The 71,119-nt window shown below is 38.6% G+C and overlaps 3 protein-coding genes and 3 non-coding genes across 6 annotated transcripts; 3 read left to right on the top strand and 3 right to left on the bottom strand.

The window, feature by feature from the left end:
* The first annotated feature begins 1,846 nt into the window (after positions 1 to 1,846).
* LOC119995732 lies at positions 1,847 to 1,953 on the top strand. Its single transcript, XR_005467693.1, has one exon. It is a non-coding gene; the product is annotated as a small nucleolar RNA R71 (small nucleolar RNA).
* Positions 1,954 to 8,831: 6,878 nt separating this feature from the next.
* Positions 8,832 to 8,939, top strand: LOC119995734. Its single transcript, XR_005467695.1, has one exon. It is a non-coding gene; the product is annotated as a small nucleolar RNA R71 (small nucleolar RNA).
* A 14,643-nt stretch (positions 8,940 to 23,582) lies between these two features.
* Positions 23,583 to 24,050, bottom strand: LOC119995547. The gene has a single exon (XM_038842061.1). The coding sequence runs from the start codon at positions 24,048 to 24,050 to the stop codon at positions 23,583 to 23,585; it is 468 nt and encodes a 155-aa protein (XP_038697989.1).
* Positions 24,051 to 24,083: 33 nt separating this feature from the next.
* On the bottom strand, positions 24,084 to 25,301 carry LOC119995546. The gene is made up of 3 exons (XM_038842060.1): positions 25,244 to 25,301; positions 24,833 to 25,087; positions 24,084 to 24,535 (listed from the first exon to the last, which is right to left on the bottom strand). Exons 1-3 carry the CDS (start codon positions 25,299 to 25,301, stop codon positions 24,084 to 24,086), a joined length of 765 nt encoding a protein of 254 aa, XP_038697988.1.
* Positions 25,302 to 26,978: 1,677 nt separating this feature from the next.
* LOC119995545 lies at positions 26,979 to 30,654 on the bottom strand. Its single transcript, XM_038842059.1, has 5 exons — positions 30,533 to 30,654; positions 30,203 to 30,265; positions 29,091 to 29,151; positions 28,007 to 28,958; positions 26,979 to 27,901 (listed from the first exon to the last, which is right to left on the bottom strand). The coding sequence occupies exons 1-5, from the start codon at positions 30,652 to 30,654 to the stop codon at positions 26,979 to 26,981; spliced, it is 2,121 nt and encodes a 706-aa protein (XP_038697987.1).
* LOC119995729 lies at positions 28,336 to 28,442 on the top strand. Its single transcript, XR_005467691.1, has one exon. It is a non-coding gene; the product is annotated as a small nucleolar RNA R71 (small nucleolar RNA).
* Positions 30,655 to 71,119: the final 40,465 nt, after the last annotated feature.

Here is a 71,119-nt window from a genome sequence, read left to right as displayed (position 1 = left end):
AATTTCCCAAAAACGCGAAAAGCACATCTATGGAGAGAGTTGAGCAATTCGATGGCATCAAAGTGGACCGTTGTACTCTACTTAGTGTTCTTAGAAGTCTAGCTCGCTAGTTTAGCTTTCGTACAATGTTTCGTTAGGTAAAGATGCGAATAGACCAAGTTATGTTTGAAATTGTCCAAAAACGTGGAAAGGTCGTCTATGGAGAGAGTTGACCGATTCGATGCCATCGAAGTGGACTATTTTACTCTGTTTAGTGATCTTAGGAGTCTAGCTCACTAGTTTAGCTTTCGTACAATGTTTCGTAAGGCGAAGATAAGAATAATCCAACTTATGTTTGAAATTGCACAAAAATGTGAAAATGTCGTCCATGGAGATAGTTGAGCGATTATAAAGCATCAAAGTAGACCGTTGTACTTTGTTTAGTAGTCTTAGAAGTCTAACACACTAGTTTAGCTTTCGTACAACGTTTCGTAAGATAAAGATGCGAGTAGGCCAACTTATGTTTGAAATTCCCCAAAAACGCGAAAAGCTCGTCTATGGAGATAGTTGAGCAATTCGATGGCATCATAGTGGACCGTTGTACTTTGTTTAGTGTTCCTAGAAGTCTAGCTCGCTACTTGAGCTTTCGTACAATGTTTCGCAATGTAACGATGCGAATTGGCCAAGTTATGTTTGAAATTGCCCAAATCCGTGAAAAGGTCGTCTATGGAGAGAGTTGACCGATTCAATGGCATCGAAGTGGACCATTTTAGTCTGTTTAGTGTTCTGAGGAGTCTGGCTCACTAGTTTAACTTTCGTACAATGTTTCTTAAGGTGAAGATGCGAATAATCCAACTTATGTTTGAAATTGCACAAAAAGGTGAAAAGGTCGTCTATTTAGATAGTTGAGCGATTATAAAGCATCAAAGTGGACCGTTGTACTTTGTTTAGTAGTCTTAGAAGTCTAACACGCTAGTTTAGATTTCGTACAACGTTTCGTAAGCTAAAGATACGAGTGGGCCAACTTATGTTTGAAATTCCCCAAAAACGCGAAAAGCTATTCTATGGATATAGTTGAGCAATTCGATGGCATCAAAGTGGACCGTTGTACTCTGTTTAATGTTCTTAGGAGTCTAGCTCGCTATTTTAGCTTTCGTATAACGTTTCGTAGGGTAACGATGCGAATAAACCCAGTCATTTTTGAAATTGCCCAAAACCGTGGAAAGCTCATCTATGGAGAGAGTTGAGCAATTCGATGGCATCAAAGTTGACCGTTGTACTCTGTTTCGTGTTCTTAGAAGTTTAGCTTGCTAGTTTAGCTTTCGTACAACGTTTCGTAAGGTAAAGATGCGAATATACCAATTTATGTTTGAAATTGGCCAAAAACGTGAAAAGATCATCTATGGAGAGAGTTGAGCAACTCCAAGGCATCTAAGTGGACCGTCGTACTCTGTTTGGTGTTCTTTGAAGTCTAGCTCGCTAGTTTAGCTTTCGTACAAAGTTTCGGAAGGTGAAGATGCGAATAATCCAACTTACGTTTTAAATTCCCTGAAAACGTGAAAAGCTCGTCTATCGCGAGAATTGAGCAATTCCATGTCATCAAAACAGACCGTTGTACTCTGTTTACTGTTCTTAGGAGTCTAGCTCGCTTGTTTAGATTTCGTACAACGTTTCGTAACCTAAGGATACGAATAGACCAAGTTATGTTTGAAATTGCCTGGAAACATGAAAAGCTTATCTATGGAGAGAGTTGAGCAATTGCATGGCATCAAAGTGGACCGTTGATCCCCCTGCATAATTATTAACTGCAGCTTTGATAGAAACTGTTAGTGACTTGTAAAAAATACGCATCAACACTAATAAAGGCAAAGCGTGATGGGGACACTGAGTTAACAGGTTATTAAACCTCTCCCATGCCTCAGAAAACGACTCATCAAGTTGTTGTTCGAATTGCATGATTTTGTCCCTGAGAGCATCAGTTTTCTGAGTTGAGAAAAATTTTTCTAAAAATTTATTTTGTACCTCAAAGAAGTTTAGCTACTCATGTTATAAGAACACAAGGAAACTAAATATGAGAACGTCATGAATCAAGAACAAGAACAAGAACAAAGAGGAAAGCTAGAGAGAAGAACAAGAACAAAAGCTAGAGAATATGGCTCTCCAAATTCGTGTCTTCTATTATGCTAGAGGACTCCCTTTTATAGTGACAAAAGCTTACTTCAATCAATGCCAATTCCAAATCATTCTCTGATTTCCTTCTCTCAATCTGATTCGGTTTTCCTTGCTTCCTTTTTTTTCTTTCCAAAATATTTCCTTCAAAGTCCTTCACACCAAAACTTCCTTTTGCCTTCCTTCTGTCTTCCTATTGTCAAGTGGTGGCCCCACCTCTTTCACTCTTCAAAACCTTCCAAGATTCACTTTCCTTGATTAATTTGTCTTTCTTTTGATTTTCTTCTTATTCTTCTTTTTGGGAAACCCTATAATGCCCTTTGTTCTTGTTTGATTAGGATTGGACTTGAAATAACCCTTGAATTTGTGGGCTTCTCCGTTGGCCTTAAATCATAGGTCCAAGAAATACTTTTTTTTTTCACCATTTTGTGCAAATTAACCTACAAACCAAACCAAAGATAAATTATGCAATATTCATGTCCATTCCCATAAATAGAGACAAAAATAAGTGTAAATTGAGGTGCAAAAAATATGTAAAATATAGTACGATCAAATACCGCCACACTTAGCTTTTGCTCGTCCTCGAGTAAAACAAAAATAAAAATAAAATTAAAAACCTAACTCACTTTCGCAGGAATCGCGGTGGCACTCAGCATGTGACACAAGTCTTTAAACCCCTAGGTGTCCCTAGTGGACGAGTTATAGTCTCGTGAGGGTTTACCAGAACGACACCCACAAACATTTAAAATAGTCCTTCCAATCTCGCTCAAGCACCAAAAATGTCTTATAAACTAGTCATTAGCTAAAGAATTTCACAAAGAATCATGCTCAAATATATATGTTTAGAATTAGACCAATATCAACACAACATATCTCAATCGAAATAGTGCACATTCAAACTCAATTTCAGCTTCTCACAAGGAATTCTCTCAAGATTCACTCAATTTAGTGGTAGTAAAGTGTTTGCACTCAATTAATCTCATGAAAACAGTCCTACCATATGCTTGCTTGTCCACCCATTCTACACTATTAAAAACATGTAACTTCATGAATCAAGAGGTATTTATTCAAGGTTGTAATGGGGCCAAGGGTGAAGGTAAAAAGAAAAAATGGTATAGGAAATCACAAAATTTCTAAAGAATTAGTGGAGCACACAAAAATTAGGGCATATATCATCTTGTCGGCCCAAGTTTCATTCTCAATATTCAATACTCCACCAATTCTTCACAACTTCAAGATTTCTTTCACTATGCACATAAACTTTTTTTTTTTTTTCAACCATGTCGAATCATACTACATATTTTTCTTCTTCTTCTTTTTTTTTTTCTTTTCGACACATTAATGCACATGTGTTCGACATCAAATTTATTCTCCACCAAATAACATCCCAAAATAAACAAGAACTCCCCCACACTTGATTCTTTTCATCATCAAACTCAACATACTAAACACCATCATCACTTGAAAAATCTCATGGTATGCTCTACTAATTCCTTAGAATTAGGTAAGTAATTGTTTTTCGGGTTAAAGGGTAAGTAGATAAGTTTCATGAATAAAAAGGCTTATTTAGGCTCAAAAGGCTTTCTAGTGGATAAATACATTAGGGTATAGGCAATTTGGCTATAGAGGTATCATCCTAATGCCTCAATCATATTCATGTCATCACATGTATCAATATAGTCTCAAAAAGGTTTAAAGCAAGTTCTAGAGAAACATATAATCATGAGAGCACACAAGAAAGAAATTGGATTGATATGCATAATGTATCAATCATATAGGCTCAAAACTCACAAGGGTAATTATGCAAGTCTTCATCAAGTCTAAACATGCTTCTTTCTCAATCAACATATCATGTTAATATCGGCCCATGAAAATTGTAATTCAAGCTCAATTTTCGTGAAAATTCTATTTACTAACAAACTAATTTTAGACTTAAACAATTTATGTCTCATCATCGCATTGGAAGGAACTAAATAAATTTGTTCAAAAATTATTTTTTTTTTCAAAACAAGCTATTCTCACCCCCACACTTGAATTATGCAATGTCCTCAGTGCATGAAATAATGTGAAAAATAATACGAAGAAAAAAAGTACTGAGTTAGAGCGATACAACCTGACTGCGAAAACATTCGAGAAGTAATTCCCGCGTATAATTCTGCACTGTGCAGTTGTTGTAAAATCATCAATTTCTCCTTCATCTGAGCTCGGATTCACGAACCGTAAAATTCTGCAGAAACTAGACATCCGTATCTTTCTGTACATATATGGCTTGCATTCTGGTTCATCCTGAGTTGTCCCAGAAAATTGTTTCAATCCAGTGCTTCGGCACAACTTTTCTTTCTGCATTTGATGCACAAATAGCAATTCAATTCAATGTGGGATGAGGGTTCTTCTATAATGAACTAAAATAATATACAATAAAAGGAACGAATTTACCGGATGGGTTGCCTCCCACCAAGCGCTTTATTTAACGTTTAGGCAAGACGTAACTCTTCAAGTAGTTAAATTAGTGAACTTGGAAGCCCACTTTCAGTTCATTGGGTTGTAGCAATCGTCTTCCTCTAGCAACACCCATATTAACTGACGGATCGAGTTTAACACAAGAGGGGGGGTGAATTGTGTCCCCAAATTCCAATTGGAACCCCTTTTTCAATTTAAACAAATTAATGGCAATTAACAAGTAGCACACAAATTTGGACTCTAATGATTTTCCTAATCAATATTCAATCCAATGCAAGATGTGATACAATATAGTGAATGACCAAATATCAAATAATCAAGAATTGCACAAAACAGATTTTCAAGCAACACACTGCACACAGATTTTTCAACTCAGATTTTACCTATCAAATGATGTCAAAATGCAACGAAATTTTATATGCAATGTCACAACACCTTAATAAACACTATATAAAAATTTCAGATCAAAATTCAAAGTTTAAGGCAGTCTGCTAATCTCGGACAGATTAGGGTTTTGAAAATCCTGCAGTTTGAAACAAGTAGTAAATATAAACAAATAAACAAAGAAATCAACACAGCGATTTATAGTAGTTCGGAGACCCTTCTCCTACGTCTACTACCTAGATTCACCAACCTAGGATTTTCCCAACTCCACTAAGGTGTGGTTTTAAGAGACCCACAAAACTCCTTACACCAAGGGTTTCTAAGAACTCCCTCAAACTTCAATGTTTACAATTTCCCTTAACAAAGGGAATTTCTCAATGGGATTTTCAGCCAAGGTTCTCACAGGTTACCTCAAAGGTATTTGGTATGGAACTCTCAAGATTACAGCAACACTCTCAAAGATAGGATTTTAAGAACAAGAGAGGTTTAGATTGTAAGTAAACAAAGCCTAAAGGATATAGGAACTTCCCTTTTGCAAAAGCAAGAGTAGTGAGAAGTCCTTGATTGTAGAGGCTTGTATTGGAGAAGATTGTTGTAGCAAATAGCAAGAAGGCTTGATGATTGATGAACTTGATAGCAAGAGGTTTCTCTCAAGGATAATTTTTTCAATTTGCTTCTCCAAGTTGTATGAAAGGGAAGATCTTCTTTTAAAGGCAATTCTCTCCTATGCTTGCAGCCGTTGGATCAAATTTCAAGAGTTGATCTCTACCATCCATTGCAGCTCCTAATCTTGATCATTGATGATTTGAGCAAACAAATCTCCACCATAGAGCATATAGACGTTGCACATGCTCCCTTTTTTAAGTCAAAAATTGCAAGCAAGAAAGTTGTCTTATGCACAACCATTTGATCAATGTATGTCTTCCAATCTTGACCATTCAAACTCTCTTTAATTCTCAGCCATGGATGTAGATTGTACTATGCCATCTTGTCCCTTCATTTTGAATCAAAGACTTCAAAAGTGATCCCTTAGTCAATGATCTTGTTTGATTGCACCAACCTAACTTTCTTGGTAGCACATGTCTTGAGTGAAAATGTCAACCAAGAATATATCACTAATGATAGAGAGGACAAGGTTTGTCCCACATGTTTGAAAAGAGTTGTATCTCCATGAAGACCACAACCAATAGCCTCAATGTTTGATTCATTCAACTTGATTAAGTGCCTTAGTGGAAAGTTGACAAATATAGGATTTTTTTATAGTTTCCTAGAGCTCCAAGCTCATTCTTAGAAACTGGACTTCGACCACTCTTGAACATACTGAATTCTGAGCCATATGAGATCACAATGATGATTAACCTACAAGGAAATAGGAGGTAGAACTCCCCAATTGCATGTAAGCTCAAAGAGCTTCATATAGAGCGCATAGGTTAATTACATTAGAAAAACAACCCAGAAAATTCATATTACTGCATCATAAATCATTTTATATGTAGTAGAATGTCCATGTAAAATTTCATAACAATCGGAAATCGTTTGGTCACTCAACCAAGCAATTAGATCACTAATAGTAAAACCGATAAATTCTAAGTGTAAATTCAAAGTTATTTTGCAAACTCAGTGTAAATGACCTTTTATCTTGAACTTTACTAAATCAAATATGTTCATAGTGATGAAACTAAGATGCACACGAAATTTCATTTAAATCGGAGTTCATTTGGTTCAACACGTTCACAAAGAACACATATGCACAAAATTAGGTAAAACCTAGTTTTGGCGGAATTTAAGCATATGACCAAATATATATGTGATGCACTTAATTTCTCATGATTATAGTCCTAGAACATATATTAAACCTTCATGTGCATGTGATTCAAGTTTCAAGTCATTTGGACCTAAGTTGGTTAAGATATGATAATTGGAAAATTGATGCTCTAACTTAGTCCATGTATGTTTGTTTTCAAAACTTAATTTCCAGCACTATCTAAAAAATATATAGTCATTTAAATTCAATTCATATAAATCAAATATTGCTTTAATGTTTCATTATGATTTATAAATGATTTAATATCATCAAAATTAGACATATAGGACCATAGGTCCAACAATTAACACCTCTCTCATTACTTCTGACCCTCATAGTTGCACGAGCAATTGGATCCTCAAGAAAATCGGAATATCCCTTTTCCCTTTTTCCAAAAACCGCTTGTTGGATGATTTTATCTTGGGGTTAGTGAATACATGGAAGGACTCAACGGCGAGAGTATGCTTACCTCTCTCGTATGGCATGATCCTAGGTAGATTCATAGACTCAACCTCAATTGGATGTCCTTCTTTCTCCACAATGTAATCTTTAATAGTGAGCACTTTCTCCATTGATTTCTCACCTTGTGCTGCCTTGGGCTTGAAGGTCACTGTCTCTTCATTATTTGTCATTGTCAGTTTGCCTTCATACACATCAATTGTCATCCTTGCAGTCTTCATGAATGGTCGCCCCAAAATCAGTGGAAACTCTTCTCCATGACCTTGGCAGTCCTGCATATCAAGCACTAGAAAGTCAGCTGGAAAAATCAGTCCATGTACCTCAACAGAAACGTCTTCTAGTACTCCTTTAGAATATCGAATAGATCGATCAGCCAATTGGATGCCCACAGAGGTCTCTTTGAGCGCTCCTTCATTCAAAGATTCAAAAACAGAAAGAGACATTAGATTAATTGATGCACCCAAATCCAATAAAGCATGTTCAAAGTTTTTATTGGCTATGCAACAAGGTATAGTGAAACTCCCTGGATCCTTAAGCTTTGGCGGCAACTTCTTTTGTGATATGGCACTACACTCTTCAGTTAGTTGAACCACCTTATTCTCATCTACTTTCTTCTCTTCTTGCACAACAGAAGGTTCCACATCCGTCTTTGGGATTGTCTTTTGCAATGATGGTACTTCTTCTTTACTTCTCCTAAGACGCCCTAGAAACGGGATTGGAGGAACATAAGGTCTCACAGGTGGAGCAAGTTTATTGGGGTCAGACCAACCATTCATGACTGTACATCGTGGCTGTTCCTTTGCTTGATATGTGACAATCTTGTTCGATATTACTGATATTTTCAAATTATAATCAACAGCTTTCTGTTCTCCAAAATCTGTAGCAACTCGGCTTTGCTGCTCATCACAAACGGTAATTGCCATGGCTTGCTCTCTAGTGTTCGGATTGATCTTAGTTTGACTTGGAAATTTTCCGGCCTCTCTTCGACTCAATGCCTCTGCTATATGCCCCACTTGAGCCTCCAATTTCTGTTGACTGATAGCCAATTGTCGCACCATGTCCTCCAATGTGGTGGTAGGTGGATTGGCTTGATTCTGGGTGGTTTTCCAAGAAAAGTTTGGATGTGCCTGGAAACCTGGATTATAGGTATTAGAATAAGGATCAAACCTTTGATTCCGATTGTAGGAGTTCATCATATTTGCTTGCTCTTGCACAAACTCTGGGAAATCCACTCCTTGAGGGCATGTAATGGTGGCATGGCCAGGAACATGACATATGGCACATAACTCTTGTTGAATTGTACGCCCATTCATCGCTAGAAGCATGTCCAACTTACTAGCTATGGCGTCAACCTGCGATCTCGGTGCAAAAGTGTCAGAATTATTAAGTTCATAAACACCAGCTCGCTTACCTCTGACTTCCGAATGTTGCGTCTCAATAGCTAGTCTCTCAAATAAATTTTGACATTCGGTTGGGGTCATATTCCTAATTGATCCCCCTGCATAATTATTAACTGCAGCTTTGCTAGAAACTGTTAGTGCCTTGTAAAAAATACGCATCAACACTAATAAAGGCAAAGCGTGATGGGGACACTGAGTTAATAGGTTATTAAACCTCTCCCATGCCTCAGAAAACGACTCATCAAGTTGTTGTTCGAATTGCATGATTTTGTCCCTCAGAGCATCAGTTTTCTGAGTTGAGAAAATTTTTTCTAAAAATATATTTTGTACCTCAATCCAGGTAGACAGTGAACCCGGTCTCAAACTATTGAGCCATGTCCTTGCTTTGTACTTCATAGTGTAAGGGAATATCTTCAACCTCAAGTGCTCCTCAGTAACTCCTGTAGACAATGACATACTAGAAACCATATTAAAAATTTCACGAATATAACTAAGTGGGTCTTCCGAACTTAGACCATGAAAAGAAGGCATCATGTTAAAGTGTATGGTCTTAAGCTCGTAGTTCCTAGCTGCCGTCGGAAGTACGATGCAAGATGGAGATTCCGGAATAATGGGGATGTCAAGATCACCCATTGTTTCAGCTTGCATAACCACCGCCATGACTTACAACCTGAAAAATAAAAAAAAGAAAAAGAAAAAGAAAGCTAAGTACACAATTAAATTAAAACTAGTCCCCGGCAACGGCGCCAAAAACTTGATGTAATAATTCTCGCAAGTGCACAAGAGTCTACGAATAGTACAGTGTATGCAAGTACGAGGTCGATCCCACGGAGACTAGTTAATCTAATTAATGTACCTAAGTTGATGAATGATTGAGATTTGGGGAAAAATGAACAATGATTGATGTAAATAAAATAAAATAAAAACAAAGAAATAAATTTCAGATTTGTATCCAATAAGAGAAGAACACTAGGGCAATGACTTCACCTAGTAATCCTATCACAAGCATCCTATTAACAAACACACAATTATGGTTCCGATTCAAGGGTTGATTCTTTCTTAAATATGTTGGTTCGTTCGTTCGCGGTGCCAACAAATATTATTAACAATGGATTAATCCTGTTCGGTTCGTAGTTTTTAACCCAAGGCTAACAACTCATTACGATCTAAAGAACTATAACAACCAATCAATCCCCTAAACCTTGTTCATGGCAGTCGACAATTGATTTCCTTAATTTCAGTTCCACTAAGACACGTGAATTCGGTTCGTTCCTTAGTCCTAGCTAGATGAATCTAATTGAGCATTCAATTGGTGGCCAATCAACCAAACAAACAATAGATTATAAGCATAGAAATTAAAGACAAGAATCATGAACCAAAATTATGCATTCAATTAATTGAAGTACTTGCAATAATCATACTAGGCTACATCAAGCCCTAGCAAAGAAGTTTAGCTACTCATGTTATAAGAACACAAGGAAACTAAATATGAGAACGTCATGAATCAAGAACAAGAACAAGAACAAAGAGGAAAGCTAGAGAGAAGAACAAGAACAAAAGCTAGAGAATGTGGCTCTCCAAATTCGTGTCTTCTATTATGCTAGAGGACTCCCTTTTATAGTGACAAAAGCTTCCTTCAATCAATGCCAATTCCAAATCATTCTCTGATTTCCTTCTCTCAATCTGATTCGGTTTTCCTTGCTTCCTTTTTTTTCTTGCCAAAATATTTCCTTCAAAGTCCTTCACACCAAAACTTCCTTTTGCCTTCCTTCTTTCTTCCTATTGTCAAGTGGTGGCCCCACCTCTTTCACTCTTCAAAACCTTCCAAGATTCACTTTCCTTGATTAATTTGTCTTTCTTTTGATTTTCTTCTTATTCTTCTTTTTAGTAAACCCTATAATGCCCTTTGTTCTTGTTTGATTAAAATTGGACTTGAAATAACCCTTGAATTTGTGGGCTTCTCCGTTGGCCTTAAATCATAGGTCCAAGAAATACTTTTTTTTTTCACCATTTTGTGCAAATTAACCTACAAACCAAACCAAAGATAAATTATGCAATATTCATGTCCATTCCCATAAATAGAGACAAAAATAAGTGTAAATTGAGGTACAAAAAATATGTAAAATATAGTACGATCATCTAGCTCACTAGTTTAGCTTTCGTACAATGTTTCGTATGGTGAAGATGCGAATAATCCAATTAATGTTTGAAATTACACAAAAACGTGAAAAGTCGTCTATGAAGATAGTTGAGCGATTATAAAGCATCAAACTGAACCATTGTACTTTGTTTTGTGGTCTTAGAAGTCTAACTCGCTAGTTTAGCTTTCGTACAATGTTTCGTAAGGTAAAGATGCGAATAAAGCAAGTTATGTTTGAAATTGCCCAAAAAGGGGAAAAGCTCATCTATGGAGAGAGTTGAGCAACTCCATGGCATCAAAGTCGACCATTGTACTCTGTCTGGTGTTCTTAGAAGTTTATCTCACTAGTTTAGCTGTCGTACATACGTTTCGGAAGGTGAAGATGCGAATAATCCAACTTATGTTTGAAATTGCACAAAAACATGAAAAGGTCGTCTATGGTGGGAGTTGAGTGATTACAAAGCATCAAAGCCGACCGTTGTACCTTGTTTAGTGTTCTTAGAATTTTAACTCGCTAGTTTAGCTTTCGTACAACGTTTCGTAAGCTAAAGATGCGAATAGACCAACCAATGTTTGAAATTCCCCAAAAACTTGAATAGCTCATCGATGGAGAGAGTTGAGCAATTCGATGGCAATGAAGTGGACCATTTTACTCTGTTTAGTGTTCTTAGGAGTCTAGCTCGCTAGTTTAGTTTTCACACAACGTTTCGTAAGCTAATGATGCAAATAGACCAACTTACGTTTGAAATTCCCCAAAAACGTGAAAAGCTCATCCAATGCGGGAGTTGAGCAATTCCATGTCATTGAAGTGGACCGTTGTAGTCTGTTTAGTGTTTCTATAAGTCTAGCTCGCTAGTTTACCTTTCGTACAACGTTTCGTAAGGTAAAGATGAGAATAGACCAAGTTATGTTTGAAATTGCCCAAAAACGTGCAAAGGTCGTCAATGGAGAGAGTTGACCGATTCGATGGCATCGAAGTGGACAATTTTACTCTGTTTAGTGATCTTACGAGTCTAGCTTACTAGTTTAGCTTTCGTACAATGTTTCATAAGGTGAAGATAAGAATAATCCAACTTATGTTTGAAATTGTACAAAAAAGTGAAAAGGTCGTCTATGGAGATAGTTGAGAGATTATAAAGCATCAAAGTGGACCGTTGTACTTTCTTTAGTAGTCTTGGAAAATTAACACACCAGTCTAGCTTTCGTACAACGTTTCGTAAGCTAAAGATGCGAGTAGGCCAACTTATGTTTGAAATTCCCCAAAAACGTGAAAAGCTCGTCTATAGAGATAGTTGAGCAATTCGATGACATCAAAGTGGACCGTTGTACTCTGTTTAGTGTTCTTAGAAGTCTAGCTCGCTACTTGAGCTTTCGTACAATGTTTCGCAATGTAACGATGCGAATAGGCCCAGTTATGTTTGAAATTGCCCAAATCCGTGAAAAGGTCGTCTATGGAGAGAGTTGACCGATTCGATGGCATCGAAGTAGACCATTTTACTCTGTTTAGTGTTCTTAGGAGTCTAGCTCACTAGTTTAAATTTCGTACAATGTTTCTTAAGGTGAAGATGCGAATAATCCAACTTATGTTTGAAATTGCACAAAAACGTGAAAAGGTCGTCTATGGAGATAGTTGAGCGATTATAAAGCATCAAAGTGGACCGTTGTACTTTGTTTAGTAGTCTTAGAAGTCTAATACGCTAGTTTAGTTTTCGTACAACGTTTCGTAAGCTAAAGATGCGAGTAGGCCAACTTATGTTTGAAATTCCCCAAAAACGTGAATAGACCAATTTATGTTTCAAATTGCCCAAAAACATGAAAAGCTCATCTATGGAGATAGTTGAGCAACTCCAAGGCATCTAAGTGGACTGTCGTACTCTGTTTGGTGTTCTTTGAAGTCTAGCTCGCTAGTTTAGCTTTCGTACAAAGTTTCGGAAGGTGAAGATGCGAATAATCAAACTTACGTTTTAAATTCCCCAAAAACGTGAAAAGCTCATCTATCGCGAGAGTTGAGCAATTTCATGTCATCAAAACGGACCGTTGTACTCTGTTTACTGTTCTTAGGAGTCTAGCTCGCTAGTTTAGCTTTCGTACAACGTTTGTAACCTAAGGATACGAATAGACCAAGTTATGTTTGAAATTGCCTAGAAACGTGAAAAGCTCATCTATGGAGAGAGTTGAGCAATTGCATGGCATCAAAGTGGACCGTTGTACTCTGTCTAGAGTTCTTAGAAGTTTAGCTCGGTAGTTTAGCCTTCGTACAATGTTTCGGAAGGTGAAGATGTGAATAATCAAACTTATGTTTGAAATTGGACAAAAACCTGAAAAGGTCGTCTACGGAGAGAATTGAGCGATTACAAAGCATCAAAGTCGACTGTTGTGCCTTGTTTAGTGCTCTTAGAAGTCTAACTGCCTAGTTTAGCTTTCGTAAGACGTTTTGTATGCTAAAGATACGAATAGGCCAACTTATGTTTGAAATTCCCAAAAACGTGAAAAGGTCGTCTATGGAGAGAGTTGACCGATTCAATGGCATCGAAGTGGAGCATTTTACTCTGTTTAGTGTTCTGAGGAGTCTAGCTCACTAGTTTAACTTTCGTACAATGTTTCTTAAGGTGAAGATGCGAATAATCCAACTTATGTTTGTAATTGCACAAAAAGGTGAAAAGGTCGTCTATGGAGATAGTTGAGCGATTATAAAGCTTCAAAGTGGACCGTTGTACTTTGTTTAGTAGTCTTAGAAGTCTAACACACTAGTTTAGCTTTCGTACAACGTTTCGTAAGCTAAAGATGCGAGTGGGCCAACTTATGTTTGAAATTCCCCAAAAACGCGAAAAGCTCTTCTATGCAGATAGTTGAGCAATTCGATGGCATCAAAGTTGACCGTTGTACTCTGTTTAATGTTCTTAGGAGTCTAGCTCGCTATTTTAGCTTTCGTATAACGTTTCTTTGGGTAACGATGCGAATAAACCCAGTTATGTTTGAAATTGCCCAAAACCGTGAAAAGCTCATCTATGGAGAGAGTTGAGCAATTCGATGGCATCGAAGTTGACCGTTGTACTCTGTTTCGTGTTCTTAGAAGTTTAGCTTGCTAGTTTAGCTTTCGTACAACGTTTCGTAAGGTAAAGATGCGAATAGACAAATTTATGTTTGAAATTGCCCAAAAACGTGAAAAGATCATCTATGGAGAGAGTTGAGCAACTCCAAGGCATCTAAGTGGACCGTCGTACTCTGTTTGGTGTTCTTTGAAGTCTAGCTCGCTAGTTTAGCTTTCGAACAAAGTTTCAGAAGGTGAAGATGCGAATAATCCAACTTACGTTTTAAATTCCCCGAAAACGTGAAAAGCTTGTCTATCGCGAGAATTGAGCAATTCCATGTCATCAAAATGGACCGTTGTACTCTGTTTACTGTTCTTAGGAGTCTAGCTCGCTACTTTAGCTTTCGTACAACGTTTCGTAACCTAAGGATACGAATAGACTAAGTTATGTTTGAAATTGCCTAGAAATGTGAAAAGCTTATCTATGGAGAGAGTTGAGCAATTGCATGGCATCAAAGTGGACTGTTGTACTCTGTCTAGAGTTCTTAGAAGTTTACCTCGCTAGTTTAGCTTTCGTACAATGTTTCAGAAGGTGAAGATGCGAATAATCAAACTTATGTTTGAAATTGGACAAAAACGTGAAAAGGTCGTGTACGGAGAGAGTTGAGCGAATACAAAGCATCAAAGTCGACTGTTGTACCTTGTTTAGTGTTCTTAGAAGTCTAACTGCCTAGTTTAGCTTTCGTAAGACGTTTCGTATGCCAAAGATGCGAATAGACCAACTTATGTTTGAAATTCCCCAAAAACGTGAAAAGCTCATCTATGGAGAGAGTTGAGCAATTCGATGGCATCGAAGTGGTCCATTTTACTCTTTTTAGTGTTCTTAGGAGTCTAGCTCTCTAGTTTAGCTTTCGCACAACGTTTCGAAAGCTAAAGAAGCGAATAGACCAACTTACGTTTGAAATTCCCCAAATAGTGAAAAGCTCGTCTATTGCCGGAGTTGAGCAATTCCATGTCATCAAAGTGGACCGTTGTACTCTGTTTAGTGTTTTGATAAGTCTCGCGCGCTAGTTTAGCTTTCGTACAACGTTTCGTAAGGTAAAGATAAGAATAGACCAAGTTATGTTTGAAATTGCCCAAAAACGCGAAAAGCATATCTATGGAGAGAGTTGAGCAATTCGACGGCATCAAAGTGGACCGTTTTACTCTGCTTAGTGTTCTTAGAAGTCTAGCTCGCTAGTTTAGCTTTCGTACAATGTTTCGTAAGGTAAAGATGCGAATAGACCAAGTTATGTTTGAAATTGCCCAAAAACGTGAAAAGGTCGTCTATGGAGAGAGTTGACCGATTCGATGGCATCGAAGTGGACCATTTTACTCTATTTAGTGTTCTTAGGAGTCTAGCTCACTAGTTTAGCTTTCGTACAATGTTTTGTAAAGTGAAGATGCGAATAATCCAATTTATGTTTGAAATTACACAAAAACGTGAAAATTCGTCTATGGAGATAGTTGAGCGATTATAAAGCATCAAAGTGGACCATTGTACTTTGTTTTGTGGTCTTAGAAGTCTAACTCGCCAGTTTAGCTTTCGTACAACGTTTCGTAAGGTAAAGAGGCGAATAGACCAAGTTATGTTTGAAATTGCCCAAAAAGGGGAAAAGCTCATCTATGGAGAGAGTTGAGCAACTTCGTGGCATCAAAGTGGACCGTTGTACTATGTCTGGTGTTCTTAGAAGTTTATCTCACTAGTTTAGCTGTCGTACATACGTTTCGGAAGGTGAAGATGCGAATAATCCAACTTATGTTTGAAATTGCACAAAAACATGAAAATGTCGTCTATGGAGGGAGTTGAGCGATTACAAAGCATCAAAGCCGACCGTTGTACCTTGTTTAGTGTTCTTAGAATTCTAACTCGCTAGTTTAGCTTTCGTACAACGTTTCGTAAGCTAAAGATGCGAATAGAACAACCTATGTTTGAAATTCCCCAAAAACTTGAAAAGCTCATTGATGGAGAGAGTTGAGCAATTCGATGGCATCGAAGTGGACCATTTTACTCTTTTTAGTGTTCTTTGGAGTCTAGCTCGCTAGTTTAGTTTTCACACAACGTTTCGTAAGCTAATGATGCAAATAGACAAACTTACGTTTGAAATTCCCCAAAAACGTGAAAAGCTCATCCAATGCGGGAGTTGAGCAATTCCATGTCATTGAAGTGGACCGTTGTAGTCTGTTTAGTGTTTCTATAAGTCTAGCTCGCTAGTTTAGCTTTCGTACAACGTTTCGTAAGGTAAAGATGAGAATAGACCAAGTTATGTTAAATTGCCCAAAAACGTGAAAAGGTCGTCAATGGAGAGAGTTGACCGATTCGATGGCATCGAAGTGGACAATTTTACTCTATTTAGTGATCTTAGGAGTCTAGCTCACTAGTTTAGCTTTCGTACAATGTTTCGTAAGGTGAAGATAAGAATAATCCAACTTATGTTTGAAATTGTACAAAAAAGTGAAAAGGTCGTCTATGGAGATAGTTGAGCGATTATAAAGCATCAAAGTGGACCGTTGTACTTTCTTTAGTAGTCTTGGAAGTCTAACACACTAGTTTAGCTTTCGTACAACGTTTCGTAAGCTAAAGATGCGAGTAGGCCAACTTATGTTTGAAATTTCCCAAAAACGTGAAAAGCTCGTCTATAGAGATAGTTGAGCAATTCGATGGCATCAAAGTGGACCGTTGTACTCTGTTTAGTGTTCTTAGAAGTCTAGCTCGCTACTTGAGCTTTCGTACAATGTTTCGCAATGTAACGATGCGAATAGGCCAAGTTATGTTTGAAATTGCCCAAATCCGTGAAAAGGTCGTCTATGGAGAGAATTGACCGATTCGATGGCATTGAAGTGGACCATTTTACTCTGTTTAGTTTAACTTTCGTACAATGTTTCTTAAGGTGAAGATGCGAATAATCCAACTTATGTTTGAAATTACACAAAAACGTGAAAAGGTCGTCTATGGAGATAGTTGAGCGATTATAAAGCATCAAAGTGGACCGTTGTACTTTGTTTAGTAGTCTTAGAAGTCTAACACGCTAGTTTAGCTTTCGTACAACGTTTCGTAAGCTAAAGATGCGAGTAGGCCAACTTATGTTTGAAATTCCCCAAAAACGTGAATAGACCAATTTATGTTTGAAATTGCCCAAAAACATGAAAAGCTCATATATGGAGATAGTTGAGCAACTCCAAGGCATCTAAGTGGACCGTCGTACTCTGTTTGGTGTTCTTTGAAGTCTAGCTCGCTAGTTTAGCTTTCGTACAAAGTTTCGGAAGGTGAAGATGCGAATAATCAAACTTACGTTTTAAATTCACCAAAAACATGAAAAGCACATCTATCACGAGAGTTGAGCAATTCCATGTCATCAAAACGGACCGTTGTACTCTATTTACTGTTCTGAGGAGTCTAGCTCGGTAGTTTAGCTTTCGTACAACGTTTCGTAACCTAAGGATACGAATAGACCAAGTTATGTTTGAAATTGCCTAGAAACGTGAAAAGCTCATCTATGGAGAGAGTTGAGCAATTGCATGGCATCAAAGTGGACCGTTGTACTCTGTCTGGAGTTCTTAGAACAACCTATGTTTGAAATTCCCCAAAAACTTGAAAAGCTCATTGATGGAGAGAGTTGAGCAATTCGATGGCATCGAAGTGGACCATTTTACTCTTTTTAGTGTTCTTAGGAGTCTAGCTCGCTAGTTTAGTTTTCACACAACGTTTCGTAAGCTAATGATGCAAATAGACAAACTTACGTTTGAAATTCCCCAAAAACGTGAAAAGCTCATCTATGAAGAGAGTTGAGCAATTCGATGGCATCGAAGTGGCCCATTTTACTCTGTTTAGTGTTCTTAGGAGTCTAGCTCGCTAGTTTAGCTTTTGCACAACGTTTCGTAAGCTAAAGACGCGAATAGACCAACTTTCGTTTGAAATTCCCCAAATAGTGAAAAGCTCATCTATTGCCGGAGTTGAGCAATTCCATGTCATCAAAGTGGACCGTTGTACTCTGTTTAGTGTTTCGATAAGTCTAACGCTCTAGTTTAGCTTTCGTACAACGTTTTGCAAGGTAAAGATAAGAATTGACCAAGTTATGTTTGAAATTGCCCAAAAATGTAAAAAGCACATCTATGGAGAGAGTTGAGCAATTCGATGGCATCAAAGTGGACCGTTGTACTCTGCTTAGTGTTCTTGGAAGTCTAGCTCGCTAGTTTAGCTTTCGTACAATGTTTCGTAAGGTAAAGATGCGAATAGACCAAGTTATGTTTGAAATTACCCAAAAACGCTAAAAGCTCGTCTATTGCGAGAGTTAAGCAATTCCATGTCATCAAAGTGGACCGTTGTACTATGTTAAGTGTTCTTAGGAGTCTAACTCGCTAGTTTAGCTTTCGTACAACATTGCGTAAGGTAAAGATGCGAACAGACCAAGTTATGTTTGAAATTGCCCAAAAAGGGGAAAAACTCATCTATGGAGAGAGTTGAGCAACTTCAAGGCATCTAAGTGGACCTTTGTACTTTGTTTGGTGTTCTTAGAAGTCTAGCTTGCTTGTTTAGCTTTCATACAATGTTTCGGAAGGTGAAGATGCGAATAATCCAACTTACGTTTGAAACTCCCCAAAAACGTGAAAAGCTCGTCTATCGCGGTAGTTGAGCAATTCCATGTCGTCAAAACGGACCATTGTACTCTGTTTAGTGTTCTTAGGAGTCTAGCTCGCTAGTTTAGCTTTCGTACAACGTTTCGTCAGCTAAGGATACAAATAGACGAAGTTATGTTTGAAATTGCTTAGAAACTTGAAATGCTCATCTATGGAGAGAGTTGAGCAACTCCATGGCATCAAAGTGGACCGTTGTACTCTGCTTAGTGTTCTTAGAAGTCTAGCTCGCTAGTTTAGCTTTCGTACAATGTTTCGTAAGGTAAAGATGCGAATCGAGCAAGTTATGTTTGAAATTCCCCAGAACGTGAAAATGTCGTCTATGGAGAGAGTTGGCCGATTTGATGGAATCAAAATTGACCATTTTACTCTGTTTAGTGTTCTTAGGAGTCTAGCTCACTAGTTTAGCTTTCGTACAATGTTTCACAAAGTGAAGATGCGAATAATCCAACTTATGTTTTAAATTGCACAAAAACGTGAAAAGGTCGTATATGGAGATAGTTGAGCGATTATAAAGCTTCAAAGTGGACCGCTGTACTTTGTTTAGTGGTCTTAGAAGTTTACCTCGCTAGTTTACCTTTCGTACAACGTTTCCTAAGCTAAAGATGCGAATAGACCAACTTATGTTTGAAATTCCCCAAAAAGTGAAAAGCACGTCTATGGAGATAGTTCAGCAATTCGATGGCATCAAAGTGGACCGTTGTACTCTGTTTAGTGTTCTTAGAGGTCTAGCTCCCTAGTTTAGCTTTGGTACAACGTTTCGTAAGGTAACGATGCGAATACACCAATTTACGTTTGAAATTGCCCAAAACTAGGAAAAGCTCATCTATGGAGAGAGTTGAGCAAATCGATGGCATCGAATTTGATCGTTGCTCTCTGTTCCGTGTTCTTAGAAGTCTGGCTCGGTAGTTTAGCTTTCGTACAAAGTGTCGTAAGGTAAAGATGTGAATATGCCAAGTTATGTTTGAAATTGTCCAACAACGTGAAAATCTCATCTATGGAGAGAGTTGAGCAACTCCAAGGCATCTAAGTGGACCGTTGTACTCTGCTTGGGGTTCTTAGAAGTCTAGCTCACTAGTTTAGCTTTCGTACAATGTTTCGGAAGGTGAAGATGTGAATAATCCAACTTACGTTTGAAATTCCGTAAAAACGTGAAAAGCTCATCTATCGCTAGAGTTGAGCAATTACATGTCATTAAAGTGGACCGTTGTACTCTGTTTAGTGTTTCTATAAGTCTAGCTCGCTAGTTTAGTTTTCGTACAATATTTCGTAAGGTAAAGATGAGAATAGACCGAGTTATGTTCGAAATTGCCCAAAAACGTGAAAAGCACATCTATAGAGAGAGTTGAGCAATTCGTTGGCATCAAAGTGGACCGTTGTACTCTGCTTAGTGTTCTTAGAAGTCTAGCTTGCTAGTTTAGCTTTCGTACAATGTTTCGTAAGGTAAAGATGCGAATATACCAAATTATGTTTGAAATTGCCAAAAAACGTGAAATGGTCGTGTATGGAGAGAGTTGACCGATTCTGTGGCATCGAAGTGGACCATTTTACTCTGTTTAGTGTTCTTAGGAGTCTAGCTCACTAGTTTAGCTTTCGTACAATGTTTCGTAAGGTGAAGATGCGAACAATCCAACTTATGTTTGAAATTGCACAAAAAAGTGAAAAGGTCATCTATGGAGATAGTTGAGCGATTATAAAGCATCAAAGTGGACCGTTGTACTTTGTTTAGTGGTCTTAGAAGTCTAGCTCGCTAGTTTAGCTTTCGTACAACGTTTCGTAAGCTAAAGATGCGAATAGACCAACTTGTGTTTCAAATTCCCCAAAAACGTGAAAAGCTCGTCTATGTAGATAGTTGAGCAATTCGATGGCATCAAAGTGGACCATTGTACTCTGTTTAGTGTTCTTAGAAGTCTAGCTCGCTAGTTTAGCTTTCGTGCAACGTTTCATAAGTTAACGATGCGAATAGACCAAGTTATGTTTGAAATTGTCCAAAACCGTGAAAAGCACATCTGTTGTAACTTTAATTAACTCGCAAGCGCACGAATACAATTATAGCATAGGTATGCAATAGCGAGGTCGATCCCACGGAGATTTGTCAAGTAATTCTAATTTCTACTAAATTCGAATGTCTCGAGATAAAACTAAATTATTTCTGAAAATTAAAGAGAAGTTGTGTGAATTTGAAAATCAAGAAAGTGCAAGAATATTAGAAAGATTTAGGGTGTTTTTAATCAAGAGAATGCAAACTAGGACTTCGATTTCACCATAGCAATCCTATTCTATGTCTTATTTGGTTAAGATTCAATTCTCGTTTCTAAGGTTCGTTATTATCTAAAATATGAAACGCCATTGATTGTGGTCAAGATCAACTATTCTTAAATTGTTATCTAGCCATTGATTGTGGTCAAGATTACAAACAAGAATGCATTGAGTGCAAGAAGAACATCAAGAACCAAGAGTGTTTATGCATGGATCGTACTTCAACAACATCTCATTCATTCACAAGAGCTATATCAAGTTTACCCATTGATCGTGGTGTAATCTTGTCTCAAACATGTATCTAAATAATGGTGATCAGTCATTAAATCAACACATGATATATGAAGCACAATGAATAAAACTAGAAACTTGAATTGGCAACGAATTAATTAAGACATAGAATAGTCATGCTAGGCTACATCGAATCCCTAGTAAAGAGTTTAGCCACACATAATATATAAAAACATCAACAATTCAAGAAATAACAACATCAAGAACTTAAGAAAAAGAACACCTTTTACAAAGTAAGCTTGGTGAAAAGGATTCCCCTTTTAGGAACCTTGTTGCTTCCTTCTCTCCTAGTGATGTTGCTCTCCAATATCCTACCCTTATGTGATTCTTGAATCTTTCCCCTCGGTCTGCCCTCCCTTGCTGTGTATGCCAGCCCCTTTTATATCATCCTTGGTTAGGTTAAAGTCATCCATATGAAAGGAAACAATATCATCCTTTAGTTTCCTCTTGCATAAAGATTTCCTCCAGCTGAAATATTGAATCATAATAGTCAAAGATTCATTCAAATCATAAATTGATACTCTATTAGCTTCCTTCAAAGGCTGGAAACGTCCTTGGGCTTTCAAGAAGTCTCAAATCAATATTGTTAAGTATGAGCCCGGATTCCTGATTTTCTGGACTGCGCAGTCCGTATTCAAACTGTCATAACTTTGTCCACAAAACTCGGAATCACAAACTGTAAAATTCTTCAGAAACTAGACTTCCATATCTTTTCAACGGTATATGACACAAAACCCAGATATTCTCAAAGGATTTATGGTGACCTTCACAAGTAGGCTGGACTGAACAGTGAGAGATTTTGCTGAAATTACCAAGACTCGCATGTACATGTCCAATAACATTGTCAAAATTGCCATTGACATAATTCATCATCTAGGATTCGATTAACTGAAATGCAAACAAAAATAACGTAAAACACCCAAGTTTGACTTGAAAACAAAGCAATAAGTTAAGAAAGAGAGGTATAAAATCAATGTAATTTTGCAGTCATCAAATACCCCCAAACCTACTTCTTGCTAGTCCTCGAGCAAAACTTAAAGGAGAAAAAATAAAGATAAAAAAACTAACTCACTTTCGCAGGAATCGCGGTGGCACTTAGCATTTGACACAAGCCTTTAAACCCCTAGGTGTCCCTAGTGGACGAGTTATAATCTCGTGAGGGTTTACCAGAATGATACCCACAAACATTTACCAAACTACCATGGCATAACAAGTAAAAGCATGGAATGAATAAAATCAGTATAGTATTCACACAAACTACGTTGAGACTTCAAATTCCATCATTCATATCATAGATACTCCAACCAAGTCAAATACCATTCATTCCATTAATAGGTGAATATTTAGATTGTGCTCAAAAAGATTATACATAAATGTGTGACTTTTATTTGATTTTAACGCAAATCATGCGAGCTAGAAGATTTATCAGAATTATCAAGTAATGACACGAAGGCATATATTTACTCTCTCTTTAACTTTTACTATGGGTCCATGCTTTCATCATCATTTTTTTTCTATGTAACATGTGCAATGCTTAGTCTCATTAAGCTTTCTAATTGACTCATGTAACGAGCTTTCAACCAATGACTCCCAATCTAGTTAGCTCAGGGCATTAGGTGTAGAGACACACCTAAGGGTCTAATAACTCAAGTCAAAAAGGGTACGAAACTTCGCTAGTCACATAGATATTTATTTCAGTCTCACAACCTTTTTACGCGAAACTCACTACCGACTAAACAAGAGGCCCGTTTACTCAGTAGCGAGAACCAGAAATAAACACTTATTCTTTTCTTCATATTGTTTTTTTTTTCTTTTTACTTTTTTCTTTTTCTTTTTTTTTTTTTTGAATAGCATGTCACTCATATTTCTTTATTTCAATTTATATATGCCAAAGTATCATACTCAACAATACCCAACTCATCTCTTAACACCAACAAAATTTGCAGTTAATCTCAAATAGTATACCCCACAAATATGTGCTTTGTGCATGTGAGATTATTTTTATGTTAATGGAATAAATTGGTCAAGACTTAGTTTAGAGAGCTCAGATATAAATGTGCATTCTCCAAACAATTTCATCAGTGTGTCAACAATACTGAATTAAATTCATTCATACTCTCAAGTGTTACGACACATGGTAACTTGAAAATTTCTTTCCAAACTGCAGTTTGTCAAATCTGATCTACGTTCAGTTTTTGGAGCATATCTCACAAAATACTCAATGGATTTCGACCCAAGTTATATGGACAGAAAATAGACAGAAAAACCCACAACTTTCATTCAGAACACAATTCAACAATCATCTTGCAACTGATCGAAAACTGGCAGTGAAAATAGTGCACATGCAGGACAATGAACTTCACACCCCCAAACCTAATTGAAACATGTCCTCATGTTTATAAGCATAGACAGCATGAAATCAAAGTAAAAAAAATAAGAACAAAAGACAAAGGAACGAAAGGACCTGATTGGGTTGCCTCCCAATAAGCGCTTGATTTAACGTCTAGACAAGACGGAAGGCAGGATTGACAATTAAGGGGCGGTCAGCGCCAAGACGTCGATGTCTTGTGTTTGATGTTCCTCCAAATACGGTTTCAGTCGTTGTCCATTTACCTTGAATATCGATCCAGTGCTTAAATTCTCAATATCAACTGCTCCATGAGGAAAGACTTGATGTACTCGAAAAGGGCCAGTCCATCTTGACTTTAATTTTCCGGGAAAGAGAGTCAAACGGGAATTATAAAGTAAAACTTTCATACCTACTACGAACTCTTTTGTTTGAATGGTCTTTTCATGGTAACGCTTAGTCCTCTCCTTGTAAATCTTTGCATTCTCGTAAGCGTCATTCCGAATTTCCTCCAACTCATTCAATTGAAGTTTTCTTGCATCTCCAGCTTTCTTGAGATCAAAATTAAGTGTCTTGATGGCCCAATAAGCTCTATGTTCCAACTCCATTGGTAGGTGACAAGCCTTGCCAAAGACAAGTCGATAAGGACTCATGCCAATAGGAGTTTTATATGCCGTTCGGTAAGCTCACAATGCATCATTCAATTTCAATGCCCAATCTTTTCTTGTAGCATTCACGGTCCTCTCCAGGATCTTCTTGATTTCTCTATTACTAATCTCTACTTGACCAGAAGTTTGAGGATGATAGGGTGTTGCAACCCTATGTGTAATATTGTACTTCTTCAATAATGCCTCAAAAGGTTTGTTGCAAAAGTGGCTACCACAATCACTAATGATAGCTCTAGGCGTTCCAAATCGTGTAAAGATCATATCCTTCAAGAAACTGAGTACAATTTTATGATCATTTGTCTTGGTAGAAATTGCCTCCACCCACTTAGACACATAATCCACAGCCACAAGTATATAATTATACCCAAAGGATGGAGGAAACGGACCCATGAAGTCTATACCCCATACATCAAAAAGATCAACTACAAGGATATTGTTGAGGGGCATCATATTCTTACGACTAATGGTTCCTGTTCATTGGCACCTATCACACTTAACACAAAAATTAAATGCATCTTTAAATAAAGAGGGCCAAAAGAATCCAGATTGTAAAACTTTGAGGGCTGTTTTCTTTGCACCAAAGTGACCTTCACACGCCAATTCATGGCTGAATTTAAGGATGCTTGTTTGCTCAATTTCCGGAACACAACGCCTTATGATTTGGTCAGAACAATATTTAAATAAATAAGGTTCGTCCCAAAAATAATGCTTAAAAGTGGCAAAGAATTTTTTTCTTTCCTGCAAGGTTAATTCATCCCGAATAATACCACATGCCAAATAATTAACAATATCTGCATACCATGGTTCAACTTCTCTCATTGAGAAGAGTTGTTCATCTGGGAATGACTCTACAATCGGCATGTTTGCATGATTGCCCCCATCAGTTATGCGTGACAAGTGGTCCGCAACAACATTTTCGCTCCCTTTCTTATCTCGAATATCCAAGTCAAATTCTTGCAACAAAAGGATCCACCTAATCAGACGAGGCTTTGCATCCTTCTTAGTCAATAAGTACCTAAGAGCTGCATGTTCAGAATAAACAATAACTTTTGAACCAATGAGATAAGATCAAAATTTTTCTAAGGCAAACACCACCGCAAACAACTCTTTTTCCATAGTAGAGTAATTGAGTTGAGCATCATTGAGTGTGCGGCTAGCATAGTAAATTACATGCGGACGTTTGTTCACTCTTTGTCCTAACACTGCACCAATAGCATAGTCAGAAGCATCACACATTAATTCAAAAGGAAGAGACCAATCAGGTGCTCTAATGATAGGAGCAGAGGTGAGTTCACGTTTTAAGGTATTAAAAGCAATAAGTCATTCATCATTAAACTCAAAAACAACATCTTTAGCCAAGAGATTACACAAAGGACGTGTGATTTTAGAGAAATCTTGAATGAACCTTCGATAAAATCCTGCATGGCCTAAGAAACTTCGCATGCCCTTTACAGAAGTTGGGGGCGGCAATTTTGCAATCAAATCTATCTTTGCCTTATCAACCTCAATACCCTTACTTGAAATCACATGTCCTAAAACTATACCTTGCCTTACCATAAAGTGACTCTTCTCCCAACTGAGAGTGAGGTTTGTCTCTTGACATCTTTTAAGGACTAAGGTTAAATTATTAAGGCAATCGTCGAACGAATTTCCAAAAACAGAAAAATCATCCATAAATAGCTCAATAAACCTTTCAAGCATATCAGAGAAGATTGACATCATGCATCTTTGGAAAGTAGCTGGGGCGTTACATAAGCCAAAAGGCATCCTTCGGTAGGCAAAGGTACCAAATGGACATGTAAATGTCGTCTTCTCTTGATCTTCTGGAGCGATTGGTATTTGATTATATCCTGAAAAACCATCAAGAAAGCAATAGTAAGAATAACCAGCTAAGCGTTCAAGCATTTGATCAATAAAAGGTAACGGAAAGTGATCTTTTCTTGTGGCAGCATTAAGCTTTCTATAATCAATGCACACATGCCATCCGGTGGTCATTCTTGTCGGTACAAGCTCGTTATCTTCATTCTTGACTATCGTAATTCCAGACTTCTTGGGAACTACTTGAACTGGGCTTACCCATTTGCTATCAGAGATAGGGTAGATAATACCAACATCAAGTAATTTCAATACTTCTGCACGCACCACTTCCTTCATGTGTGGATTCAATCTTCTTTGTGCCTCACGTGTGGGCTTGGAATTCTCCTCCATTAATATTCTATGCATGCACATGGCTGGGCTAATTCCCTTGATATCTGCAATGGTCCACCCAATGGCCGCTTTGTGTTCTCTCAACACTCTTAATAGTTTTTCTTCCTCCAATGGTGAAAGGTCAGAAGCTATAATTACTGGGAGGGTATCATTCTCACCAATGTAGGCATATTTAGGATTGGATGGCAAAGTTTTAAGCTCAAGTGTAGGAGGAGAGACAATAGACGGGACCAACTTGGAGTGAGAAAGTTCAACATGTTCAATAAGAGTGTTAGGATGGCACGGGTGTAAACTGTTTAAGGCAGCTATTACTTCCATGATTTCTTCATCATTCGCCATGTCTTCTTTTCTCAAAGTTAAGGCTGCCCCTAATGCATCTTGCGCTTCTTCCTGTAAGAAACTAGAGAAAACAAGAGAATCCAATGCATCAACCGTAAAACAATCCAAAGAACTCAAGGGATGAGATAAGGATTCAAACACCTTGAATTGCACAGTTTGATCTAGGACTGTCATGGTGAAAACTCCATGCTTTACATCTATTAAAGTATTTGTGGTGGCCATGAATGGACGTCCAAGTAGGATAGGAAGTTCACGATCATGCATTGGAGTATCGTCCATATTGAGCACTACAAAATCAGCAGGAACAATTAGTCTATCAACTTGAACTAGAATATCCTCTACTATACCTATTGGATATTTGACAGATCAATCCGCCAGTTGTAGAGACATTGTTGTCGGCTTCACCTCCCCCAAACCTAATTGAAGATATACAGAGTATGGCATCAAATTTATACTCGCTCCCAAATCTAGCATTGCCTTTTCCATCTTCTTGTCTCCTACTGTTATGTTGATAGAAAAACTTCCAGGATCCTTAAGTTTGGGAGGTAGCTTCCTTTGAAGTACAGCACTCACATTCTCCGAGACCATTACCTTTTCATGTGGCCCATACTTGCGTTTGTACGTGTTCAATTCCTTGAAGAATTTTGCGTATGCCGGCATATTCCTGATCACATCAAGCAAAGGTAAGTTAATATTGACTTTAGATAATGTATCATAAATTTCAGAAAAAGACTTATCCAATTTGCTTTGCTTTAAACGGCCTGGAAAAGGAATAGGAGGGATGTAAGGATTTGGAGATTTCTGAAGCGAAGATGACTCAGAATTGGGTTGTTTTTCTGAGGACTGAATTGATTCAGGCTTCTGAATCTTTTCGGAATGGTTGCTGGTTGTGATATGTTGAGGCTGGACTGACTCTCGTCTTTGATCTGCATTCAAAGTAGAATTATCAGTAACTTCATAATTAATTTGGTTATCAATGACCTTACCACTTCGAAGTACTGTGATTGCTTTAGCTTGCTCCGGTTGGCTTGGAAGTTTTCCAGGCTCTTTGATTTTAATAACATCCACAAGTTGACCAACTTGGACCTCAAGCTTTCCCATGGATGCCAAAGTTTGATTTAGCTTTGTTTCTTGGGTAGCAATCATTGCATCATGCCTATCCATCCTTGCCCTACTTTCCTGCACAAACAACTTAATCGATTCTTCCAAAGAAGAGGTCTTTGGTTGAACATAAGGGTTAAGTTGATTCTGAGTATTACTCCAAGAAAGATTAGGGTGATTCTTCCAACCTTCATTGTAAGTATTGGAATAAGGATTATTTTTAGATCTTGGATTTTAAGCATTCATCATGTTTGCTTGTTGAACAAAATCAGGGTACTCATGGCTGGAAGGACATGCATGAGTAGAATGACCAACAATATTGCATAAAGCACATACCTCGACTTGAGTCATAGAATTGGCATGGGTGCCTAACATGGCATCGATCTTCTTATTTAGTTCTCCAATTTGTCTTGCCATATTATCACTGTGGTTTAGTTCATACACACCAGATTTCTTGCTTCGAGCATCTCTTTGTTGTGAATTGGATCCAAGCATCTCATAAATGTCATAAGCTTCTTGAGGAGCCTTTTTGAACATTGCACCACCTGCAGCATTATCAGCAATAGATTGACATGTTTGGGTTAGTCCATCATAAAAAAATTGCATTTGTAACTCCAAAGTATAACCATGATGCGGGCATTGAAGTAAAAGCAATTTATAACGTTCCCACGCCTCATGGAATGGTTCACCATCAACTTGTGTGAATGTGGAGATTTGACGTCTGAATGCACCAGTTTTCTGATGTGAGTAAAACTTCCCTACAAATTTGTTGTATATGGCATCCCATGAAGTGAATGATCCAGGTGTTAGAGACATCAGCCAAAACTTAGCTTGATCCTTTAGGGTATATGGAAAGCATCTCATCTTCAGTTGTTCCTCAGTCACACCCTGCAAAGGAAAAGTACTAACAGTAGCATAAAATTCTTTCATGAAAGTCAAAGGATTCTCATTAGGTAAACCATAGAAACTTGGAAGCATATTAAAATGTAGAGATTTCAACTCATAATTTCTAGCTGCAGTTGGAAGTAATATGCATGATGGTGAAGTAGGAATAGTCGGCCGAGCGAATTCCTCCAAACAACGTGTATCATTGTTGTCCTCCATTGGTTCAATTGTTTCCTCTTCCTCAGATTTGATGTCAGTCTCGTCTACCTTTGGTTGATTTCTAGTCCTTAGAACTCCTTCAATGTTATCGTTCAATGGAAGCACGTCTCCTTCTTGTGATCGGCGTCCTTGCATCCAAAGCTGAAAATTTTGAAAATCTGTCAACTCAGAACACTGTCTACTCTTTTGATGATAACTTTCTGGTTATAACTCAGAATCCTGATCTGTTTCTTAGGCTGGAGAGTAGACTTCTTCAGCTTTCCGTTGATATACTATAAGCCTAGTAAACCTTGCTGAAACAGTCCAGAATAGTCGGTAAAGACAGCCACCAAATCTGCCCAGTAAACAAAAAAAAAAACAAAAAAAACAAAAAAAAAAAACAGTTTATGAAGAAAACTTTCGAGACCCCAATTTGAATTAGCAAATTGAAATTCTTAAACACAATCCCCGGCAACGGCGTCAAAAACTTGTTGTAACTTTAATTAACTCGCAAGCGCACGAATACAATTATAGCATAGGTATGCAATAGCGAGGTCGATCCCACGGAGATTTGTCAAGTAATTCTAATTTCTACTAAATTCGAATGTCTCGACATAAAACTAAATTATTTCTGAAAATTAAAGAGAAGTTGTGTGAATTTGAAAATCAAGAAAGTGCAAGAATATTAGAAAGATTTAGGGTGTTTTCAATCAAGAGAATGCAAACTAGGACTTCGATTTCACCATAGCAATCCTATTCTATGTCTTATTTGGTTAAGATTCAATTCTCGTCTCTAAGGTTCGTTCTTATCTAAAATATGAAACGCCATTGATTGTGGTCAAGATCAACTATTCTTAAATTGTTATCTAGCCATTGATTGTGGTCAAGATTACAAACAAGAATGCATTGAGTGCAAGAAGAACATCAAGAACCAAGAGTGTTTATGCATGGATCGTGCTTCAACGACATCTCATTCATTCACAAGAGCTATATCAAGTTTACCCATTGATCGTGGTGTAATCTTGTCTCAAACATGTATCTAAATAATGGTGATCAGTCATTAAATCAACACATGATATATGAAGCACAATGAATAAAACTAGAAACTTGAATTGGCAACGAATTAACTAAGACATAGAATAGTCATGCTAGGCTACATCAACAATTCAAGAAATAACAACATCAAGAACTTAAGAAAAAGAACACCTTTTACAAAGTAAGCTTGGTGAAGAGGATTTCCCTTTTAGGAACCTTGTTGCTTCCCTTTCCTAGGGATGTTACTCTCCAATATCCTGCCCTTATGTGATTCTTGAGTCTTTCCCCTCAGTCTGCCCTCCCTTGCTGTGTATGCCAGCCCCTTTTATATCATCCTTGGTTAGGTTAAAGTCATCCATATGAAAGGAAACAATATAATCCTAGTACAATTAGAATAATCCTTTAGTTTCCTCTTGCATAAAGATTTCCTCCAGCTGAAATATTGAATCATAATAGTCAAAAATTCATTCAAATAATAAATTGATACTCTATTAGCTTCCTTCAAAGGCTGGAAACGTCCTTGGGCTTTCAAGAAGTCTCAAATCAATATTGTTAAGTATGAGCCCGGATTCCTGATTTTCTGGACTGCGCAGTCCGTATTCAAACTTTCATAACTTTGTCCACAAAACTCGGAATCACAAACTGTAAAATTCTTCAGAAACTAGACTTCCATATCTTTTCAACGGTATATGACACAAAACCCAGATATTCTCAAAGGATTTATGGTGACCTTCACAAGTGGGCTGAACTGAACAGTGGCAGATTTTGCTGAAATTACGAAGACTCGCATGTACATGTCCAATAACATTGTCAAAATTGCCATTGACATAATTCATCGTCTAGGATTCGATTAACTGAAATGCAAACAAAAATAACGTAAAACACCCAAGTTTGACTTGAAAACAAAGTAATAAGTTAAGAAAGAGAGGTATAAAATCAATGTAATTTTACAGTCATCAACATCCATGGAGAGAGTTGAGGAATTCGATGGCATCGAAGTTGATCGTTGTACTCTGTTTCGTGTTCTTGGAAGTCTAGCTCGCTAGTTTAGCTTTCGTACAACGTTTCGTAAGGTAAAGATGCGAATTGGCCAAGTTATGTTTCAAATTTCCCAAAAACGTGAAAATCTCATCTATGGAGAGAGTTGAGCAACTCCAACACATCTAAGTGGACCGTGGTACCCTGGTTGGGGTTCTTAGAAGTCTAGCACGCTAGTTTAGCTTTCACACAACGTTTCGGAAGCTAAAGATGCCAATAGACCAACTTAAGTTTGAAATTCTCCAAAAAGTGAAAAGCTCGTCTATTGCGGGACTTAAGTAATTCCATGTCATCAAAGTGGACCGTTGTACTCTGTTTAGTGTTTCTATAAGTCTAGCTCGCTAGTTTAGCTTTCGTACAACGTTTCGTAAGGTAAAGATGAGAATAGACCAAGTTATGTTTGAAATTGCCCAAAAACGTGAAAAGTACATCTATGGAGAGAGTTGAGCAATTCGATGGCATCAAAGTGGACCGTTGTACTCTGCTTAGTGTTCTTCGAAGTCTAGCTCGCTAGTTTAGATTTGGTACAATGTTTCGTAAGGTAAAGATGCGAATAGACCAAGTTATGTTTGAAATTCCCCAAAACGTGAAAATGTCGTCTATGGAGAGAGTTGACCGATTCGATGGCATCGAAATTGACGATTTTACTCTGTTTAGTGTTCTTAGGAGTCTAGCTCACTAGTTTAGCTTTCGTACAATGTTTCGTAAGGTGAAGATGCGAATAATCCAATTTATGTTTGAAATTGCACAAAAACGTGAAAAGGTCGTCTATGGAGATGGTTGAGCGATTATAAAGCTTCAAAGTGGACCGTTGTACTTTATTTAGTAGTCTTAGAAATCTAGCTCTCTAGTTTACCTTTCGTACAACGTTTCGTCAGCTAAAGATGCGAATAGACCAACTTATGTTTGAAATTCCCCAAAAAAGTGGAAAGCACATCTATGGAGATAGTTCAGCAATTCGATGGCATCAAAGTGGACCGTTGTACTCTGTTTAGTGTTCTTAGAGGTCTAGCTCCTTAGTTTAGTTTTCGTACAACGTTTCGTAAGGTAACGATGCGAATAGACCAAGTTATGTTTGAAATTGCCCAAAACCAGGAAAAGCTCATCTATGGAGAGAGTTGAGCAATTCGATGGCATCGAAGTTGATCGTTGCACTCTGTTTCGTGTTCTAAGAAGTCTAGTTCGCTAGTTTATCTTTCGTACAACGTGTCGTAAGGTAAAGATGCGAATTATGTTCGAAATTGTCCAAGAACGTGAAAATCTCATCTATGGAGAGAGTTGAGGAACTCCAAGACATCTAAGTGGACCGTTGTACTCTGTTTGGGGTTCTTAGAAGTCTAGCTCACTAGTTTAGCTTTCGTACAATGTTTCGGAAGGTGAAGATGCGAATAATCCAACTTACGTTTGAAATTCCACAAAAACGTGAAAAGCTCGTCTATCGCTAGAGTTGAGCAATTCCATGTCATCAAAATGGACCGTTGTACTCTGTTTAGTGTTCTTAGGAGTCTAGCTCGCTAGTTTAGCTTTCGCACAACGTTTCGTAAGCTAAAGATGCGAATAGACCAACTTACGTTCGAAATTCCCCAAATAGTGAAAAGATCGTTTGTTGCAGGAGTTGAGCAATTCCATGTCATCAAAGTGGACCGTTGTACTCTGTTTAGTGTTTCTATAAGTCTAGCTCGCTAGTTTAGCTTTCGTACAACGTTTCGTAAGGTAAAGATGAGAATAGACCAAGTTATGTTTGAAATTGCCCAAAAACGTGAAAAGCACATCTATGGAGAGAGTTGAGCAATTCGATGGCATCGAAGTGAACCGTTGTACTCTGCTTAGTGTTCTTAGAAGTCTAGCTCGCTAGTTTAGCTTTCGTACAATGTTTCGTAAGGTAAAGATGCGAATAGATGAAGTTATGTTTGAAATTTCCCAAAACGTGAAAAGGTCATCTATGGAGAGAGTTGACTGATTCGATGGCATCGAAGTGGACCATTTTACTCTGTTTAGTGTTCTTAGGAGTCTAGCTCGCTTGTTTAGCTTTCGTACAATGTTTCATAAGGTGAAGATGCGAATAATCCAACTTATGTTTGAAATTACACAAAAACGTGAAAAGGTCGTATATGGAGATAGTTGAGCGATTATAAAGCATCAAAGTGGACCGTTGTACTTTGTTTAGTGGTCTTAGAAGTCTAGCTTGCGAGTTTACCTTCTATACAACGTTTCGTAAGCTAAAGATGCGAATAGACCAACTTATGTTTGAAATTCCTAAAAAACGTGGAAACCACGTCTATAGACATAGTTCAACAATTCGATGGCATCAAAGTGGACCGTTGTACTCTGTTCAGTATTCTTAGAGGTCTAGCTCCTTAGTTTAGCTTTCGTACAACGTTTTGTAAGGTAACGATGCGAATAGACCAAGTTATGTTTGAAATTGCCCAAAACCAGGAAAAGCTCATCTATGGAGAGAGTTGAGCAATTCAATGTTGATCGTTGCACTCCGTTTCGTGTTCTTAGAAGTCTAGCTCGCTAGTTTAGCTTTCGTACAACGTGTCGTAAGGTAAAGATGCGAATAGGCCAAGTTATGTTTGAAATCGTCCAACAACGTGAAAATCTCATCGATGGAGAAAGTTGAGCAACTCCAACGCATCTAAGTGGACCGTTGTACTCTGTTTCGGGTTCTGTGAAGTCTAGCTCGCTTGTTTAGCTTTCGTACAATGTTTCGGAAGGTGAAGATGCGAATAATCCAAAAACGTGAAAAGCTCGTCTACGGAGATAGTTGAGCAATTCGATGGCATCAAAGTGGACCGTTGTACTCTGTTTAGTGTTCTTAGAGGTCTAGCTCGCTAGTTTAGCTTTCGTACAATGTTTCGTAAGGTAACGATGTGAATAGACCAAGTTCTGTTTGGAATTGCCCAAAACCGTGAAAAGCTCATCTATGGAGTGAGTTGAGCAATTTGATGGCATCCAAGTTTATCGTTGTACTCTGTTTCATGTTCTTAGAAGTCTAGCTTGTTTGTTTAGCTTTCATATAAAGTTTCGTAAGCTAAAGATGTGAATAGTCCAAGTTATGTTTGAAATTGCCCAAAAATGTGAAAATCTCATCTATGGAGAGAGTTGAGCAACTCCAAGGAATCTAACTGGACCGTTGTACTCTGTTTGGGGTTCTTAGAAGTCTAGCTCGCTAGTTTAGCTTTCGTACAATGTTTCTGAAGGTGAAGATGCGAATAACCCAACTTACGTTTGAAATTCCCCAAAAACGTGAAAAGCTCGTCTATTGTGGGAGTTAAGCAATTCCATGTTATCAAAGTGGACCGATGTACTCTGTTTAGTGTTTCTATAAGTCTAGCTCGCTAGTTTAGCTTTCGTACAATGTTTCGTAAGGTAAAGATGCGAATAGACCAAGTTATATTTGAAATTGCCCAAAACGTGAAAATGTCGTCTATGGAGAGAGTTGACCGATTCGATGGCATCGAAATTGACCATTTTACTCTGTTTAGTGTTCTTAGGAGTCTAGCTCACTAGTTTAGCTTTCGTACAATGTTTCGTAAGGTGAAGATGCGAATAATCCAATTTATGTTTGAAATTGCACAAAAACATGAAAAGGTCGTCTATGCAGATAGTTCAGCGATTATAAAGCTTCAAAGTGGACTGTTGTACTTTGTTTAGTGGTCTTAGAAGTCTAGCTCGCTAGTTTACCTGTCGTACAACGTTTCGTAAGCTAAAGATCCGAATAGACCAACTTATGTTTGAAATTCCCCAAAAACGTGGAAACCACGTCTATAGAGATAGTTCAACAATTCGATGGCATCAAAGTGGACCGTTGTACTCTGTTCAGTGTTCTTAGAGGTCTAGCTCCTTAGTTTAGCTTTCGTACAACGTTTTGTAAGGTAGCGATGCGAATAGACCAAGTTATGTTTGAAATTGCCCAAAACCAGGAAAAGCTCATCTATGGAGAGAGTTGAGATATTCAATGGCATCAAAGTTGATCGTTGCACTCCGTTTCGTGTTCTTAGAAGTCTAGCTCCCTAGTTTAGCTTTCGTACAACGTGTCGTAAGGTAAAGATGCGAATAGGCCAAGTTATGTTTGAAATCGTCCAACAACGTGAAAATCTCATCCATGGAGAGAGTTGAGCAACTCCAACGCATCTAAGTGGACCGTTGTACTCTGTTTCGGGTTCTGAGAAGTCTGGCTCGCTTGTTTAGCTTTCGTACAATGTTTCGAAAGGTGAAGATGCGAATAATCCAACTTACGTTTGAAATTCCACAAAAACGTGAAAAGCTCATCTATCGCTAGAGTTGACTAATTCCATGTCATCAAAATGAACCGTTGTACTCTGTTTAGTGTTCTTAGGAGTCTAGCTCGCTGGTTTAGCTTTCGCACAACGTTTCGTAAGCTAAAGATGCGAATAGACCAACTTACGTTCGAAATTCCCCAAATAGTGAAAAGCTCGTCTGTTGCGGGAGTTGAGGAATTCCATGTCATCAAAGTGGATTGTTGTACTATGTTTAGTTTTTCTATAAGTCTAGCTCGCTAGTTTAGCTTTCGTACAAAGTTTCGTAAGGTAAAGATGAGAATAGACCAAGTTATGTTCGAAATTGCCCAAAAACGTGAAAAGCACATCTATGGAGAGAGTTGAGCAATTCGATGGCATCAAAGTGGACCGTTGTACTCTGCTTAGTGTTCTTAGAAGTCTAGCTTGCTAGTTTAGCTTTCGTACAATGTTTCGTAAGGTAAAGATGCGAATAGACCATGTTATGTTTGAAATTGCCAAAAAACGTGAAATGGACGTGTATGGAGAGAGTTGACCGATTCGGTGGCATCGAAGTGGACCATTTTACTCTGTTTAGTGTTCTTAGGAGTCTAGCTCACTAGTTTAGCTTTCGTACAATGTTTTGTAAGGTGAAGATGCGAACAATCCAACTTATGTTAGAAATTGCACAAAAAAGTGAAAAGGTCATCTATGGAGATAGTTGAGCGATTATAAAGCATCAAAGTGGACCGTTGTACTTTGTTTAGTGGTCTTAGAAGTGTAGCTCGCTAGTTTCGCTTTCGTACAACGTTTCGTAAGCTAAAGATGCGAATATACCAACTTATGTTTTAAATTCCCCAAAAATGTGAAAAGCTCGTCTATGGAGATAGTTGAGCAATTCGATGGCATCAAAGTGAACCGTTGTACTCTGTTTAGTCTTCTTAGAAGTCTAGCTCGCTAGTTTAGCTTTCGTGCAACGTTTCATAAGTTAACGATGCGAATAGACCAAGTGATGTTTGAAATTGCCCAAAACCGTGAAAAGCTCATCTATTGAGAGAGTTGAGCAATTCGATGGCATCGAAGTTGATCGTTGTACTCTGTTTCATGTTCTTAGAAGTCTAGCTCGCTAGTTTAGCTTACGTACAACGTTTCATAAGGTAAAGATGCGAATAGGCCAAGTTATGTTTGAAATTGCCCAAAAATGTGAAAATCTCATCTATGGAGAGAGTTGAGCAAATCCATGGCATTAAAGTGGATGCTTGTACTCTGTCTAGTGTTCTTAGAAGTTTAGCTCGCTAGTTTAGCTTTCTTACAATGTTTCGGAAGGTGAAGATGCGAATAGACCAAGTTATATTTGAAATTTCCCAAAACGTGAAAATGTCATCTATGGAGAGAGTTGATTGATTCGATGGCATCGAAGTGGACCATTTTACTCTGTTTAGTGTTCTTAGGAGTCTAGCTCGCTTGTTTTGCTTTCGTACAATGTTTCATAAGGTGAAGATGCGAATAATCCAACTTATGTTTGAAATTACACAAAAACGTGAAAAGGTCGTCTATGGAGATAGTTGAGCGATTATAAAGCATCAAAGTGGACCGTTGTACTTTGTTTAGTGGTCTTAGAAGTCTAGCTCGCGAGTTTACCTTTTGTACAGCGTTTCGTAAGCTAAAGATGCGAATAGATCAACTTATGTTTGAAATTCCCCAAAAACGTGAAAAGCTCGTCTATGGAGATAGTTGAGCAATTCGATGGCATCAAAGTGGACCGTTGTACTCTGTTTAGTGTTCTTAGAGGTCTAGCTCGCTAGTTTAGCTTACGTACAAAGTTTCGTAAGGTAACGATGTGAATAGACCAAGTTCTGTTTGGAATTGCCCAAAACCGTGAAAAGCTCATCTATGGAGGGAGTTGAGCAATTCGATGGCATCCAAGATGATCGTTGTACTCTGTTTCATGTTCTTAGAAGTCTAGCTCGTTTGTTTAGCTTTCATATAAAGTTTCGTAAGCTAAAGATGTGAATAGGCCAAGTTATGTTTGAAATTGCCCAAAAATGTGAAAATCTCATCTATGGAGAGAGTTGAGCAACTCCAAGGAATCTAACAGGACCGTTGTACTCTGTTTTGGGTTCTTAGAAGTCTAGCTCGCTAGTTTAGCTTTCGTACAATGTTTTTGAAGGTGAAGATGCGAATAATCCAACTTACGTTTGAAATTCCCCAAAAATGTGAAAAGCTCATCTATCGCTAGAGTTGAGGAATTCCATGTCATCAAAATGGACCGTTGTACTCTGTCTAGTGTTCCAAGGAGCCTACCTCGCTAGTTTAGCTTTCGCACAATGTTTCATAAGCTAAAGATGCGAATAGACCAACTTACGTTTAAAATTCCCCAAAAACGTAAAAAGCTCGTCTATTGCGGGAGTTGAACTATTCCATGTCATCAAAGTGGACCGCTGTACTATGTTTAGTGTTTCAATAAGTCTAGCTCGCTATTTTAGCTTTCGTACAACGTTTCGTAAGGTAAAGATGAGAATAGACCAAGTTATGTTTGAAATTGCCCGAAAACGTGAAAAGCACATCTATGGAGAGAGTTGAGCAATTCGGTGGCATCAAAGTGGACCGTTGTACTCTGTTTACTGTTCTTAGAAGTGTAGCTCGCTAGTTTAGCTTTCGTACAATGTTTCGTAAGGTAAAGATGCGAGTGGACCAAGTTATGTTTGAAATTGCCGAAAAACGTGAAAAGGTCGTCTATGGAGAGAGTTGACTGATTCGATGGCATCAAAGTGGACCATTTTACTCTGTTTAGTGTTCTTAGGAGTCTAGCTCACTAGTTTAGCTTTCATACAATGTTTCGTAAGGTGAAGATGCGAATAATGCAACTTATGTTTGAAATTGCACAAAAACGTGAACATGTCGTCTATGGAGATAGTTGAGCGATTATAAAGCATCAAAGTAGACCGTTGTACTTTGTTTAGTGGTCTAAGAAGTCTAGCTCGCTAGTTTACCTTTTGTACAACGTTTCGTAAGGTAAAGATGCGAATAGGCCAAGTTATGTTTGAAATTGCCCAAAAACGTGAAAATCTCATCTATGGAGAGAGTTGAGCAACTCCAACGCATCTAAGTGGACCGTTGTACTCTGTTTGGGGTTTCTAAAAGTCTAGCTCGCTTGTTTAGCTTTCGTACAATGTTTTGGAAGCTGAAGATGTGAATCATCCAACTTACGTTTGAAATTCCCCAAAAACTTGCAAAGCTCGTCTATCGCTAGAGTTGAGCAATTCCATGTCATCAAAACGGACCATTGTACTTTGTTTAGTGTTCTTAGGAATCTAGCTCGCAAGTTTAGCTTTCGTACAACGTTTCGTAAGCTAAAGATACGAATTGACCAATGTTTGAAATTGCCCAGAAACGTGAAAAGCTCATCTATGGAGAGAGTTAAGCAAATCCATGGCATCAAAGTGGACCGTTGTACTCTGTCTAGTGTTCTTAGAAGTTTAGCTCGCTAGTTTAGCTTTCTTACAGTGTTTCGGAAGGTGAAGATGCGAATCATCCAACATATGTTTGAAATTCCCCAAAAACGTGAAAAGCTCGTCTATTGCGGGAGTTAAGCAATTCCATGTTATCAAAGTGGACCGTTGTACTCTGTTTATTGTTTCTATAAGTCTAGCTCGCTAGTTTAGCTTTCGTACAATGTTTCGTAAGGTAAAGATGAGACTAGACCAAGTTATGTCCGAAATTGCCCAAAAACATGAAAAGCACATCTATGGAGAGAGTTGAGCAATTCGATGGCACCAAAGTGGACCGTTGTACTCTGTTTAGTGCTCTTAGAATTCTAGCTCGCTATTTTAGCTTTCGTACATTGTTTCGTAAGGTAAAGATACGAATAGACCAAGTTATGTTTGAAATTTCCCAAAACGTGAAAAGGTCATCTATGGAGAGAGTTGACCGATTCGATGGCATCGAAGTGGACCATTTTACTCTGTTTAGTGTTCTTAGGAGCCTAGCTCACTTGTTTAGCTTTCGTACAATGTTTCATAAGGTGGAGATGCGAATAATCCAACTTATGTTTGAAATTGCACAAAAACGTGAAAAGGTCGTCTATGGAGATAGTTGAGCGATTATAACGCATCAAAGTGGACCGTTGTACTTTGTTTACTGGTCTTATAAGTCTAGCTCGCGATTTTACCTTTTGTACAACGTTTCGTAAGCTAAAGATGTGAATAGACCAACTTATGTTTGAAATTCCCAATAAACATGAAAAGCTCGTCTATAGAGATAGTTGAGCAATTCGTTGACATCAAAGTGGACCGTTGTACTCTGTTTAGTGTTTTTTAGGTCTAGCTCGCTAGTTTAGCTTTCGTACAAAGTTTCGTAAGGTAATGATGTGAATAGACCAAGTTCTGTTTGGAATTGCCCAAAACCGTGAAAAGCTCATCTATGGAGAGAGTTGAGCAATTTGATGGCATCGAAGTTGATCGTTGTACTCTGTTTCATGTTCGTAGAGGTCTAGCTCGCTAGTTTAACTTTCATATAACGTTTTGAAAGGTAAAGATGTGAATTGGCCAAGTTATGTTTGAAATTGCCAAAAAAGGTAAAAATCTCATCTATGGAGAGAGTTGAGCAACTCCAAGGCATCTAAGTGGACCGTTGTACTCTGTTTGGGGTTCTTAGAAGTCTAGCTCGCTAGTTTAGCTTTCGTACAATGTTTCGGAAGGTGAAGATGCGAATAATCCAACTTACGTTTGAAATTCCCCAAAAACATGAAAAGCTCGTCCGTCGCTAGAGTTGAGCACTTCCATGTCATCAACAAGGACCGTTGTACTCTTTTTATTGTTCGTAGGAGTCTAGCTCGCTAGTTTAGCCTTCGCACAATGTTTCGTAAGCTAAGGATGCGAATAGACCAACTTACGTTTGAAATTCCCCAAAAAGGTGAAAAGCTCGTCTATTATGGTAGTTGAGCAATTCAATGTCATCAAAGTGGACCGTTGTACTCTGGTTGGTGTTTCCATAAGTCTAGCTTCCCTAGTTTAGCTTTCGTCCAACGTTTCGTAAGGTAAAGATAAGAATAGACGAAGTTATGTTCGAAATTGCCCAAAAACATGAAAAGGTCGTCTATGGAGAGAGTTGACCGATTCGATGGCATCGAAGTGGACCATTTTACTCTATTTAGTGTTCTTAGGAGTCTAGCTCACTAGTTTAGCTTTCTTACAATGTTTCGTAAGGTGAAGATGCGAATAATCCAACTTATGTTTGAAATTGCACAAAAACGTGAAAAGGTCGTCTATGGAGATAGTTGAGCGATTATAAAGCATCAAAGTGGACCGTTGTACTTTGTTTAGTGGTCTTACAAGTCTAGCTCGCTAGTTTACCTTTCTTACCACGTTTCGAAAGCTAAAGATGCGAATAGACCAACTTATGTTTGAAATTCCCCAAAAACTTGAAAAGCTCATCAATGGAGATAGTTGAGCAATTCGATGGCATCAAAGTGGACCGTTGTACTCTGTTTAGTGTTCTTAGAGGTCTAGCTCGCTAGCTTAGCTTTCGTACAACGTTTCGTAAGGTAACGATCCGAATAGACCAAGTTGTGTTTGAAATTGCCCAAAACCGTGAAAAGCTTATCTATGGAGAGAGTTGAGCAATGCGATGGCATCGAAGTTGATCTTTGTACTCTGTTTCATGTTCTTAGAAGTCTAGCTCGTTTGTTTAGCTTTCGTACAAAGTTTCGTACGGTAAAGAAGCGAATAATCCAACTTACGTTTGAAATTCCCCAAAAACGTGAAAAGCTCGTCTATCGCTAGAGTTGAGCAATTCTATGTCATCAAAACGGACCGTTGTACTCTGGTTAGTGTTCTAAGGAGTCTAGCTCGCTAGTTTAGCTTTCGCACAATGTTTCATAAGCTAAAGATACGAATAGACCAACTTACGTTTAAAATTCCCCAAAAACGTGAAAAGCTCGTCTATTGCGGGAGTTGAACAATTCCATGTCATCAAAGTGGACCGTTGTACTCTGTTTAGTGTTTCAATAAGTCTAGCTCGCTAGTTTAGCTTTCGTACAACGTTTCGTAAGGTAAAGATGAGAATAAACCAAGTTATGTTTGAAATTGCCCAAAAACGTGAAAAGCACATCTAGGGAGAGAGTTGAGCAATTCGATGGCATCAAAGTGGACCATTGTACTCTGTTTAGTGTTCTTAGAAGTGTAGCTCGCAAGTTTAGCTTTCGTACAATGTTTCGTAAGGTAAAGATGCGAGTGGACCAAGTTATGTTTGAAATTGCCCAAAAACGTGAAAAGGTCGTCTATGGAGAGAGTTGACTGATTCGATGGCATCGAAGTGGACCATTTTACTATGTTTAGTGTTCTTAGGAGTCTAGCTCACTAGTTTAGCTTTCGTACAATGTTTCGTAAGGTGAAGATGCGAATAATCCAACTTATGTTTCAAATTGCACAAAAGCGTGAAAAGGTCATCTATGGAGATAGTTGAGCGATTATAAAGCATCAAAGTGGACCGTTGTACATTGTTTAGTGGTCTGAGAAGTCTAGCTCGCTAGTTTACCTTTCGTACAACGTTTCGTAGGGTAAAGATGCGAATAGGCCAAGTTATGTTTGAAATTGCCCAAAAACGTGAAAATCTCATCTATGGAGAGAGTTGAGCAACTCCAACGCATCTAAGTGGACCGTTGTACTCTGTTTGGGGTTCCTAAAAGTCTAGCTCGCTTGTTTAGCTTTCGTACAATGTTTCGGAAGCTGAAGATGTGAATCATCCAACTTACGTTTGAAATTCCCTAAAAACGTGCAAAGCTCGTCTATCGCTAGAGTTGAGCAATTCCATGTCATCCAAACTGACCATTGTACTTTGTTTAGTGTTCTTAGGAATCTAGCTCGCAAGTTTAGCTTTCGTACAACGTTTCGTAAGCTAAAGATACGAATTGACCAATGTTTGAAATTGCCCAGAAACGTGAAAAGCTCATCTATGGAGAGAGTTGAGCAACTCCATGGCATTAAAGTGGACCGTTGTGCTCTGTCTAGTGTTCTTAGAAGTTTAGCTCGCTAGTATAGCTTTCTTACAATGTTTCGGAAGGTGAAGATGCGAATCATCGAACATTTGTTTGAAATTCCCCAAAAACATGAAAAGCTCGTCTATTGCGGGAGTCAAGCAATTCCATGTTATGAAAGTGGACCGTTGTACTCTGTTTAGTGTTTCTATAAGTCTAGCTCGCTAGTTTAGCTTTCGTACAATGTTTCGTAAGGTAAAGATGAGACTAGACCAAGTTATGTCCGAAATTGCCCAAAAACGTGAAAAGCACATCTATGGAGAGAGTTGAGCTATTCGATGGCATCAAAGTGGACCGTTGTGCTCTGTTTAGTGCTCTTAGAAGTCTAGCTCGCTATTTTAGCTTTCGTACATTGTTTCGTAAGGTAAAGATGCGAATAGACCAAGTTATGTTTGAAATTTCCGAAAACGTGAAAAGGTCATCTATGGAGAGAGTTGACCGATTCGATGGCATCGAAGTGGACCATTTTACTCTGTTTAGTGTTCTTAGGAGCCTAGCTCACTTGTTTAGCTTTCGTACAATGTTTCATAAGGTGGAGATGCGAATAATCCAACTTATGTTTGAGATTGCACAAAAACGTGAAAAGGTCGTCTATGGAGATAGTTGAGCGATTATAACGCATCAAAGTGGACCGTTGTACCTTGTTTACTGGTCTTATAAGTCTAGCTCACGATTTTACCTTTTGGACAACGTTTCGTAAGCTAAAGATGCGAATAGACCAACTTATTTTTGAAATTCCCCAAAAACCTGAAAAGCTCGTCTATGGAGATAGTTGAGCAATTCGTTGGCATCAAAGTGGACCGTTGTACTCTGTTTAGTGTTTTTAGAGGTCTAGCTCGCTAGTTTAGCTTTCGTACAAAGTTTCGTAAGGTAATGATGTGAATAGACCAAGTTCTGTTTGGAATTGTCCAAAACCGTGAAAAGCTCATCTATGGAGAGAGTTGAGCAATTTGATGGCATCGAAGTTGATCGTTGTACTCTGTTTCATGTTCTTAGAGGTCTAGCTCGCTAGTTTAACTTTCATATAACGTTTCGAAAGGTAAAGATGTGAATTGGCCAAGTTATGTTTGAAATTGCCAAAAAAGGTAAAAATCTCATCTATGGAGAGAGTTCAGCAACTTCAAGGCATCTAAGTGGACCGTTGTACTCTGTTTGGGGTTCTTGAAGTCTAGCTCGCTAGTTTAGCTTTCGTACAATGTTTCGGAAGGTGAAGATGCGAATAATCCAACTTACGTTTGAAATTCCCCAAAAACATGAAAAGCTCGTCTGTCGCTAGAGTTGGGCACTTCCATGTCATCAAAAAGGACCGTCGTACTCTTTTTAGTGTTCGTAGGAGTCTAGCTCGCTAGTTTAGCCTTCGCACAATGTTTTGTAAGCTAAGGATGCGAATAGACCAACTCACGTTTGAAATTCCCCAAAAACATGAAAAGCTCGTCCGTCGCTAGAGTTGGGCACTTCCATGTCATCAAAGTGGACCGTTGTACTCTGGTTGGTGTTTCCATAAGTCTAGCTCCCCTAGTTTAGCTTTCGTACAACGTTTCACAAGGTAAAGATGAGAATAGACGAAGTTATGTTTGAAATTGCCCAAAAACATGAAAAGGTCGTCTATGGAGAGAGTTGACCGATTCGATGGCATCGAAGTGGACCATTTTACTCTGTTTAGTGTTCTTAGGAGCCTAACTCACTTTTTTAGCTTTCGTACAATGTTTCATAAGGTGGAGATGCGAATAATCCAACTTATGTTTGAGATTGCACAAAAACGTGAAAAGGTCGTCTATGGAGATAGTTGAGCGATTATAACGCATCAAAGTGGACCGTTGTACTTTGTTTACTGGTCTTATAAGTCTAGCTCGCGATTTTACCTTTTGTACAACGTTTCGTAAGCTAAAGATGCAAATAGACCAACTTATTTTTGAAATTCCCCAAAAACATGAAAAGCTCGTCCATGGAGATAGTTGAGCAATTCGTTGGCATCAAAGTGGACCGTTGTACTCTGTTTAGTGTTTTTAGAGGTCTAGCTCGCTAGTTTAGCTTTCGTACAAAGTTTCGTAAGGTAATGATGTGAATAGACCAAGTTCTGTTTGGAATTGTCCAAAACCGTGAAAAGCTCATCTATGGAGAGAGTTGAGCAATTTGATGGCATCGAAGTTGATCGTTGTACTCTGTTTCGTGTTCTTAGAAGTCTAGCTCGCTAGTTTAACTTTCGTACAACGTTTCGTAAGGTAAAGATGCGAATAGAGCAAGTTATGTTTGAAATTGCCCAAAAACGTGAAAAGGACGTCTATGGAGAGAGTTGAGCAATTCGATGGCATCGAAGTGGACCATTTTACTCTGTTTAGTGTTCTTAGAAGTCCAGTGCACTAGTTTAGCTTTCGTACAATGTTTCGTAAGGTGAAGATGCGAATAACCCAACTTATGTTCGAAATTGCACAAAAACGTGAAAAGGTCGTCTATGGAGATAGTTGAGTAATTATAAAGCATCAAAGTGGACCGTTGTACTTTGTTTAGTGGTCTTAGAAGTCTAACTCGCTAGTTTGGCTTTCTTACAAAGTTTCGTAAGGTAACGATGCGAATAGACCAAGTTATGTTTGAAATTTCCCAAAATCATGAAAAGCTCATCTATGGAGAGAGTTGAGCAATTCGTTGGCATCAAAGTGGACTGTTGTACTCTGTTTAGTGTTCTTAGCATACTAGCTCGCTAGTGTAGCTGTCGTACAAAGTTTCGTAAGGTAACGATGCGAATAGACCAAGTTATGTTTGAAATTTCCCAAAATCATGAAAAGCTCATCTATGGAGAGAGTTGAGGAATTCGATGGCATCAAAGTGGACCGTTGTACTTTGTTTAGTATTCTTAGCAGACTAGTTCGCTAGTGGAGCTTTCGTACAAAGTTTCGTAAGGTAACGATGCAAATAGACCAAGTTATGTTTGAAATTTCCCACAATCATGAAAAGCTCATCTATGGAGAGAGTTAAGCAATTCGATGACATCACAGTGGACCGTTGTACTCTGTTTAGTATTCTTAGGAGTCTAGCTCGCTAGTTTAGTTTTTGTACAACGTTTAGTACGGTAACGATGCGAATAGACCAAGTTATCTTTGACATTGCCCAAAACTGTGAAAACCTCATCTATGGAGAGAGTTGAGCAAATAGATGGCATCGAAGTGGACCCTTGTACTATGTTTCGTGTTCTTAGAAGTCTAGCTCGCTAGTTTAGCTTTCGTACAACGTTTCGTAAGTTAAAGATGCGAATCGACCAAGTTATGTTTGAAATTGCCCAAAAACGTGAAAAGCTTATCTAGGGAAAGAGTTGACCAACTTCATGGCATCTAAGTGGACCATTTAAATCTGTTTAGTGTTCTTAGAAGTCTAGCTCGCTAGTTTAGCTTTCGTACAATGTTTCGCAAGGTGAAGATGCGAATAATCCAACTTACGTTTGAAATTCCCTAAAAACATGAAAAGCTCATCCATCGCGAGAGTTGAGCAATTCCATGTCATCAAAACGGACCGTTGTACTCTGTTTAGTGTTCTTAAGAGTCTAGCTCGCTAATTTAGCTTTCCTACAACGTTTCGTAAGCCAAAGATACGAATAGACCAAGTTATGTTTCAAAATTGCCCAGAAACGTGAAAAGCTCATCTATGGAGAGAGTTTAGCAACTCCATGGCATCAAACTGGACCGTTGTACTTTGTCTAGTGTTCTTAGAAGTTTAGCTCGTTAGTTTAGCTTTCGTACAATGTTTCCGAAGGTGAAGATGTTAATAATCCAACTTATGTTTGAAATTGCACAAAAACGTCAAAAGGTCATCAATGGAGAGAGTTGAGCGAATACAAATCATCAAAGTCGACCGTTGTACCTTGTTTAGTGTTCTTAGAAGTCTAACTCGCTAGTTTAGCTTTCGTACGACGTTTCGTATGCTAAAGATGTGAATAGACCAACTTATGTTCGAAATTCCCTAAAAACGTGAAAAGCTCATATATGGAGAGAGTTCAACAATTCGATGGCATCGAAGTGGATCATTTTACTCAGTTTAGTGTTCTTTGGAGTCTAGCTCGCTAGTTTAGCTTTCGCACAACGTTTCCAAAGCCAACTATGCGAATTGACCAACTTACGTTTGAGATTCCCCAAAAACGTGAAACGCTCGTCTATTGCGGGAGTTGAGCAATTCCATGGCATCAAAGTGGACCGTTGTACTCTGTTTAGTGTTTCTACAAGTCTAGCTCGCTAGTTTAGCTTTCGCACAACATTTCATAAGGTAAAGATTGGAATAGACCAAGTTATGTTTGAAATTGCCCAAAAACATGAAAAGCTTACCTATGAAGAGAGTTGAGCAATTCGATGGCATCGAAGTGGACCGATGTACTCTGTTTAGTGTTCTTAGGAGTCTAGCTCGCTATTTTAGCTTTTGTACAACGTTTCGTAAGGTAAAGATGCGAATAGACCAAGTTATGTTTGAAATTGCCCAAAAACGTGAAATGGTCGTCTATGGAGAGAGTTTAGCAATTCGATGGCATCGAAGTGGACCATTTTACTCTGTTTAGTGTTCTTAGAAGTCCAGCTCACTAGTTTAACTTTCGTGCAATGTTTTGTAAGGTGAAGATGCGAATAACCCAACTTATGTTCGAAATTGCACAAAAACGTGAAAAGGTCGTCTATGGAGATAGTTGAGTAATTATAAAGCATCAAAGTGGACCGTTGTACTTTGTTTAGTGGTCTTAGAAGTCTAACTCGCTAGTTTGGCTTTCTTACAAAGTTTCGTAAGGTAACGATGCGAATAGACCAAGTTATCTTTGAAATTTCCCACAATAATGAAAAGCTCATCTATGGAGAGAATTGAGCAATTCGATGGCATCAAAGTGGACCGTTGTACTCTGTTTAGTATTCTTAGGAGTCTAGCTCGCTAGTTTAGTTTTCGTACAACGTTTAGTAAGGTAACGATGCGAATAGACCAGGTTATCTTTGACATTGCCCAAAACCGTGAAAAGCTCATCTATGGAGAGAGTTGAGCAATTCGATGGCATCGAAGTGGACCCTTGTACTATGTTTCGTGTTCTTAGAAGTCTAGCTTTCGTACAACGTTTCGTAAGGTAAAGATGCGAATGGACCAAGTTATGTTTGAAATTGCCCAAAAACGTGAAAAGCTCATCTATGGAGAGAGTTGAGCAACTCCATGGCATCTAAGTGGACCGTTGTACTCTGTTTAGTGTTCTTATAAGTCTAGCTCGCTAGTTTAGCTGTCGTACAATGTTTGGGAAGGTGAAGATGAGAATAATCCAACTTATGTTTGAAATTGCACAAAAACGTGAAAAGCTCATCTATGGAGAGAGTTGAGCAATTCGATGGCATCCAAGTGGACCGTTGTACTCTGTTTAGTATTCTTAGCAGACTAGTTCGCTAGTGTAGGTTTCGTACAAAGTTTCGTAAGGTAACGATGCCAATAGACCAAGTTTTGTTTGAAATTTCCCACAATCATGAAAAGCTCATCTATGGAGAGAGTTGAGCAATTCGATGGCATCAAAGTGGACCGTTGAACTCTGTTTAGTCTTCTTAGGAGTCTAGCTCGCTAGTTTAGTTTTCGCACAACGTTTCGTAAGCTAAAGATACGAATAGACCAAGTTATGTTTCAAAATTGCCCAGAAACGTGAAAAGCTCATCTATGGAGATAGTTTAGCAACTCCATGGCATCAAAGTGGACCGTTGTACTCCGTCTAGTGTTCTTAGAAGTTGAGCTCGTTAGTTTAGCTTTCGTACAATGTTTCGGAAGGTGAAGATGTTAATAATCCAACTTATGTTTGAAATTGCACAAAAACGTCAAAAGGTCGTCTACGGAGGGAGTTGAGCGATTACAAATCATCAAAGTCGACCGTTGTACCTTGTTTAGTGTTTTTAGAAGTCGAACTCGCTAGTTTAGCTTTCGTACGACGTTTCGTATGCTAAAGATGCGAATAGACCAACTTATGTTCGAAGATCCCTAAAAACGTGAAAAGCTCATATATGAAGAAATTTCAGCAATTCGATGGCATCGAAGTGGATCATTTTACTCTGTTTAGTGTTCTTAGGAGTCTAGCTCGTTAGTTTATCTTTCGCACAACGTTTCCTAAGCCAAAGATGCAAATTGACGAACTTACGTTTGAGATTCCCCAAAAACGTGAAACGCTCGTCTATTGCGGTAGTTGAGCAATTCCATGTCATCAAAGTGGACCGTTGTACTCTGTTTAGTGTTTCTACAGGTCTAGCTCGCTAGTTTAGCTTTCGCAAAACATTTCATAAGGTAAAGATTGGAATAGACCAAGTTATGTTTGAAATTGCCCAAAAACATGAAAAGCTTACCTATGGAGAGAGTTGAGCAATTCGATGGCATCAAAGTGGACCGCTGTACTCTGTTTAGTGTTCTTAGGAGTCTAGCTCGCTATTTTAGCTTTCGTACAACGTTTCGTAAGGTAAAGATGCGAATAGACCAAGTTATGTTTGAAATTGCCCAAAAACGTTAAAAGGACGTCTGTGGAGAGAGTTGAGCAATTCGATGGCATCGAAGTGGACCATTTTACTTTGTTTAGTGTTCCTAGAAGTCCAGCTCACTAGTTTAGCTTTCGTACAATGTTTCGTAAGGTGAAGATGCGAATAACCCAACTTATGTTCGAAATTGCACAAAAACGTGAAAAGGTCGTCTATGGAGATAGTTGAGTAATTATAAAGCATCAAAGTGGACCGTTGTACTTTGTTTAGTGGTCTTAGAAGTCTACCTCGCTAGTTTGGCTTTCTTACAAAGTTTCGTAAGGTAACGATGCGAATAGACCAAGTTATGTTTGAAATTTCCCAAAATCATGAAAAGCTCATCTATGGAGAGAGTTGAGCAATTCGTTGGCATCAAAGTGGACTGTTGTACTCTGTTTAGTGTTCTTAGCATACTAGCTCGCTAGTGTAGCTTTCGTACAAAGTTTCGTAAGTTAACGATGCGAATAGACCAAGTTATGTTTGAAATTTCCCAAAATCATGAAAAGCTCATCTATGGAGAGAGTTGAGCAATTCGATGGCATCCAAGTGGACCGTTGTACTCCGTTTAGTATTCTTAGCAGACTAGTTCGCTAGTGTAGCTTTCGTACAAAGTTTCGTAAGGTAACGATGCGAATAGACCAAGTTATGTTTGAAATTTCCCACAATCATGAAAAGCTCATCTATGGAGAGAGTTAAGCAATTCGATGGCATCAAAGTAGACCGTTGTACTCTTTTAAGTATTATTAGGAGTCTAGCTCGCTAGTTTAGTTTTCGTACAACGTTTAGTAAGGTAACGATGCGAATAGACCAAGTTATCTTTGACATTGCCCAAAACCGTGAAAAGCTCATCGATGGAGAGAGTTGAGCAATTCGATGGCATCGAAGTGGACCCTTGTACTATGTTTCGTGTTCTTAGAAGTCTAGCTCGTTAGTTTAGCCTTCGTACAACGTTTCGTAAGGTAAAGATGCGAATATACCAAGTTATGTTTAAAATTGCCCAAAAACGTGAAAAGCTTATCTAGTGAAAGTGTTGACCAACTTCATGGCATCTAAGTGGACCATTTAACTCTGTTTAGTGTTCTTAGAAGTCTAGCTCGCTAGTTTAGCTTTCGTACAATGTTTCGCAAGGTGAAGATGCGAATAATTCAACTTACGTTTGAAATTCCCTAAAAACATGAAAAGCTCATCTATCGCGAGAGTTGAGCAATTCCATGTCATCAAAACGGACCGTTGTACTCTGTTTAGTGTTCTTAGAAGTCTAGCTCGCTAATTTAGCTTTCCTACAACGTTTCGTAAGCTAAAGATACGAATTGACCAAGTTATGTTTCAAAATTGCCCAGAAACGTAAAAAGCTCATTTATGGAGAGAGTTTAGCAACTCCATGGCATCGAAGTGGACCGTTGTACTTTGTCTAGTGTTCTTAGAAGTTTAGCTCGTTAGTTTAGCTTTCGTACAATGTTTCCGAAGGTGAAGATGTTAATAATCCAACTTATGTTTGAAATTGCACAGAAACGTCAAAAGGTCATCTACGGAGAGAGTTGAGCGAATACAAATCATCAAAGTTGACCGTTGTACCTTGTTTAGTGTTCTTAGAAGTCTAACTCGCTAGTTTAGCTTTCGTACGACGTTTCGTATGCTAAAGATGCGAATAGACCAACTTATGTTCGAAATTCCCTAAAAACGTGAAAAGCTCATATATGGAGAGAGTTCAGCAATTCGATGGCATCGAAGTGGATCATTTTACTCTGTTTAGTGTTCTTAGGAGTCTAGCTCGCTAGTTTAGCTTTCGCACAACGTTTCCTAAGCCAAAGATGCGAATTGACCAACTTACGTTTGAGATTCCCCAAAAACGTGAAACGCTCGTCTATTGCGGGAGTTGAGCAATTCCATGGCATCAAAGTGGACCGTTGTACTCTGTTCAGTGTTTCTACAAGTCTAGATCGCTATTTTAGCTTTTGTACAACGTTTCGTAAGGTAAAGATGCGAATAGACCAAGTTATGTTTGAAATTGCCCAAAAACGTGAAAAGGTTGTTTATGGAGAGAGTTTAGCAAATCGATGGCATCGAAGTGGACCATTTTACTCTGTTTAGTGTTCTTAGAAGTCCAGCTCACTAGTTTAGCTTTCGCACAACATTTCATAAGGTAAAGATTGGAATAGACCAAGTTATGTTTGAAATTGCCCAAAAACATGAAAAGCTTACCAATGGAGAGAGTTGAGAAATTCGATGGCATCAAAGTGGACCGCTGTACTCTGCTTAGTGTTCTTATGAGTCTAGCTCACTATTTTAGCTTTCGTACAACGTTTCGTAAGGTAAAGATGCGAATAGACCAAGTTACGTTTGAAATTGCCCAAAAACGTGAAAAGGTTGTTTGTGGAGAGAGTTGAGCAATTCGATGGCATCGAAGTAGACCATTTTACTCTGTTTAGTGTTCTTAGAAGTCTAGCTCACTAGTTTAGCTTTCGTACAATGTTTCGTAAGGTGAAGATGCGAATAACCCAACTTATGTTCGAAATTGCACAAAAACGTGAAAAGGTCGTCTATGGAGATAGTTGAGTAATTATAAAGCATCAAAGTGGACCGTTGTACTTTGTTTAGTGGTCTTAGAATTCAAACTCGCTAGTTTCCCTTTCTTACAAAGTTTCGTAAGGTAACGATGCGAATAGACCAAGTTATGTTTGAATTTTCCCAAAATCATGAAAAGCTCATCTATGGAGAGAGTTGAGCAATTCGTTGGCATCAAAGTGGACCGTTGTACTCTGTTTAGTGTTCTTAGCATACTAGCTCGCTAGTGTAGCTTTCGTACAAAGTTTTGTAAGGTAACGATGCGAATAGACCAAGTTATGTTTGAAATTTCCCAAAATCATGAAAAGCTCATCTATGGAGAGAGTTGAGCAATTCGATGGCATCAAAGTGGACCGTTGTACTCTATTTAGTATTCTTAGCAGACTCGTTCGCTAGTGTAGCTTTCGTACAAAGTTTCGTAAGGTAACGTTGCGAATAGACCAAGTTATGTTTGAAATTTCCCACAATCATGAAAAGCTCATCTATGGAGTGAGTTGAGCAATTCGATGGCCTCAAAGTGGACTGTTGTACCCTGTTTAGTATTCGTAGGAGTCTAGCTCGCTAGTTTGGTTTTCGTACAACGTTTCATAAGGTAACGATGCGAACAGACCAAGTTATCTTTGACGTTGCCCAAAACCGTCAAAAACCTCATCTATGGAGAGAGTTGAGCAATTCGATGGCATCGAAGTGGACCCTTGTACTATGTTTCGTGTTCTTAGAAGTCTAGCTCGCTAGTTTAGCTTTCGTACAACGTTTCATAAGGTAAAGATGCGAATGCACCAAGTTATGTTTGAAATTTCCCAAAAACTTCAAAAGCTCATCTATGGAGAGAGTTGAGCAACTCCATGGCATCTAAGTGGACCGTTGTACTCTGTTTAGTGTTTTAGAAGTCTAGCTCGCAAGTTTAGCTTTCGTACAATGTTTCGGAAGGTGAAGATGCTAATAATCCAACTTACGTTTGAAATTCTCCAAAAACGTGAAAAGCTAGTTTATCGCGAGAGTTGAGCAATTCCATGTCATCAAAATGGACCATTGTACTCTGTTTAGGGTTCTTAGGAGTCTAGCTCGCTAGTTCGCTAGTGTAGCTTTCGTACAAAGTTTCGTAAGGTAACGATGCGAATAGACCAAGTTATGTTTGAAATTTCCCACAATCATGGAAAGCTCATCTATGGAGAGAGTTGAGCAATTCGATGGCATCAAAGTGGATCGTTGTACTCTGTTTAGTATTCTTAGGAGTGTAGCTCGCTAGTTTAGTTTTCGTACAACGTTTAGTAAGGTAACGATGCGAATAGACCAAGTTATCTTTGACATTGCCCAAAACCGTGTAAACCTCATCTATGGAGAGAGTTGAGCAATTCGATGGCATCGAACTGGACCCCTGTACTATGTTTCGTGTTCTTAGAAGTCTAGCTCGCTAATTTAGCTTTCGTACAACGTTTTGTAAGGTAAAGATGCGAATGGACCAAGTTATGTTTGAAATTTCCCAAAAACGTGAAAAGCTCATCTATGGAGAGAGTTGAGCAACTCCATTGCATCTAAGTGGACCGTTGTACTCTGTTTAGTGTTATTAGAAGTCTAGCTCACTAGTTTAGCTTTCGTACAATGTTTGGGAAGGTGAAGATGAGAATAATCCAACTTATGTTTGAAATTGCACAAAAACGTGAAAAGCTCATCTATGGAGAGAGTTGAGCAATTCGATAGCATCGAAGTGGACCGTTCTACTCTGTTTAGTATTCTTAGCAGACTAGTTCGCTAGTGTAGCTTTCGTACAAAGTTTCGTAAGGTAACGATGCGAATAGACCAAGTTATGTTTGAAATTTCCCAAAATCATGAAAAGCTCATCTATGGAGAGAGTTGAGCAATTCGATGGCATCAAAGTGGACCGTTGTACTCTATTTAGTATTCTTAGCAGACTAGTTCGCTAGTGTAGCTTTCGTACCAACTTTCGTAAGGTAACGATGCGAATAGACCAAGTTATGTTTGAAATTTCCCACAATCATGAAAAGCTCATCTATGGAGTGAGTTGAGCAATTCGATGGCCTCAAAGTGGACTGTTGTACTCTGTTTAGTATTCGTAGGAGTCTAGCTCGCTAGTTTGGTTTTCGTACAACGTTTCGTAAGGTAACGATGCGAACAGACCAAGTTATCTTTGACGTTGCCCAAAACCGTCAAAAACCTCATCTGTGGAGAGAGTTGAGCAATTCGATGGCATCGAAATGGACCCTTGTACTATGTTTCGTGTTCTTAGAAGTCTAGCTCGCTTGTTTAGCTTTCGTACAACGTTTCATAAGGTAAAGATGCGAATGCACCAAGTTATGTTTGAAATTTCCCAAAAACTTCAAAAGCTCATGTATGGAGAGAGTTGAGCAACTCCATGGCATCTAAGTGGACCGTTGTACTCTGTTTAGTGTTTTAGAAGTCTAGCTCGCAAGTTTAGCTTTCGTACAATGTTTCGGAAGGTGAAGATACGAATAATCCAACTTACGTTTGAAATTCTCCAAAAACGTGAAAAGCTAGTTTATCGCGAGAGTTGAGCAATTCCATGTCATCAAAATGGACCATTGTACTCTGTTTAGGGTTCTTATGAGTCTAGCTCGCTAGTTCGCTAGTGTAGCTTTCGTACAAAGTTTCGTAAGGTAACGATGCGAATAGACCAAGTTATGTTTGAAATTTCCCACAATCATGAAAAGCTCATCTATGGAGAGAGTTGAGCAATTCGATGGCATCAAGGTGGACCGTTGTACTCTGTTTAGTATTCTTAGGAGTCTAGCTCGCTAGTTTAGTTTTCGTATAACATTTAGTAAGGTAACGATGCGAATAGACCAAGTTATCTTTGACATTGCCCAAAACCGTGTAAACCTCATCTATGGACAGAGTTGAGCAATTCGATGGCATCGAACTGGACCCCTGTACTATGTTTCGTGTTCTTAGAAGTCTAGCTCGCTAGTTTAGCTTTCGTACAACGTTTTGTAAGGTAAAGATGCGAATGGACCAAGTTATGTTTGAAATTGACCAAAAACGTGAAAAGCTCATCTATGGAGAGAGTTGAGCAATTCGATGGCATCGAATTGGACCGTTGTACTCTGTTCAGTATTCTTAGCAGAGTAGTTCGCTAGTGTAGCTTTCGTACAAAGTTTCGTAAGGTAACGATGCGAATAGACCAAGTTATGTTTGACATTTCCCACAATCAAGAAAAGCTCATCTATGGAGAGAGTTGAGTAATTCGATGGCATCAAAGTGGACCGTTGTACTCTGTTTAGTCTTCTTAGGAGTCTAGCTCGCTAGTTTAGTTTTCGTACAACATTTCATAAGGTAACGATGCGAATAGACCAAGTAATGTTTGAAATTGCCCAAAATCGTGAAAAGCTCATCTATGGACAGAGTTGAGCAATTCAACGGCATCGAAGTGAACCCTTGTACTATGTTTCGTGTTCTTAGAAGTCTAGCTCGCTAGTTTAGCTTTCGTACAATGTTTCATAAGGTAAAGATGCGAATAGACCAAGTTATGTTTGAAATTGCCCAAAAACGTGAAAAGCTCATCTAGGGAGAGAGTTGAGCAATTTCATGGCATCTAAGTGGACCGTTTTACTCTGTTTAGTGTTCTTAGAAGTATGGCTCGCTAGTTTAGCTTTCGTACAATGTTTCGCAAGGTGAAGATGCGAATAATCCAACTTACGTTTGAAATTCCCCAAAAACGTGAAAAGCTCATTTATCGCGAGAGTTGAGCAATTCCATGTCATGAAAACGGACCGTTGTACTCTGTTTAGTGTTCTTCGGAGTCTAGCTCGATAATTTAGCTTTCGTACAACGTTTCGTAAGCTAAAGATACGAATAGACCAAGTTATGTTTCAAAATTGCCCAGAAACGTGAAAAGCTCATTTATGGAGAGAGTTTCGCAACTCCATGGCATCAAAGTGGACCGTTGTACTCTGTCTGGTGTTCTTAGAAGTTTAGCTCGTTAGTTTAGCTTTCGTACAATGTTTCGGAAGGTGAAGATGTTAATAATCCAACTTATGTTTGAAATTGCACAAATACGTCAAAAGGTCGTCTACGGAGTGAGTTGCGCGATTACAAATCATCAAAGTCGACCGTTGCACCTTGTTTAGTGTTCTTAGAAGTCTAACTCGCTAGTTTAGCTTTCGTACGACGTTTCGTATGCCAAAGATGCGAATAGACCAACTTATGTTCGAAATTCCCTAAAAACGTGAAAAGCTCATCTATGGAGAAAGTTCAGCAATTCGATGGCATCGAAGTGGATCATTTTACTCTGTTTAGTGTTCTTAAGAGTCTAGCTCGCTAGTTTTGCTTTCGCACAACGTTTCCTAAGCCAAAGTTGCGAATTGACCAACTTACGTTTGAGATTCCCCAAAAACGTGAAACGCTCGTCTATTGTGGGAGTTGAGCAATTCCATGTCATCAAAGTGGACCGTTGTACTCTGTTTAGTGTTTCTACAAGTCTAGCTCTCTAGTTTAGCTTTCGCACAACATTTCATAAGGTAAAGATTGGAATAGACCAAGTTATGTTTGAAATTGCCCAAAAACATGAAAAGCTTACCAATGGAGAGAGTTGAGAAATTCGATGACATCAAAGTGGACCGCTGTACTCTGTTTAGTGTTCTTATGAGTCTAGCTCACTATTTTAGCTTTCGTACAACGTTTCGTAAGGTAAAGATGCGAATAGACCAAGTTATGTTTGAAATTGCCCAAAAACGTGAAAAGGTCGTATGTGGAGAGAGTTGAGCAATTCGATGGCATCGAAGTAGACCATTTTACTCTGTTTAGTGTTCTTAGAAGTCTAGCTCACTAGTTTAGCTTTCGTACAATGTTTCGTAAGGTGAAGATGCGAATAACCCAACTTATGTTCGAAATTGCACAAAAACGTGAAAAGGTCGTCTATGGAGATAGTTGAGTAATTATAAAGCATCAAAGTGAACCGTTGCACTTTGTTTAGTGGTCTTAGAAGTCTAACTCGCTAGTTTCGCTTTCTTACAAAGTTTCGTAAGGTAACGATGCGAATAGACCAAGTTATGTTTGAAATTTCCCAAAATCATGAAAAGCTCATCTATGGAGAGAGTTGAGCAATTCGTTGGCATCAAAGTGGACCGTTGTACTCTGTTTAGTGTTCTTAGCATACTAGCTCGCTAGTGTAGCTTTCGTACAAAGTTTTGTAAGGTAACGATGCGAATAGACCAAGTTATGTTTGAAATTTCCCAAAATCATGAAAAGCTCATCTATGGAGAGAGTTGAGTAATTCGATGGCATCAAAGTGGACCGTTGTACTCTATTTAGTATTCTTAGCAGACTAGTTCGCTAGTGTAGCTTTCGTACAAACTTTCGTAAGTTAACGATGCGAATAGACCAAGTTATGTTTGAAATTTCCCACAATCATGAAAAGCTCATCTACGGAGTGAGTTGAGCAATTCGATGGCCTCAAAGTAGACTGTTGTACTCTGTTTAGTATTCGTAGGAGTCTAGCTCGCTAGTTTGGTTTTCGTACAACAATTTGTAAGGTAACGATGCGAACAGACCAAGTTATCTTTGACGTTGCCCAAAACCGTGAAAACCTCATCTATGGAGAGAGTTGAGCAATTCGATGGCATCGAAGTGGACCCTTGTACTATGTTTCGTGTTCTTAGAAGTCTAGCTCACTAGTTTAGCTTTCGTACAACGTTTCATAAGGTAAAGATGCGAATGCACCAAGTTATGTTGGAAATTTCCCAAAAACTTCAAAAGCTCATCTATGGAGAGAGTTGAGCAACTCCATGGCATCTAAGTGGACCGTTGTACTCTGTTTAGTGTTTTAGAAGTCTAGCTCGCAAGTTTAGCTTTCGTACAATGTTTTGGAAGGTGAAGATGCGAATAATTCAACTTACGTTTGAAATTCTCCAAAAACGTGAAAAGCTAGTTTATCGCGAGAGTTGAGCAATTTTATGTCATCAAAATGGACCATTTTACTATGTTTAGGGTTCTTAGGAGTGTAGCTCGCTAGTTTAGCTTTCGTGCAATGTTTCGTAAGCTAAAGATAAGAATAGACCAAGTTATGTGTGAAATTGCCCAGAAACGTGAAAGGCTCATCTATGGAGAGAGTTGAGGACCTCCATGGCATCAAAGTGGACCATTGTACTCTGTCTAGTGTTCTTAGAAGTTTAGCTTTCGTACAATGTTTCGGAAGGTGAAGATGTTAATAATCCAACTTATGTTTGAAATTGCACAAAAACGTCGAAAGGTCATCTACGGAGAGAGTTGAGCAATTAGAAAGCATGAAAGTCGACCATTGTACCTTGTTTAGTGTTCTTGGAAGTCTAACTCCCTAGTTTACCTTTCGTACGACGTTGCGTACGCTAAAGATGTGAATAGACCAACTTATGTTTGAAATTCCCCAAAAACATGAAAAGCTCATCTATGGAGAGAGTTCAGCAATTCGATCGCATCAAAATGGATCATTTTACTCTGTTTAGTGTTCTTAGGAGTCTAGCTAGCTAGTTGAGCTTTCGCACAACGTTTCGTAAGCCAAAGATGCGAATAGACCAACTTATGTTTGAGATTCCCCAAAAACGTGAAACGCTCATATATTGCGGGAGTTGAGCAATTCCATGTCATCAAAGTGGACCGTTGCACTCTGTTTAGTGTTTCTATAAGTCTAGCTCGCTAGTTTAGCTTTCGTACAACATTTCGTAAGGTAAAGATTCGAATAGACCAAGTTATGTTTGAAATTGCCCAAAAACATGAAAAGCTTATCCATGGAGAGAGTTGAGCAATTCGATGGCATCAAATTGGACCATTGTACTCTGTTTAGTGTTCTTACGAGTCTAGGTTTCGTACAACGTTTCATAAGGTAAAAATGCGAATAGACCAAGTTATGTTTGAAATTGCCCAAAAACGTGAAAAGGTCGTCTATGGAGAGAGTTGATCAATTCGATGGCATCGAAGTGGACCATTTTACTCTGTTTAGTGTTCTTAGGAATCTAGCTCACTAGTTTAGCTTTCGTACAATGTTTTCGTAAGCTAAAGATGCGAATAGACCAACTTACGTTTGAAATTCCCCAAAAAAGTGAAAAGCTCGTCTATTTCGGGAGTTAAGCAATTCCATGTCATCAAAGTGGACCGTTGTACTTTGTTTAGTGTTTCTATGAGTCTAGCTCGCTAGTTCAGCTTTCGTACAACGTTTCGTAAGGTAAAGATGCGAATAGACCAAGTTATGTTTGAAATTGCACAAAAACATGAAAAGGTCGTCTATGGAGAGAGTTGAGCAATTCGATGGCATCGAAGTGGACCATTTTACTATTTTTAGTGTTCTTAGAAGTCTAGCTCGCTAGCTTAGCTTTCGTACAATGTTTCGGAAGGTGAAGATGCGAATAATCCAACTTACATATGAAATTCCCCAAAAACGTGAAAAGCTCATCTATCGCGAGAGTTGAGCAATTCGATGTCATCAAAATGGACCGTTGTAGTCTGTTTAGTGTTCTTAGGAGTCTAGCTCGGTAGTTTAGCTTTCGTACAAAGTTTCGTATGGTAAAGATGCGAATAGATCAAGTTATGTTCGAAATTGCCCAAAAACGTTAAAATCTTATCTATGGAGAGAGTTGAGCAACTCCATGGCATCTAAGTGGACCGTTGTACTCTGTTTAGTGTTCTTAGAAGTCTAGCTCGCTAGTTTAGCTTTCGTACAATGTTTCGGAAGGTGAAGATGTGAATAATCCAACTTACGTTTGAAATTCTCCAAAAATGTGAAAAGCTCGTTTATCGCGAGAGTTGAGCAATTCCATGTCATCAAAATGGACCGTTGTACTCTGTTTAGTGTTCTTAGGAGTATAGCTCGCTAGTTTAGCTTTCGTACAACGTTTCGTAAGCTAAAGATACGAATAGACCAAGTTATGTGTGAAATTGCCCAGAAACGTGAAAAGCTCATCTATGGAGAGAGTTGAGCAACTCCATGGCATCAAAGTGGACCGTTGTACTCTGTCTAGTGTTCTTAGAAGTTTAGCTCGCTAGTTTTGCTTTCGTACAATGTTTCAGAAGGTGAAGATGTTAATAATCCAACTTATGTTCGAAATTGCACAAAAACGTCGAAAGGTCATCTACGGAGAGAGTTGAGCAATTACAAAGCATCAAAGTCAACCGTTGTACCTTGTTTAGTGTTCTTAGAAGTTTAACTCGCTAGTTTAGCTTTCGTACGACGTTTCGTATGCCAAAGATGCGAATAAACCAACTTATGTTTGAAATTCCCCAAAAACGTGAAAAGCTCATCTATGGAGAGAGTTCAGCAATTCGATCGCATCGAAGTGGATCATTTTACTCTGTTTAGTGTTCTTAGGAGTCTAGCTAGCTAGTTTTGCTTTCGCACAACGTTTCGTAAGCCAAAGATGCGAATAGACCAACTTACGTTTGAGATTCCCCAAAAACGTGAAACGCTCTTCTATTGCGGGAGTTGAGCAATTCCATGTCGTCAAAGTGGACCGTTGTACTCTGTTTAGTGTTTCTATAAGTCTAGCTCGCTAGTTTAGCTTTCGTGGAACATTTCATAAGGTAAAGATTCGAATGGACCAAGTTATGTTTGAAATTGTCCAAAAACATGAAAAGCTTATCTATGGAGAGAGTTGAGCAATTCGATCTCATCAATGTTTTCGTAAGCTAAAGATGCGAATAGACCAACTTACGTATGAAATTCCCCAAAAAAGTGAAAAGCTCGTCTATTGCGGAAGTTAAGCAATTCCATGTCATCAAAGTGGACCGTTGTACTTTGTTTAGTGTTTCTATGAGTCTAGCTCGCTAGTTCAGCTTTCGTACAACGTTTCGTAAGGTAAAGATGCGAATAGACCAAGTTATGTTTGAAATTGCCCAAAAACATGAAAAGCTTATCTATGGAGAGAGTTGAGCAATTCGATGGCATCAAAGTGGACCATTGTACTCTGCTTAGTGTTCTTAGAAGTCTTGCTCGCTGGTTAGCTTTCGTACAATGTTTCGTAAGGTAAATATGCGAATAGAGCAAGTTATGTTTGAAATTCCCCAAAAACGTGAAAAGGTCGTCTATGGAGAGATTTGAGCAATTCGATGGCATCGAAGTGGACCATTTTACTCTGTTTAGTGTTCTTAGGAGTCTAGCTCACTAGTTTAGCTTTCGTACAATGTTTTCGTGAGGTGAAGATGCGAATAACCCAACTTATGTTTGAAATTGCACAAAAACGTGAAAATGTCATCTTTGGAGATAGTTGAGTGATTATAAAGCACCAAAGTGGACCGTTGTGCTTTGTTTAGTGGCCTTAGAAGCCTAACTCGCTAGTTTAGCTTTCGTACAACATTTCGTAAGCCAAAGATTCGAATAGACCAACTTATGTTTGAAATTCCCTGAAAATGTGAAAAACTCGTCTATGTAGATAGTTGAGCAATTTGATGGCATCGAGGTGGACCATTTCACTATTTTTAGTGTTTTTAGAAGTCTAGCTCGCTAGCTTAGCTTTCGTACAATGTTTCGGAAGGTGAAGATGCGAATAATCCAACTTACATATGAAATTCCCCAAAAACGTGAAAAGCTCATCTATCGCGAGAGTTGAGCAATTCGATGTCATCAAAATGGACCGTTGTACTCTGTTTAGTGTTCTTAGGAGTCTAGCTCTGTAGTTTAGCTTTCGTACAAAGTTTCGTAAGGTAAAGATGCGAATAGACCAAGTTATGTTCGAAATTGCCCAAAAACGTGAAAAGCTTATCAATGGAGAGAGTTGAGCAACTCCATGGCATCTAAGTGGACCGTTGTACTCTGTTTAGTGTTCTTAGAAGTCTAGCTCGCTAGTTTCGCTTTCGTACAATGTTTCGGAAGGTGAAGATGCGAATAATCCAACTTACGTTTGAAATTCTCCAAAAACGTGAAAAGCTCGTTTATCGCGAGAGTTGAGCAATTCCATGTCATCAAAATGGACCATTGTACTCTGTTTAGTGTTCTTAGGAGTCTAGCTCGCTAGTTTAGCTTTCGTACAACGTTTCGTAAGCTAAAGATACGAATAGACCAAGTTATGTGTGAAATTGCCCAGAAACGTGAAAAGCTCATCTATGGAGAGAGTTAAGCAACTCCATGGCATCAAAGTGGACCGTTGTACTCTGTCTAGTGTTCTTAGAAGTTTAGCTCGCTAGTTTAGCTTTCGTACAATGTTTCAGAAGGTGAAGATGTTAATAATCCAACTTATGTTCGAAATTGCACAAAAACGTCGAAAGGTTGTCTACGGAGAGAGTTGAGCAATTACAAAGCATCAAAGTCGACCGTTGTAGCTTGTTTAGTGTTCTTAGAAGTCTAACTCGCTAGTTTAGCTTTCGTACGACGTTTAGTATGCTAAAGATGCGAATAAACCAACTTATGTTTGAAATTCCCCAAAAGCGTGAAAAGCTCATATATGGAGAGAGTTCAGCAATTCGATCGCATCGAAGTGGTTCATTTTACTCTGTTTAGTGTTCTTAGGAGTCTAGCTAGCCAGTTTAGCTTTTGCACAACGTTTCGTAAGCCAACGATGCGAATAGACCAACTTACGGTTGAGATTCCCCAAAAACGTGAAACGCTATTCTATTGCGGGAGTTGAGCAATTCCATGTCATCAAAGTGGACCGTTGTACTCTGTTTAGTGTTTCTATAAGTCTAGCTCGCTAGTTTAGCTTTCGTACAACATTTCATAAGGTAAAGATTCGAATAGACCAAGTTATGTTTGGAATTGTCCAAAAACATGAAAAGCTTATCGTTGGAGAGAGTTGAGCAATTCGATGGCATCAAAGTGGACCGTTGTACTCTGTTTAGTGTTTTTACGAGTCTAGGTTTCGTACAACGTTTCTTAAGGTAAAGATGCGAATAGACCAAGTTATGTTTGAAATTGCCCAAAAACGTGAAAAGGTCGTCAATGGAGAGTTGAGCAATTCGCTGGCATCGAAGTGGACCATTTTACTCTGTTTAGTGTTCTTAGGATTCTAGCTCACTAGTTTAGCTTTTGCACAACGTTTCGTAAGCTAAAGATGCGAATAGACCAACTTACGTTTGAAATTCCCCAGAAACTTGAAAAGCTCGTCTATTGCGGGAGTTGAGCAATTCCATGTCATCAAAGTAGACTGTTGCACTCTGTTTAATGTTTCTATGAGTCTAGCTCGCTAGTTCAGCTTTCGTACAATGTTTCGGAAGGTAAAGTTGCGAATAGACCAAGTTATGTTTGAAATTGCGTAAGAACATGAAAAGCTAATCAATGGAGAGAGCTGAGCAACTCGATGGCATCAAAGTGGACCATTGTACTCTGCTTAGTGTTCTTAGAAGTCTTGCTCACTGGTTAGCTTTCGTTCAATGTTTCGTAAGGTAAATATGCGAATAGACCAAGTTATGTTTGAAATTCCCAAAAACGTGAAAAGGTAGTCTATGGAGAGAGTTGAGCAATTCGATGGCATCGAAGTGGACTGTTTTACTCTGTTTAGTGTTCTTAGGAGTCTAGCTCACTAGTTTAGCTTTCGTACAATGTTTTCGTGAGTTGAAGATGCGAATAACCCAACTTATGTTTCAAATTGCACAAAAACGTGAAAAGGTCGTCTATGGAGATAGTTGAGTGATTATAAAGCACCAAAGTGGACCGTTGTACTTTGTTTAGTGGTCTTAGAAGTCTAACTCCCTAGTTTAGCTTTCGTACAACGTTTCGTAAGCTAAAGATTCGAATAGACCAACTTATGTTTGAAATTCCCCGAAAACGTGAAAAGCTCGTCTATGGAGATAGTTGAGCAATTCGATGGCATCGAGGTGGACCATTTCACTATTTTTAGCGTTCTTAGAAGTCTAGCTTGCTAGCTTAGCTTTCGTACAATGTTTCGGAAGGTGAAGATGCGAATAATCCAACTTACGTTTGAAATTCTCCAAAAACATTAAAAGCCCGTTTATCGCGAGAGTTGAGCAATTCCATGTCATCAAAATGGACTGTTGTACTCTGTTTAGTGTTCTTAGGAGTCTAGCTCGCTAGTTTAGCTTTCGTACAACGTTTCGTAAGCTAAAGATACGAATAGACCAAGTTATGTGTGAAATTGCCCAAAAACGTGAAAAGCTCATCTATGCAGAGAGTTGAGCAAGTTCATGGCATCAAAGTGGACCGCTGTACTCTGTCTAGTGTTCTTAGGAGTTTAGCTTGCTGGTTTAGCTTTCGTACAATGTTTCAGAAGGTGAAGATGTTAATAATCCAACTTATGTTCGAAATTGCACAAAAACGTCGAAAGGTCGTCTACGGAGAGAGTTGAGCAATTACAAAGCATCAAAGTCGACCGTTGTACTTTGTTTAGTGTTCTTAGAAGTCTAACTCGCTAGTTTAGCTTTCGTACGACGTTTCGTATGCTAAAGATGCGAATAGACCAACTTATGTTTGAAATTCCCCAAAAACGTGAAAAGCTCATCTATGGAGAGAGTTCAGCAATTCGATCGCATCAAAGTGGATCATTTTACTCTGTTTAGTGTTCTTTGGAGTCTAGCTAGCTAGTTTAGCTTTCGCACAACGTTTCGTAAGCCAAAGATGCGAATAGACCGACTTACGTTTGAGATTCCCCAAAAACGTGAAACGCTCTTCTATTGCGGTAGTTGAGCAATTCCATGTCGTCAAAGTGGACCGTTGTACTCTGTTTAGTGTTTCTATAAGTCTAGCTCGCTAGTTTAGCTTTCGTACAACATTTCATAAGGTAAAGATTCGAATAGACCAAGTTATGTTTGAAATTGCCCAAAAACATGAAAAGCTTATCTATGGAGAGAGTTGAGCAATTCGATGGCATCAAAGTGGACCGTTGTACTCTGTTTAGTTTTCTTATGAGTCTAGCTTTCGTACAACGTTTCGTAAGTTAAAGATGCGAATAGACCAAGTTATGTTTGAAATTGCCCAAAAACGTGAAAAGGTCGTCTATGGAGAGAGTTGAGCAATTCGATGGCATCGAGGTGGACCATTTCACTATTTTTAGCGTTCTTAGAAGTCTAGCTTGCTAGCTTAGCTTTCGTACAATGTTTCGGAAGGTGAAGATGCGAATAATCCAACTTACGTTTGAAATTCTCCAAAAACATTAAAAGCCCGTTTATCGCGAGAGTTGAGCAATTCCATGCCATCAAAATGGACTGTTGTACTCTGTTTAGTGTTCTTAGGAGTCTAGCTCGCTAATTTAGCTTTCGTACAACGTTTCGTAAGCTAAAGATACGAATAGACCAAGTTATGTGTGAAATTGCCCAAAAACGTGAAAAGCTCATCTATGCAGAGAGTTGAGCAAGTTCATGGCATCAAAGTGGACCGCTGTACTCTGTCTAGTGTTCTTAGGAGTTTAGCTTGCTGGTTTAGCTTTCGTACAATGTTTCAGAAGGTGAAGATGTTAATAATCCAACTTATGTTCGAAATTGCACAAAAACGTCGAAAGGTCGTCTACGGAGAGAATTGAGCAATTACAAAGCATCAAAGTCGACCGTTGTACTTTGTTTAGTGTTCTTAGAAGTCTAACTCGCTAGTTTAGCTTTCGTACGACGTTTCGTATGCTAAAGATGCGAATAGACCAACTTATGTTTGAAATTCCCCAAAAACGTGAAAAGCTCATCTATGGAGAGAGTTCAGCAATTCGATCGCATCAAAGTGGATCATTTTACTCTGTTTAGTGTTCTTTGGAGTCTAGCTAGCTAGTTTAGCTTTCGCACAACGTTTCGTAAGCCAAAGATGCGAATAGACCGACTTACGTTTGAGATTCCCCAAAAACGTGAAACGCTCTTCTATTGCGGTAGTTGAGCAATTCCATGTCGTCAAAGTGGACCGTTGTACTCTGTTTAGTGTTTCTATAAGTCTAGCTCGCTAGTTTAGCTTTCGTACAACATTTCATAAGGTAAAGATTCGAATAGACCAAGTTATGTTTGAAATTGCCCAAAAACATGAAAAGCTTATCTATGGAGAGAGTTGAGCAATTCGATGGCATCAAAGTGGACCGTTGTACTCTGTTTAGTTTTCTTACGAGTCTAGCTTTCGTACAACGTTTCGTAAGTTAAAGATGCGAATAGACCAAGTTATGTTTGAAATTGCCCAAAAATGTGAAAAGGTCGTCTATGGAGAGAGTTGAGCAATTCGATGGCATCGAGGTGGACCATTTCACTATTTTTAGCGTTCTTAGAAGTCTAGCTTGCTAGCTTAGCTTTCGTACAATGTTTCGGAAGGTGAAGATACGAATAATCCAACTTACGTTTGAAATTCTCCAAAAACATTAAAAGCCCGTTTATCGCGAGAGTTGAGCAATTCCATGCCATCAAAATGGACTGTTGTACTCTGTTTAGTGTTTTTAGGAGTCTAGCTCGCTAGTTTAGCTTTCGTACAACGTTTCGTAAGCTAAAGATACGAATAGACCAAGTTATGTGTGAAATTGCCCAAAAACGTGAAAAGCTCATCTATGCAGAGAGTTGAGCAAGTTCATGGCATCAAAGTGGACCGCTGTACTCTGTCTAGTGTTCTTAGGAGTTTAGCTTGCTGGTTTAGCTTTCGTAGAATGTTTCAGAAGGTGAAGATGTTAATAATCCAACTTATGTTCGAAATTGCACAAAAACGTCGAAAGGTCGTCTACGGAGAGAGTTGAGCAATTACAAAGCATCAAAGTCTACCGTTGTACTTTGTTTAGTGTACTTAGAAGTCTAACTCGCTAGTTTAGCTTTCGTACGACGTTTCGTATGCTAAAGATGCGAATAGACCAACTTATGTTTGAAATTCCCCAAAAACGTGAAAAGCTCATCTATGGAGAGAGTTCAGCAATTCGATCGCATCAAAGTGGATCATTTTACTCTGTTTAGTGTTCTTTGGAGTCTAGCTAGCTAGTTTAGCTGTCGCACAACGTTTCGTAAGCCAAAGATGCGAATAGACCGACTTACGTTTGAGATTCCCCAAAAACGTGAAACGCTCTTCTATTGCGGTAGTTGAGCAATTCCATGTCGTCAAAGTGGACCGTTGTACTCTGTTTAGTGTTTCTATAAGTCTACCTCGCTAGTTTAGCTTTCGTACAACATTTCATAAGGTAAAGATTCGAATAGACCAAGTTATGTTTGAAATTGCCCAAAAACATGAAAAGCTTATCTATGGAGAGAGTTGAGCAATTCGATGGCATCAAAGTGGACCGTTGTACTCTGTTTAGTTTTCTTACGAGTCTAGCTTTCGTACAACGTTTCGTAAGTTAAAGATGCGAATAGACCAAGTTATGTTTGAAATTGCCCAAAAACGTGAAAAGGTCGTCTATGGAGAGAGTTGAGCAATTCGATGGCATCGAGGTGGACCATTTCACTATTTTTAGCGTTCTTAGAAGTCTAGCTTGCTAGCTTAGCTTTCATACAATGTTTCGGAAGGTGAAGATGCGAATAATCCAACTTACGTTTGAAATTCTCCAAAAACATTAAAAGCCCGTTTATCGCGAGAGTTGAGCAATTCCATGACATCAAAATGGACTGTTGTACTCTGTTTAGTGTTTTTAGGAGTCTAGCTCGCTAGTTTAGCTTTCGTACAACGTTTCGTAAGCTAAAGATATGAATAGACCAAGTTATGTGTGAAATTGCCCAAAAACGTGAAAAGCTCATCTATGCAGAGAGTTGAGCAAGTTCATGGCATCAAAGTGGACCGCTGTACTCTGTCTAGTGTTCTTAGGAGTTTAGCTTGCTGGTTTAGCTTTCGTACAATGTTTCAGAAGGTGAAGATGTTAATAATCCAACTTATGTTCGAAATTGCACAAAAACGTCGAAAGGTCGTCTACGGAGAGAGTTGAGCAATTACAAAGCATCAAAGTCGACCGTTGTACTTTGTTTAGTGTTCTTAGAAGTCTAACTCGCTAGTTTAGCTTTCGTACGACGTTTCGTATGCTAAAGATGCGAATAGACCAACTTATGTTTGAAATTCCCCAAAAACGTGAAAAGCTCATCTATGGAGAGAGTTCAGCAATTCGATCGCATCAAAGTGGATCATTTTACTCTGTTTAGTGTTCTTTGGAGTCTAGCTAGCTAGTTTAGCTTTCGCACAACGTTTCGTAAGCCAAAGATGCGAATAGACCGACTTACGTTTGAGATTCCCCAAAAACGTGAAACGCTCTTCTATTGCGGTAGTTGAGCAATTCCATGTCGTCAAAGTGGACCGTTGTACTCTGTTTAGTGTTTCTATAAGTCTAGCTCGCTAGTTTAGCTTTCGTACAACATTTCATAAGGTAAAGATTCGAATAGACCAAGTTATGTTTGAAATTGCCCAAAAACATGAAAAGCTTATCTATGGAGAGAGTTGAGCAATTCGATGGCATCAAAGTGGACCGTTGTACTCTGTTTAGTTTTCTTATGAGTCTAGCTTTCGTACAACGTTTCGTAAGTTAAAGATGCGAATAGACCAAGTTATGTTTGAAATTGCCCAAAAACGTGAAAAGGTCATCTATGGAGAGAGTTGAGCAATTCGATGGCATCGAAGTGGACCATTTTACTCTGTTTAGTGTTCCTAGTATTCTAGCTCACTAGTTTAGCTTTCACACAACGTTTCGTAAGCTAAAGATGCGAATAGACCAACTTACGTTTGAAATTCCCCAAAAACTTGAAAAGCTCGTCTATTGCGGGAGTTGAGCAATTCCATGTCATCAAAGTAGACTGTTGCACTCTGTTTAGCGTTTCTATGAGTCTAGCTTGCTAGTTCAGCTTTCGTACAACGTTTCAGAAGGTAAAGATGCGAATAGACCAAGTTATGTTTGAAATTGCGTAAAAACATGAAAAGCTAATCTATGGAGAGAGTTGAGCAATTCGATGGCATCAAAGTGGACCATTGTACTCTGCTTAGTGTTCTTAGAAGTCTTGCTCGCTAGTTAGCTTTCGTTCAATGTTTCGTAAGGTAAATATCCGAATAGACCAAGTTATGTTTGAAATTCCCCAAAAACGTGAAAAAGTCATCTATGGAGAGAGTTGAGCAATTCGATGGCATCGAAGTCAACCGTTTTACTCTGTTTAGTGTTCTTAGGAGTCTAGCTCACTAGTTTAGCTTTCGTACAATATTTTCGTGAGGTGAAGATGCGAATAACCCAACTTATGTTTGAAATTGCACAAAAACGTGAAAAGGTCGTCTATGGAGATAGTTGAGTGATTATAAAGCACCAAAGTGGACCGTTGTACTTTGTTTTGTGGTCTTAGAAGTCTAACTCGCTAGTTTAGCTTTCGTACAACGTTTCATAAGCTAAAGATTCGAATAGACCAACTTATGTTTGAAATTCCCCGAAAACGTGAAAAGCTCGTCTATGGAGATAGTTGAGCAATTCGATGGCATCGAGGTGGACCATTTCACTATTTTTAGTGTTCTTAGAAGTCTAGCTCGCTAGCTTAGCTTTCGTACAATGTTTCGAAAGGTGAAGATGCGAATAAGCCAACTTACAATTGAAATTCCCCAAAAACATGAAAAGCTCATCTATCGCGAGAGTTGAGCAATTCCATGTCATCAAAATGGAGCGTTGTACTCTATTTAGTGTTCTTAGGAGTCTAGCTCGCTAGTTTAGCTTTCGTACAAAGTTTCGTAAGGTAAAGATGCGAATAGACCAAGTTATGTTCGAAATTGCCCAAAAACGTGAAAAGCTTATCTATGGAGAGAGTTGAGCAACTCCGTGGCATCTAAGTGGACCGTTGTACTCTGTTTAGTGTTCTTAGAAGTCTAGCTCGCTAGTTTAGCTTTCGTACAATGTTTCGGAAGGTGAAGAAGCGAATAATCCAACTTACATTTGAAATTCTCCAAAAACATGAAAAGCTCGTTTATCACGAGAGTTGAGCAATTCCATGTCATCAAAATGGACCGTTGTACTCTGTTTAGTGTTTTTAGGAGTCTAGCTCGCTAGTTTAGCTTTCGTACAACGTTTCGTAAGCTAAAGATACGAATAGACCAAGTTACGTGTGAAATTACCCAGAAACATGAAAGCTCATCTATAGAGAGAGTTGAGCAACTCTATGGCATCAAAGTGGACCGTTGTACTCTGTCTAGTGTTCTTAGAAGTTTAGCTCGCTGGTTTAGCTTTCGTACAATGTTTCAGAGGGTGAAGATGTTAATAATCCAACTTATGTTCGAAATTGCACAAAAACGTCGAAAGGTCGTCTACGGAGAGAGTTGAGCAATTACAAAGCATCAAAGTCGACCGTTGTACCTTGTTTAGTGTTTTTAGAAGTCTAACTCGTTAGTTTAGCTTTCGTACAACGTTTCGTATGCTAAAGATGCGAATAGACCAACTTATGTTTGAAATTCCCCAAAAACGTGAAAAGCTCATCTATGGAGAGAGTTCAGCAATTCGATCGCATCGAAGTGGATCATTTTACTCTGTTTAGTGTTCTTAGGAGTCTAGCTAGCTAGTTTAGCTTTCGCACAACCTTTCGTAAGCCAAAGATGCGAATAGACCAACTTACGTTTGAGATTCCCCAAAAACGTGAAACGCTATTCTATTGCGGGAGTTGAGCAATTCCATGTCATCAAAGTGGACCGTTGTACTCTGTTTAGTGTTTCTATAAGTCTAGCTCGCTAGTTTAGCTTTCGTACAACATTTCATAAGGTAAAGATTCGAATAGACCAAGTTATGTTTGGAATTGTCCAAAAACATGAAAAGCTTATCTATGGAGAGAGTTGAGCAATTCGATGGCATCAAAGTGGACCGTTGTACTCTATTTAGTGTTTTTACGAGTCTAGGTTTCGTACAACGTTTCGTAAGGTAAAGATGCGAATAGACCAAGTTATGTTTGAAATTGCCCAAAAACGTGAAAAGGTCGTCAATGGAGAAAGTTGAGCAATTCGATGGCATCGAAGTGGACCATTTTACTCTGTTTAGTGTTCTTAGGATTCTAGCTCACTAGTTTAGCTTTTGCACAACGTTTCGTAAGCTAAAGATGCGAATAGACCAACTTACGTTTGAAATTCCCAGAAACTTGAAAAGCTCGTCTATTGCGGGAGTTGAGCAATTCCATGTCATCAAAGTAGACTGTTGCACTCTGTTTAGTGTTTCTATGAGTCTAGCTCACTAGTTCAGCTTTCGTACAATGTTTCGGAAGGTAAAGTTACGAATAGACCAAGTTATGTTTGAAATTGCGTAAGAACATGAAAAGCTAATCAATGGAGAGAGTTGAGCAACTCGATGGCATCAAAGTGGACCATTGTACTCTTCTTAGTGTTCTTAGAAGTCTTGCTCACTAGTTAGCTTTCGTTCAATGTTTCGTAAGGTAAATATGCGAATAGACCAAGTTATGTTTGAAATTCACCAAAAACGTGAAAAGGTCGTCTATGGAGAGAGTTGAGCAATTCGATGGCATCGAAGTGGACTGTTTTACTCTGTTTAGTGTTCTTAGAAGTCTAGCTCACTAGTTTAGCTTTCGTACAATGTTTTCGTGAGTTGCAGATGCGAATAACCCAACTTATGTTTCAAATTGCACAAAAACGTGAAAAGGTCGTCTATGGAGATAGTTGAGGGATTATAAAGCACCAAAGTGGACCGTTGTACTTTGTTTAGTGGTCTTAGAAGTCTAACTCGCTAGTTTAGCTTTCGTACAACGTTTCATAAGCGAAAGATTCGAATAGACCAACTTATGTTTGAAACTCCCCGAAAACGTGAAAAGCTCGTCTATGGAGATAGTTGAGCAATTCGATGGCATCGAGGTGGACCGTTTCACTATTTTTAGTGTTCTTAGAAGTCTAGCTCGCTAGCTTAGCTTTCGTACAATGTTTCAAAAGGCGAAGATGCGAATAAATCAACTTACATTTGAAATTCCCCAAAAATGTGAAAAGCTCATCTATCGCGAGAGTTGAGCAATTCCATGTCATCAAAATGGACCGTTGTACTCTATTTAGTGTTCTTAGGAGTCTAGCTCGCTAGTTTAGCTTTCGTACAAAGTTTCGTAAGGTAAAGATGCGAATAGACCAAGTTATGTTCGAAATTGCCCAAAAAC

Source organism: Tripterygium wilfordii, chromosome 3, assembly GCF_013401445.1.
Source record: "Tripterygium wilfordii isolate XIE 37 chromosome 3, ASM1340144v1, whole genome shotgun sequence".
Taxonomy (NCBI): Eukaryota; Viridiplantae; Streptophyta; class Magnoliopsida; order Celastrales; family Celastraceae; genus Tripterygium; species Tripterygium wilfordii.
The sequence above is the reverse complement of the archived record's forward strand: the minus strand, read 5'-3'. Positions and strand labels throughout refer to the sequence as shown.

Coding starts and splice junctions, on each gene's coding strand:
- LOC119995547 (XM_038842061.1), bottom strand. CDS start 24,050: ATGAGTCCTTATCGACTTGTCTTTGGCAAGGCTTGTCACCTACCAATG.
- LOC119995546 (XM_038842060.1), bottom strand. CDS start 25,301: ATGTGTGATGCTTCTGACTATGCTATTGGTGCAGTGTTAGGACAAAGA. Junction 25,088..25,243: donor AGGACAAAGAGTGAACAAAC/GTCCGCATGTAA, acceptor CTGAACATGCAG/CTCTTAGGTACTTATTGACT. Junction 24,536..24,832: donor TGTTAATTATTTGGCATGTG/GTATTATTCGGG, acceptor GCCAATGAACAG/GAACCATTAGTCGTAAGAAT.
- LOC119995545 (XM_038842059.1), bottom strand. CDS start 30,654: ATGGCAATTTTGACAATGTTATTGGACATGTACATGCGAGTCTTCGTA. Junction 28,959..29,090: donor CAAGGTTTACTAGGCTTATA/GTATATCAACGG, acceptor CAAAATTTTCAG/CTTTGGATGCAAGGACGCCG. Junction 27,902..28,006: donor TGGTCATTCTACTCATGCAT/GTCCTTCCAGCC, acceptor CTTACAATGAAG/GTTGGAAGAATCACCCTAAT.